The sequence below is a fragment of the Magnolia sinica genome, chromosome 14 (assembly GCF_029962835.1).
Source record: "Magnolia sinica isolate HGM2019 chromosome 14, MsV1, whole genome shotgun sequence".
Lineage (NCBI taxonomy): Eukaryota > Viridiplantae > Streptophyta > Magnoliopsida > Magnoliales > Magnoliaceae > Magnolia > Magnolia sinica.
Window position 1 is genome coordinate 4,288,917 of NC_080586.1, and position 72,089 is coordinate 4,361,005.

Genomic DNA, 72,089 nt, shown 5'->3' on the forward strand with positions numbered 1-72,089 from the left:
TTATGTGATCCAAATTGGGTGTTTCATGCATTATTAGATTTTTTTTTTCTTCTTTAGATAAGATCAAAATTGATGGGGCATGTTTAGGTATGTATTTGCGTGTGATCAACTTCATCACGAACTCCAAACTTCAACCATCAAAGTAAACGAATCTCAATATTTCTCACCCTAATATGAGTATTAGTTGTCGTAATGGGTTTGATGAATAATAGGGTTCCATGACTATGATAAAAAGGGGAGGAAGAAGAAAAGAAGACATATTCAATGGTGTGGATCATAGGATAAATACTTCCCAAATTATTCAATTTATATTCTGCTAGCGATAAGTCTTTGCTTAGTAAACATTCATATAACCTTGAAAATCTTTGCTTTAAATCTTTGTTGCTCACACACCTTTGCTCAATTAACGTGTTATGATGTTGTTAATTCTCTTATTCTTTGTCAATTCAATATATAACCGTAAGTCTCATAATATTTTTGTTGTTCACACACTTTAGCTTGATAAACATGTTCTAATGATGTTAATCCTCTTATTTCTTCAATTTAATATATTACCTTAAATCTTTGCTTAATAAATACAAGCATAGAAAAACATTGTAAGTTCAAGGATCGGGTTACTTCACTTGAAAGAGGATTGCAAGATTTAAAATTTAACGTTGGGCTTCTGTTCAATTTTGTCACGCAAAGATAGGTTTCCATATTTTCAAGTATGCAGGAGTAGGACAATGGATTTTGGAAATGTTATTTTAACAATGAAACTGTTATTTATTTATTTATTTTTTTAATTTTAAATTATAGAATAGAATAAGCTGAGAGCATATCTGATTATCTAAGCTCAAGATGTAGTCCTCACCATCAAGTTTGAGGACATATGAGAACTTTCCAACATGGCTTGTTGACCTAGCAGTGAATATCCTTGCACATATAATTTAAAGTAAATTAGAAGTTGCCATTGTTCTGATGTTTGTTGTGTATGCATGTACTGGTATGGGAGAGCACTGAGTATATATATAACGCCAATTAATGGTAAGAGGGGGGTAGCGGTCTATGTTGACAATCTTACTATTGACCTTGTTGATTATTACTAAATGTTTACTTGTTAGCCGGTGGTTGATGCTTCGTGTTGTTTGAGATTTCAATTCTACAAACTGTTATTTATTTAACGTTTTATTTACATATCTATATTATTATAAAAAGAGAGTTTTGGAATTTCCTCTTAGATTCTATTTACATTCCTTATATACGCACAACATAAATTTACCACGTTAGGCTTCAATTGTGAACACTGGAAACAAGTACTGAATTAAAAGCCTATACTAGTGCAGAATAATTGACTCAACCTCAACCTAAACTCAACCCGAACCTGACTTAGTTTCTGTTAGGGTTGAGTACCTTGGATTAGAACTCAAGTGGGGTTGGGTTAGGGTTGAGTCTTTAGCTTCTCGGATTTGGCCTAGGTTGGCTCCAACTCTGTCCAAGTTGCACCCTTAGGTCTTATTTAACTATTTTCATTCAGGTTAGGTTGGGCTAGGTTGGGTCGGGCTTGTTAAAACTTGTGCCGGGCAGGCCAAACCCGACTCGAACCCATCCTAACCTGACTTGGGTTGGGTTATGGTTGAGCCAACCCAAGCCCTACCTGGCCAGGGTTCTGTAGGGTTTATTTAACTATTATTGTTTAGGCTGGGCCAGGCTGGGTCAAGCTTATTAAATATTGGGGCTGACAAGGCCAAGCCCAATAATGCATGGGCATTTTCACATTGGGCTCGAGTGGGGTCGCCTGTGGAATGCAGGGGCACACTCGGGGTGGGCGGTGCCCACGGGGGAGGTCTCGTGTTCGAGATTCCTCACCGGGGGTGATTAATGCTCATTTCACACCGGGCTTGAGTAGGGTAACCTGTGGGATGCGGGGACACACTCGCGGTGGGTGGCCCGTGTGAGGCGGTACCCATGTGATTTGGGGCCCACGAGAGGTGTTCGGCCGAGGTCATAACCGATGAGATGTGGGGCCTGGGCTATGAGATAAATGGATTAATTTGCCATACTCTAATAGTTCGAGTTTTTAGAGCAAGTGGTTAATTGTCCTGCATCACCCAACCCGAACCCGACCTAAACTGATATGGGTTGGGTTAGGGTTGACTCTTTAGGTCCTCAGGTTGGCTCCAACCCAACCCAACCTGAATTGGCCTGAGGCGCACCTTTGGGGTTTTTTTAACTGTTTTATTTCAGGCTGAGCTGGGCTGGGTCGGGCCTGCTAAAACTTGCGGCTTGGCAGGCCAAAGCCAGGGCTTGTCCTATGGTGCAATAGGAAAAAGTGTTTCAATGAGCTGTGAGATGCTTAAGCTACAACATTTTGTGGTCCTCATCTACCTCCGCAATCAATATTGTGGGTCCTACTACCATGGGCAGTTATTTGGATGGTTTGGAAGAAAAGGAACAATTGAATGTTTGAGGATGCCTACACTTTTGCTAAGCAGGTGTGTGTTAGGAATTGTTGGCTTATTTTGGATTGACGTGATGTTTGGAGGGACGCTGAGGATCTGGGAATGCATCTAGCTATTTGGAAGAGTCCTTTGCTCTATCTTATGTTTTTTGTCCTTAGCTGATTTATTTTTTGTAATTGACTTTGGATTTCAACTGCTTGCGACTATAAATGAAGATTCTGTTTGCAACGAGATGCCGACATATTTTGCATTTCTGTACAGTTACCTTTTGTTTGTTTCTTTATCTGAGAGCTTGAACTCCATGGGTTAAAGTCCCTTAACCTTTAGTTTTTTTTCCCCCTTATCTAAACACTTGGGGAGGACAGCTTGAACTCGAGGGGTTATAGTCTCTTAACCTCAATTAAATCACCACATCGCCACTATGGCAAAAAGGTGGTCACTATTACACTTTTTCTTTGGGTGGATTTACCCTTTCAAACATGGCCAACACAAACGCTGGCAAATGGAAGAGGAAAGCATTTTGTTGCAAATTCATGGTGCAAAACCAACAAGTGAAATGTATTTCCTTTTCATTTAGTTGATCTCATGTTTTTCATAGCCTGGGTCAGCATGATAGTTCTCTTTTTTCTTTTATGGTTTCACCCAATCCAAATGCCCCCTAACCGAAACTTTTATTACTAGATTGGGAGGTCCCATGTAGCAGACCTCAATTAATTGGGATAAGGCTTAGATGATGATTTAGAGGTCCCATGTGGGGACCTAGGTTGAGTCATGAGGAATGGTTAGCGTGTGTTTGGATTAGGGGAAAACAAAATAAGGGAAATGAAAACTAGGACGGTGACATAAGCAGAAGGAAAAGTGACATCATCGCTAGGGAAAAGAAACCCTTTACCCCTGTTTGTTTTGCTACAGAAGTTGTCCTAAACAATGCTTTTCCTTTCTTCCAGTGTGTGGGTCACAATTTTGAAAGGAAAATCTCTTTTCTCACATATTTTGCCACTTAAAGCCTCACATTAGAGAAAAACCTTGTTTCCCACTAATCGGCATTTTTGAAGAAAAGGCTTTACTCACTTTTTGAGGAACGTAATTGATTTCCTTTTCTTTTTTATGTTTCTCAAACTGGAAATGTCACTTTTAAGGACATCATTTTTCTTTCCTTAGTTTTCTAAGGTTTTCACCCAATCCAAACACGCCCTGCGGACAGTAATTTCAAGTATTTGATGATGGAGACCTCCCTGCCTTGTGTGACAATATTGAGTCGAAGCTTGGCATACATTTCTATTATGTGATCCAGACAAAGAAACATTATTAGTAACATGCTCCTGGTATTGACCAGAGGGCATCAAAGGGCCCCATATTCATTCAATTCCTCTCATTAAAAAAATTTTGAATGCCTCCGGATTGGCCTTTCACTTTGGGTTTCAGGAAATGTAGATTAACTTGAATGTGGCTAATTCTCTTTACAATTTTGGTGTGTGGAGTATGATGATTAAATAGGGGAAGGTTAAGTGCCTATGGCAAATGTTTTTATTTTTCAAAATTACAGGAGATGTCGGATGTGAATGGACTGAAATAACTTGAATTTCTTAAGTAACTATTCTGGAATTTTGGATGTAGTTAGAAATGTGAGAGAGGTCGTATTGAAGGTTCCTTTGCCTCCGGATTGGCCTTTCACTTTGGGTTTCAGGAAATGTAGATGACTTGAATGTGGTCAATTCTCTTTCCAATTTTGGTGTGGAGTACGATGATTAAATAGGGGAAGGTTAAGTGCCTATGGCAAATGTTTTTTTTCAATATTACAGGAGATGTCGGATGTGGATGGACTGAAATAACGTGAATTTCTCAAGTAACTATTCTGGAAATTTGCATGTAGTTAGAAATGCAAGAGAGATCATATTGAAGGTTCCTTCAACTTGTTTTGTACTATCATATCTCATGGTTACATCTTTCTTTGGACTCAATGCCTTTGACTTTCGGATGAGTGGATAAATAATGCAATGCTGTTGTTCTCAATATTTTGGGAGATATGGATGGACCGCAACTTGATAATAAACATTGTTGTTCTCAATATTATGGGAGATATGGATGGACTGCAATGCGATGAGGAATTACTCTGACATTCTGGATGTGATTAGAAGTTTAGACGGGCCACATCGAAGGTGCCTGCAACCAATGCTTATTGTATTGTTATCCTACCTTATATCCCACCCTTGGGATACGAAATATTGTGGGAAACGTTGGGAAATATCACATGTATTGTGTAATGGATTGCAATCTGATAGAAACATTCAAGAAACTTTAGGGCCTATTTGGTTTTCCAATTTCCCCATGACATGCAAAGTAAATGAGCCATCATTATCATTTCCAGGTGTTTGTTTAACATGAAATATGGCTTGTAAATCGAGAGTCAAATATACTTGTAAAGTAAATTATATTCATTACATTTTCACACTACAAAGCCACCATTTTTACAATGATTTTTGGGTGAAACAAACAATGTAGCAAAATTATCATTGCAGTCAAATGTAAGTGATGTCATCACACAATTACAATAGTAAATAATCATTACCTATTTATAGTCATTTACTGTTGTAATTGAAAAACCAAACAGGCCCTTTGGATTGTTTGGTTTTCCAATTATAACGGGAATTGGCTGGAAATGGGTAATTATTACTTATCCACTGTAATTGTTTGGCGACATTACTTACATTTGACTGCAATGATTACATTCTACCATTGTTTGTTTTATAGGGGCATTACTGTAAAAATGGTAATTTCATAATGTAAAAATGTGATGATTACAATTTCCTTTAACTATTTGTTTTATGTGTATTTTACTCTCATTTTTTGTGTTGTAATTTTCTCTTAAAACAAACACCCTGAAATGATAATGATGGCTCATTTACTTTGAATTACACCGGAAATTGGAAAACCAAACATGCCCTTATGAAAAACAATGGTGGAATTTCTCAGTGAAACTTCAAGAGATGTTAAAAGATGCGACTGCCCACTTAGAATTCAAAATATTACAAAAAAAATGTAAATAAATAAAATGCATATAGTTTTCCATTGTTTAGGAGACAAAACTATGCAATATCAACCATGACCGATGCAATTATATCTAGAATGAGTTCACATCATTCAAAATTCATATAAAATGTGCAATAAACACAAGCTGAAAAACCAGAAGAACAAGAAGTATGCTTTGGTCTCAGATCCAGATGTAGTTACCTGATATAGGCCCACGACCCACCCTAGGGCCCAACATGTGTTGATTTCTGGCTGTTTGTTGCATGATTTGGGGCCTAAATGTTGGAGATCACATTTACCATTTTTAGAAGGGGGCTGATGTGGAAGATATGATTGAAGATTTTGAGGGTAACTAGTAGATTAATTATATCTATTTTAGGTGAAATATTTGCAGGTAGGGTTGTTATTATCTTAAATAATTTGTATTTTTTAAAATCAATTAAGCTATCTAATAGTTGGGGGATCCTTATTAAAGTTACCATGTGGATTGTCTTTTAGGGTCTATAAAAGGGGTGGTGTAGGAGGTAGGGCATTCTACATATTTTCTTAGTATTTGTAAGAGAAGAATTTTGTATATCAAAAAAAGTTCTCTCCTTTCAACTACCCAAACATTCTTGCGTGTGTACTCTTGTCCATTTCTTTGCAATTCGGGTATCGGGATCTCATTGGGTCCCCATTACTGGCAATGGAGATATGTTTTATCATGTTTGACAAAATGTAGAATTAAGCTCCAAAGTGAAACGTTCTGTTTGCAAATGTCAAGAGGAGGGAGAGAAGATGCAATCGCCCACACCCATCTTTTTCAATTGCATTGTTGTCCTTGTGATGTATCAAAGAGGGATTTTAACTTCTTCCTTTTTTCGTTTCTTTTGTTTTCTTTTATGAGCAAGGGATTGAACTTGAATTCAGGGGAAAAAGTCTATGTTCTTCCTCGTTGGAATCCACCTTTTCTCTGCTATCCAAACAACATAATCATCATATAAAAGGAAAATCATTTTCCGTTTCCGTTGTTTGGCATGGAATCCATGCTTTCCAAACATGGCCTAACACATTTTTAGTTTGGGAATTGGGAGGAGTTAACCCACTATATGACGGCTAAGGGTTGGGCAGGTCCATACGTACTCTGAATTAGTGAACTCCAGAACTGACACGAGAACTGGCTTCCAAACAGGCCTTAATTTCTCCCTAGTCATATAGGCTTACAGGTCCATTCGTTGGTGCAAAATAAGATTTATTTCCAGACATGAAACTGGCCATCTACTTTCTCTAACAGATTCATCCAATCCCCAAGCAGAGATAAGATTATCTATCATCTTTTTTTTTTTTTTTTTGGTATACAGAGATTTATCTAGATTCTATCTTGTGATTTTCTGGATCGTTGGGATTGGTTGCAGTTATGTGCAGCACTACCAGGAGAAGGAGAAGCTGGAGCACAGGTACTGAGCTCGTGCCACCTTTATAAAAAAAAGAAGAAGAAGAAAAATCCGCTTCAGCTGTGGCAAAGAAGAGGTTTGCGAATTCGATTGTAGTCACCCGACTTGGGAACTTTCTTGTTTTTGGCTATGAATTGCATGCAGTGTTTTGTTCCTGTTTAACCTTCTAATAAGTTTGTGGATATTACTGCTTAATCCATCATCTGCTCTGTTTTGTCTTTGTTTGATAAGAGTTACGAAACCACTTATGATTGATGTTTGAGTAGATGAGAAATGCTATTATGCTGCTTCTGTCATTGGTTTCCCTCAGGATACATGCAGCGGGCGTATGGTGATTTGGGTCTGTTGATCTGGTGGGCCATTTTTTGGACTGCAGTGGTCCATCTGATTTGTAGCCTGCATGAGTGGCTGGATGTGCCTACGGCGCTTTTCACAAGCAAAACCCACAAACTGGGATGGTGGGAGTTGCTGCTTAATCACTGCGTTTTAGGGCTTGGGCCCTGGCTTAATCGACCGTACTGATCACCAATGGTTCTCCATGTATCCTGGGAAACCATGACTGCATATTTAACCTTAGGCTAATAGGTATCGTGTAACCTTTGATTGGTCCTCAGGGGTAAGACCCACTTTCTTCTTAATGGGGATTCTAAATCTTTGATACTCTGCCAGTGTGTGATTGATGATATGCAGGCATTGGGGAATCAATCCCTGTTGGTCAGATACTCATTTCTGATTTTTGGTGGGTGCCCAAACGTGCCCTAAAGCTAAATTGGAAAAAAGGATGTCAGAATGGAAACTAAGTAAGAAATAGACGGTTGAGCTTGTTGTGAATGGGCTCTGTGTAAGGTTGCCACCCTAACCCGATTGACCCAACTCAATTTTGGGTCTGGTCGGGTTTGGGTTGTCATGGTTCTTGGGTCTGGTTGGGTCCGGAAAATGCCAACCCAATTTGAATTCAGGTTGGGTTCTGGTTGTGGAAATTTGGGTCATGTTAGCTCAGATGGGGAATGATCACATGTATTTGGGTTGGGTCTTGTTGTGTTGGATGGTGTTGGGTCAAGTGCAGAGGAATTTGGATGGGGTCTGGTGGCAGGTCAGGTCTATCTTGAGGTCAGGTCGGGTCGGGTTCCGGTTGACCCGATACCTAACCCAGCCCACCTGTGTTGAGCCCCTTTGTGTGTTCCTGGTAGAGGTGTACACGAGTCAAACCGAGTCGAGCTTGGCACAGCTTGACTCGGCTCGGCTCAGTCCTTGAGCCGGACTAGCCAGTTCGGCTAATTTCGGTTAGCAGATTGGGCCAACTTCAAGCAAAGTTTGCCTGTACAGCATTTTCACAAACATATGGACTGCACCTACAAAATCTCATTGTATGTAAAACAATAGCAATGGTTTTACAGGTATTTCATCAAACACTCGGAAGGCAACATAAAAATCAAGATACAAGAGTATTTGTTTCATATACATACCTTCCTCGCCACTGGTCGACACTTTGTTGAGTCATTTCATCAAACACCTGCTGTGCAACATCAATATCAAAATAACTACCAAACTGGTTTGATCCGTGCTCGATTTGAGTAGGGGTTTGATCTGAGTCAAGTCGAGTTGAACTCGGCTTGAAATTTTTTTGAGCTGAAAAAATCAGCTCAACTCAGCTCGAACTCAGATTTGAACCGAGTCTAATTGGCCTTTTTCGAGTCGAGTGAGCTAACCGAGCTAACTCGGTTCGTGTACAGCCCTAGTTCCTCGCAATTGAGGCGAAGATGTACAGTAGAAGTGATTGATTGTCTTGTACAGTTGTACCAGATCTATTCACTTTTCTATTTCTCCCTTGAATCAAACCGTTCTTCCATTCACTTGGTGGGCCATGTATCTGATGCCTTGTGCACATCCATGGGCCCGACAAATCCCTGTTGCATGACGTGGTTATAAGGGATGAATATTGGTCATATTTCAACGCTATGAGCTGTTTATGTGGTGGACCTCACTGTAGATAAATGATAGCAAAAAAAACTGGCTGATTGGATGATTTGACCTATAATGATGATTTAACTCCTTTTCCATTAAATATGGACCGTCTCCTCGTAAGTTTTATTTTGTGGGCCATTTCACTGGAGTTTATAATCTTCTAATCGCGAATATTTGAAGGCTGCCACCATACGGAAAAGTTTCTTTGTGGTCCACCTCATGTGAGCTTCCCATGAAGTTGAGCTCTGTGGGCTTCCATTGTGATGTGTGCTGGACGTCCACACCATGCATTTGATGGGTCCTTTATAGGTTATAAGATGTCCCAAAAATCAGCTGTATCAGGAACTCAGGTGGGCACACAATTTGAAACCATGTGAAATCATGCCTAAAACATCTAAAAAATCACTTGGTGGGGTTTACCTAAGTTTTGGAACGGCATGGAATTTGGTGTGACCTCTCATCCAAATGTGATGTAATACACATGGATGGGTTGAACCACATCTCATTGGGCTCTAATTGTAAACAATTAAGAAGGTTTCAGTAGGGGGGCATCGACTCTCAACTGTTGTCCATGGTGTGGCCCACCTAAGTCGACCAAAATTTTAGGCAGACACACGTCTTGGTGGGGTCCACAGAGATTGACCTTATGGGAAGTTCTCACAAGTCAAGTCCGTGAGCTTCCTATGAGGTTGAGTTCGTGAGCATGAGTCCGTGAGCTTCCTATGAGGTTGAGTTCGTGGGCCTCATGCTCATCGATAATAATTGAGAGTGGACGCCCACCCACTGAAACCTTTCTGATTGTTCATAGGACCCTCTGAGATGAAGTTCAGACATCCATCCCATCTTATATGTGTCCCAATTGGATGATGTGTCATAGTGAAATTCAGGTCATTCCAAAACTCAAGTGGGCCCCACTACGTGGTTTTATATGTTTTAGGCATGATTTCATGTAGTTTTAGATGGTGTGGCCTACTCGAGTTTTAGATATGTTTGATTTTTAAAACAGCAAATAAATAATATTGAACAAAGTTCGGTTCTATGGACCAGCAAACGATCATTTTCATCTGATCATGGTGGCTGTATGGCCCACTTGAGCATATGTGGATGATGCAAGGAAGAACGTGATGAGGTTGATCACCATATTACCCAGGATAACTACTCCGAATCCACAAAGCTTGTATGAACTCCTCACCGGGATTCGTCGAATCCATGAGGGATAAAAATATAAATAATTTCTAATAATTTGAAATAAATTGATTGATAATAAAAAAATAAAATTACAATCCTTCATATAGTGAACTCAAACTTAAGACGGACCACATTACCGTCCTAAAATTTCTAAATTCTTTTCATGTTGGCACAACTCCTGCAACTCAAAGGATCAAAAGTTATAATTGAATTAAAACTTATTATTTATAATAAAATATGAAAATAAAATTGACTTTTGACCGTTGATTTGATGGAATCTCGTAAATTTTGTGTCAGCTTGGCATAGCCGGGTTTATTGGCTAAAGTAGCTTACTAGCTTCTCCCACCCCAAAATCATATATTATGCGAAAAACTCATTTTATTTTGTGAGATAAACTGCTCTAAGGTCTTGACAGTCCTTATTTCTTCTACCTTCAATCGGGCTTTCTCTAGTCCATCTTGGCCATGAAAGTGTCTGTGACCCGCTCTACATGAGCCCATAAGGTCCAGTGAAATACAATGGTAACTATGGATTCTAACCTAGGGTTGGAAAGAGATGCTATGCCTTTTCAGTTTTCACAAGCAAGGCTTGCGAGAAGGAAAACACCTCTTGACTCCAAAACTGGCATTTTCTTAGCAAAAATCTCCTCCGACCGTGCATGTGATACCTGGGACCGATGTGGACTGTTCATTTGTCATCATCTGCCTCAAGGCACCAGAACACGACGCGTGGCGTACGGATTTTGGGATCTTCATCCTCCCAAACATGGACATCTAAGTGACACGTGTAGGTCAATGTCTTGTGAGGATGTGGATGGCCTGGTGACCCAATGCCACGTGGTGTTAGGACTCTGTGGGGCCCACCGTGTTGTATGTGTCTTATCCACTCCGTTCATCCTTTTTGCCAGTTCATTTTAGTAAGTCAGCCCAAAATTGAAGCATATCCAAAGGTCAGGTGGACCACACCACAAGAAACATCAGAGATTGAATGCCTACCGTTGAAAACTTCTTGGGGCACTTGAGCTTTGGATATGCTTCAATTCCTAAAATGAGCTGGAGAAACGGATGGATGTACGTCGTGGGTAAAACACATACATCACGGTGGGCCCCACATAGATCTTACATCACATGGCTACGTGGTGTTGGGGTCACCACGCAATCCGCGTCTCTATTGGTGAACGGTGATATGATGCATTGAAGCATATGGTACAGAGTCATGGACGTAAGGAGTGACGTTTCTGCAAAAATCACGATCATGAAATGTGGGGCTGGAATCATGTTAGTCTTGTGACCAAATGACAGACAGGCATCAGATCCTAGCCGTCCATCAAGGGGCCACATTGATTTGATGCTCTGCACAGGAACGCGATTTGCCTGAAACCCCGGAACCAGCCTTGTGGGTGGGACCCTGACCGTAAGGCCCACTTCCATATATGAATTGTATATCTATTCCGTCCGTCCATCTGTTTTGCCAGCTTATTTTAAGAGCATAGTCCCAAAAATAAAACAGTTACAAATTTGAGGTAGAGCACACCACATGAAAAAGTGGTTGTGGACCATTAAAAACCTTTTGTGGGCCACTTTAAATGGAATATACTAATTTATGACCTACACGGGAGTGTTAAAGATGAAGGGATTTCTCATTATTATTTCAGCATAGTCATATAAGAATGGGATTCTTTGTCCACATCAAACAACTAGAGACCTCATGATTCATGTCCACTACCAATCTTCCTCTCAATTTCTGGATCTTGAATAACATAATAGTTTAGTAAAAATGATATAGAATTATGCAATTATCAACCTTACTAAAAGAGATTAGATGCAAAAAGAAGAAATATAAAGGATCAAAAGCGTATGCGCCAAGAATTAAGTTGATAGGCTTCTTTTGTAGACACTTTCGAATCAGATCTATCTATTGACTTAATCCTATAATAAAATGAAGAAAATGTGAGGAAGTTAGTCCTTTTTTTTTAATCGCGTGATTATTAACACATAAATTAATAATTCAACACACATTAAAGGTGGATGTAGGGTATAAAATACGATTAGTAAAGATACATGAATGGCTCCTCGATAGATTAAAAATAGGTAGAGATGCCTACCGACTAATGACGCCCTCAAACCTCTAAGGTTCAAAAAGTTTCTCATAGCATTTTAATATATATATATATATATATATTCAAGAAGAGATTTTACCATATAATGATCGAATTCTTTTCACATTTGACAAAAAGAGAGACATGATAAGACATGATAGAAGACTTCCCTATTGCTTATTAGTTATTTCTCTAGCTAACCGATATATCTTAGTCAAATCATCATGGTAAGAAAACATTTTTTTAATACTATTATAGATAAACTTAACTGTTGAGTACATCATCATCATCATCAATTCACTTATATATGCAGAGTTGTACGGAATGATGTAACTGACCCATAACTACATAGTTATCACTCTCTGAGTCTTCAAGGGAGGGGTATTTGTGAGGTTATATAGGCTTATCATAGAGGTAAAACCTAATTCCTGCTTTTTCCCTATGTATATTTTCAAATATTATGCCCACATAAGATAATTGAGACCATCAACTTAATTTTTGTAATATAAAAGTTAGAATGTGGGATCGACTGACAAATCAACTTTTTGACTATTCATAATTTACTATGCAACAAATGACGACTATAAACTAATAAACCACATAACAATGGTTAGATGTATTGATCAGGGTGCCTTCAATCTTGTAGAAATTTAGGCCATTCGATTAATCGAATAGTCTAGTTGATCAATCGAGAAAATCTCTAATTAATCAGTTTGGTCTCTAAACAATTTTGGGCATATTTGATTGATCGAATATCAAGGCTCAGTCAGTTGAGAAAATTTGGAAATTTTTTTTTTCTCTAAACACTTTTGATTGATTGACAAAAGGGAGTCGATTCGATCGAGGGTCCATTGACTGGACTCGATCGATCGAAGGTTTGATCAACAGTGCACACACCTTATGCATAAGTATGCAGTTTTGTTTCTAATTCTGTAACTAGGTTATATAAACGCTATTGCGGGATTAGGGTGAATCTCATGTTGTGCTAAAGAGAGAGTTAGGGTTTTAAAAAGGGGAATTTGTCTGTAGAGATGAGGGTTTTGAATATGTAAGTTGTCCATCTCTTGTATTCTTCTGTTCATAGTGGATTGTTTGTTACTTGGTTGCGTGGTCTTTTTCGCAAAGACTTTTTCATGTAAAATTGTTGTGTTATTTGTGTTTCTTCAAATTTTTTATTTCCCTATTGTGTTTTTTTATTTGTTTTAAGGTTACTTTCGCACCTAACATGTGGCGGCTGCGCGCAATAAGTTGTAGTTTAAATCAAATTTAAGACATGGGTTCAAAGGGATTGAATGTGAAGTTCGAGACAAAGAAGTTTACAGGTGAAAATAACTTCGAATTATGATGGTTGAAGATGAAAGCCCTATTAATTCAACGAGGGGTGTCACAGGCTCTCCTTGGCAAAGCAAGACATTCTTAAACTATGAAGGAAGATGATTGGGATGACCTATATCAGAGGGTGATTAGCGTAATTCAATTGTGCTAGTCCGATGATGTCTTCTAAAGATGACGGAATGGTTAGATTTATCTCAACACGTCAGTGTCTTCAACGAACTAGTTTGCAAACTGACAACTGTGGAAGTGAAGATCGATGAAGAAGACAAAGCCCTAATATTGTTGACATCCATTCCAGATTCCTACGGGAATCTGGTGGATACTCTATACTATGGTAGGGATACATTGGACATCGATATTCATATTTCCCCTTTAGTTGAAGTAGTAGAGAATGAATAATGGCGGGGAGTGTACTTTTGCAGGGGCATTGATTGCAAGGGGGGATTGTCCGAACAAGAGAATGATAAGTCGCAATTGAGGTCTAAGCTGAAGGGCAAAGGAAAGTTGAAGTATTAGAATTATGGCAGAATAAGACATATGAATAAGGATTGTATAGATATCAAAACCTTAAAAGATAAGAATTCAAATAATTCACCAAAGGAGTGAAATTCAATAGAATCCAGTGATGAGACGAGTGATAATTGCGTTGTATTATCTGTATCCAAGGTCAGACACTTATATAATGAGTGGATTTTAGATATGAGGGCATCATATCATATGTGTCTTCATCGTAGTTGGTTAATCACATACATCGAGTATGATGGTAAACTGGTTCTTATAGACAACGTTCATGCCAGTAAAAGGATTGGAATTGGATTGATTTGTATAAGAATGTTCGATGGGGTGGAGTGTACTCTGACACATGTGAGACACATTTTGAAGATGAAGAAGAATATGATATCTCTGGGAGCTCTCGAGGCACTTAGATGCAATTTCGTAGGGTTTGAATGTGTCCTAAAAGTTTTAAAAGGAGCACTCATAGTTATGAAGGCATAGATGAGTGAATAGATTTAGACATTTATCGAAAGTATTATATTGAGTAGAGTTGCAGCGTTTGTAGCGGAATCCACGTCAGCATGTGTGGCATGCACGTTTGGACCACATGAGCGAGCGCAGTATGAAGGTATTGCTTAATTGTGGTTTAATTCCTACTTCTAAATTTTTTAATTTAGATATATGTGAGCATTGCATATACAATAAATAATCAAGATTGTCATTTAAAACTAAGAAACATAGTAGTAAATGACAACTTGACTATTTACTTTCTGATGTGTGGGGGCCGTTGCCTATTGTTTCTAGAGGAGGTTCGTCATTTTTGTAACATTCATTGACGACTATTCTAAAAAGGTGTGAGTTTATTTTCTAAAATATAAATCTGATGTGTTTTTCACTTTCAAGTCATGAATACTTATGGTTGATAAAAAGTCAGGTTGGAAACTGAAAGTTCTAAGGACTGATAACAGCGAAGAGTTTACTTTAAAAGAATTTAATCAATTTTATAAGAATGAAAGGATGATGATGCATAACACAGTTAAACATATATCGGATTAGAATGACCTGATGGAGCATATGAATCAGACTCTTTTAGAAAGAGCCTAAAGTATGCAAAGTAATGCCTTGTTAGGCAATGAGCTATAGGCTGAGGCTGTTAACACAACTTACTATTTAGTGAATCGTTCCCCATCTATGCCGATTGATTGAAAATTTTTAGAAGAAGTATGGAGTGGTTAAGAAGTTGGCTACTCAGGGCTGAGGGTACTTAGTTTTAATGCTTACTCTCATATATCGTCAGTTGAGGGAAATAAGCTAAATCAAATGGTGAAAATTTGTACATTTGTTGGCTAGGGTTATGAAGTGAAATAGTACAAACTGTACGACCGGGACTCACGAAAAATCATGTTTAGTCATAACGTCAAATTCAATGAAGGTTCGAGCACAAGAGAATCGAAAAATCAGTTGATGATGTTAAAATATACAGAGGTGAAACAACTAAGGATGCTGAGTCACAAGAAGAGATGGCAACACCACCTATCATGCGTAATTTACTAAGAGATCGTAGAATACCATTGAGATATAGAGATTATTAAAATGTTGGTTTTCCCTTATTACAGATGATGGGGATCTGTCTATCTTTCAAGAAGCATTAGATGACAAAAATGTTGAGAAGTGGACGGTGGCAATGCATGATGAGATTGATTCTCTGTACAAAAATAAAACATGAGAGTAGGTGGAGTTACCTATTGGGCAGAAAATGATGGGTGTAAGTGGATTTTTCGCAAGAAATATTTAGATAAGTATAAGGCGAGACTGGTTGCGAATGACTATGCTCGAAAAGAAAGTGTCGACTTCAGTGAGATATTTGCGCATGTGGTTAAGCAAGTATATATTATATTCGTATTGACGTTGATTGCCTAATACAATCTGAAATTTGAACAATTAAGTGTGAAGACTGCGTTTCTACATGAGGAACTATAAGAGAAGATTTACATGAAGCAACCTAAATGGTTTGAGTTGCAGGAAATAAAGTATAAGGTTTGTAGGTTTAAAAGGTTGTATGGCCTAAAACAATCATCTAGGCAATAGTATAAAAAGTTTGATTATTTCATGTTGAGCCAACATTTTATCAGAAAGGAGTTCAATCATTGTGTCTACTTCAGATCACCGAGTGATAGAGAATTTATTATTCTAAAATTGTATGTTGATGATATGTTTATCGCCAACCATAATATGTATGAAATCAACATATTAAATGCTAAGTTATTTAGGACATTCGAGATGAAAGACCTAAGGGCTACAAAAATGATTCTCAGCATTGACTTATACAAATATAGGAAAATGAGTAGGCTATGACTGTCTCAGGAAGAATATCTTGAGAATGTTTTAGTCAAGTTCAGACTTGAAATTACTAAACCAGTTAGCACACCTCATGTTGCTCACTTTCAGCTTTCTTAGGAGCAATATTTTACGTTAGATGAAGAAAATCAGTATATGTATCGCGTGTCATACTCGAACACAGTAATAGTGTTATGTATGCCATGGTCTGTACTAGACCTGATATTTTACACGCGATGGGTGTTATGAGAAGATACATGTTAAACCCCGGTAAGTAACATTGAGAGGCTGCGAAATGGCTATTTCGTTACTATAAGGTACAACGGACTATGTATTGATATTCAAAAAATCTGAGGAGAAATTGTTAGGCTATGTGGATGTTGATTATGCTGGTAACATGAATAACATAAGGTCAACTTCTGGTTACTCATTTGTGTTAGCAAGTGGAGCGATCGCTTTGATGTCAAAGCTTTAGTATGTGGTTTCAATTTCCACAACCAAAGTTTATTATATAGTGGTGACATAAGCATTCGAGGAAGTGATTTGGTTGAGAGGAATGATGAGTTGGGCTTCAGCAGGAAGCCGGGCCAATGCATTGTGATAACGAAAACATGATCAATTTGGCAAAGAACTCAGTATACCATTCCCAGACTAAAACATATTGATGTGCGTCATGACTTTATCCGACAGATGCTAAATGACGGCAGTGTTACTCTTGAGAAGATTTATACCAATGAAAATCTGGCTGACATGCTTATAAAGGTGGTTATTGTAGAGAAGTTCAAGTTTTGCTTGATTTCTCTGAGCTTGACAAAGGATGAATGAAGATAGAGTGTGCACATGAAGCGTTGGTAAAGCTATGTTGAAGATTAAAGTTGAGGATAACAGCTTGGATTAGAGAAGACACAAGATTGAAGCCACGGTGGAGATTGTTGATTGGGATGCCTTCAATCTGGTAAAAATTTCAAGGCCTTCGATTGATCGAACAATCTAGTCGATTGATCGAGAAAATCTTGTATTAATCAGTTTGGTTTCTGGATAGCTTTAGACATGTTCAATCGATTGAGAATATTCAGAAAAACTAAGTTCACTCTTTGGACAATCTTGGGCATTTTCGATTGATCGACAGAAGGGAGTCGATTTGATCGACGGTGCGTACAATGTCTGCGTAAGTGTGCAGTTTTATTTCTAATTCTGTAACCGAGTTATATAAACCATGTTATTGTGGGATTAGGGTGAATCTCACGTTGTGTTAAAGAGAGAGTTAGGGTTTTCATAAAGGGAATTTGTTCGTAGAGATGAGGGTTTTGAATATGTAAGTTGTCCATCTCTTGTATTTTTTTGTTCATAGTGGATTGTTTGTCATTTGGTGTTTTTGTTTTTTTCGATAAGGGTTTTTTCATGTAAATTATTGTGTTATCTGTGTTTGCTCAAAATTTTTGTTTCTCTATTGTGTGTTTGATTCGTTCTAAAGTTGCTTCCGCGTCAAACGTGTGGTGGTTGCACACAACAAGTGGCATCAAAGCATAGGTTTTACGTTGGGAGTTTAGATTGAATTTGAGATATGGGTTCAAATGGATCGAATATGCAGTTAGAGACAGAAGTTTACAGAAAAATAATTTTAAATTATAGAGTTAATGACAATTGATGACTAAGATAATGGAAGGATTTGATGAATTTTTATACATATATTAAGTTAGGATTACAAGAATCTAATTATAGTATGGTATATGGAAGACTATAAGGTGGTAGAGTATTTCTAACTGAAGAATTGATATTGATATAACAAGTTAAGGTTCTTAATAGCATCGATTATATAATTCTACTAATATAATTTATGATTTTAATTTTAAAAAATTAAAAATATTTGACTTACAATTTATAAAGTTGTAAATTAAAAATTCAGTTTATCAAAACTCTTATTTTTCAATGCATTTTGAAAAATCCCATCACTCATGCTATCAAAGTGTCACATGCATTAAGTGATTTTGTTGTTGTGGCATGGATGCTGAAACGCCGATGTACACGTAATAAAAGACCATTGTAATGTGACTGATTTGACACCAGCATAAGATGGAGGGAGCTGAGAGAGAGAATTCATAGAGAGGGAAAGACTAGAGCTAGGGTTAGATACACCACACCAACACTAATAAATTATGGCCGCGGGATAAAGCTTATCTTTAAAATAATATTAATCAACCAATTCTCACCGTCCCCTAAATGGTTATCAAATGGTGTTTAAAAGTGAAAAATGAGTGATTCTAAGTTAGAATGAAAAATTCAAACAAGTAATAATATCCGTCAATTTAATTTTTTTAGTCATGCAATTTATATTGCTTTATAAGTATATCATGTGCATGGTTTAAAAGTCAAGTGGGTACTTGAGCCATGTATAAGGTAACAATGGAGAGCATTCGTGAGGGAGATGACTATCATAGGAACTTTTATATGGAATGTAAGATCCACCATGTTGTGTATATGTCATCCAACCCATTCATCAAAAGGGCCCTACTATGATTAAGGAACCCAACAAAAATCAGACCATCCAAAAACACAAATGGACCACAAAAAGTAAATTACATAAGTTTTAGGTGAGATTGTACATTGCTCCCTATGACGTGCCGTAAGTAAGTTTTGGATCCAGGTCATTTTTCGGATGTAGGGCTAATATGAGGAGGTTCACGAGATGAACGTTTTGGATTCCACATAATCATCTTAGGTGGGCCCTATACAGATTAATTACCATAAGTTCTAACCTTATCATGTGATCATTCCCTTATTTTCAAGCTAGGTTTTGACAGGATATGATACTCAGCGTCACAGCACCATATATGGTGGGTTTTCACCCCACAATATTGTAACTTAGATCTGAGCCATTCATGTCCTCGTAACTGCCTTATAGAAGTTACCATCCTATAATAATGCTTTATGGATGATCAAGACCTTTAAATCTTAAATTAAATTTTATATTTTAATTTTTTAAATTCATCTTCATACACAATCGTCCGCTCAACAAATCGGTACATTGAGTGGATATACCCACCATCATTTGAAATTACTGAGAATAACACACGTGTGTTTTATCTAAACTGTTCATTTGTTTTGTAACCTTATCTTATGGCATGGGCCTAAAAATGAGGTAGATCCAAACTTATGTGGCCCCAAAGAAGTTTTCAACGGTAAGTATTCAATCCCTGTTGCTTTCTACGGTGGGGTCCACTTGATCATTAGATTTACTGATTTTTTAGCACATGCTCTAAAATAATCTCGATAAATTAAATTAAATTTTATATTTTAATTTTTTAAATTCATCTTCATACACAATCGTCCGCTCAACAAATCCTTCTAGGCTTGGACCTTGTAGTATAAAATCTAGAATATGAACGGTTTAGATCATCATCTAAGTTGCAATCCAGATTGAAAACCCATTGTGCAGTGGTTTGATCCGGTCAGCACACCGTAGCTTATCGTAACCCTTAAACTTCGTGGCTGATTCTGAATTTCTTTGGAATATTCCTGCCATTTTAATTTCTTAGTATGTTTAGTAGGATGCGAATTGCTTGTGCCCTCATCCTCGCATGAAGTTCATGATGTCCGAAGCTATGTGGGGCCCACAGATATACCTGTAAGAAATCTAATCTGTCCATCAGTTTCTAAAGCTCACAATGGGACAGGAGTCCTCAAATCAGGCAGATTCAAAACTTATGTGGGTCACATGACACCAAGCAGTAGAGATTGAACGGCCACCATTGAAAACTTTGTAGGGACCACAGATGTTTCAGATCAGGATGATATTTGTGCCTACTGTTTATCCCAGTTGTAATGAGCCTATGAATGGTTTGGATCGCATATAAACATCATGGACACGGTTTCAACAATGGACATTTTCATTCTCACTGTTTCTTGTCAAGTGGCCCACCTGAGTTTTCGAACTGCCTTATTTTTATTTTTTAAATCTATGTTGAGACTTAGAAACTGATGAACGGAGTGAATTTCTTAAGAGAATTCTTATAGGCCCCACATAGCTTCTAACCATAGGAACTTACTGTGGGCGGGGACCAGCCCACGTAGGTCTTGTGGTCGGAAGCTATGTAGGGCCCACAGAGATACCTGTGATAAATCCACTCCGTCTATAAGTTTCTCAAGCTTACGGTAGGAAAGGTAGCTGAAAATCAGTAAGATCCAAAGCTCAGGTGAGTCACACGATACGAACCGGTAAGAATGGAAGCTCCACTGTTGTAAGAATTCCTGGAGGTGACCATGATGTTTATATGCCATCCAAACCGTTCATTAGATTATTACCAGTGGGATAAACTGTAGAGAGAAATATCATCCAGATCCAAAACTTCTATGGCCCCCACGAAGTTTCCAATGGTGGGGATTCAATCTTAGCTGTTTCGTGTGGAGTGGCCCATCTTATTTTTGGATCTGGCTGTATTTTGGAACAATTTCCTATTGTGAACGTGAGGAACTAATGGACGGAGTGGATTTCTCACTTATGTGGGCCCCACATAGCTTGGAACTTCCTCTGTGTGGGGGCGATGGACTTCGGTCCGTTAATTGCAGAATGTTTGAATCTCGAGGAGACAGAGCTTGAATAAGGCGGGTCCATCCACAACACTGAGCCAGCGTGCGATTGAAAGATCCAAGCCGTCCATCGTGTGAGTCCAACATATAGATAATCTGCCTCAAAGATCAGCCTATCCAACTCATCTCATGGGTTACTGTGTTAGAAGCATCCGAACAGCTTAGTAAACTTGGCCAAGTTTGTTCTCTCACCATCCATTTGTTTCATTAACTTAGGATCATCCGATAAGTCTATCAGCCTTTTTGTTTTTTATCAGCGTATTCAAAATGTGGGAACCACCTGATGGACGGCTCGGATCACATATCTATTTGCAATGCTAGCACATCTGGTGCCTGCATGCGGATGGGCTACCATACACTCTAAGGTAGTTTTGTATCAACTTTCTGTGGGCGAATCGGCGCCTGCGGTAATGGCCTTACAGTTCGTTCGTACCAATGCACGGAATGATCACGTAAGTTCGAACGTATAATTTTTACCATACATTCGAGCCATGTTGGACCCACTAGGAAGTATGAGTACGATCCAACCCGTCCAATAGATGTGGTCCACATTATGAGGTTTATATCACAAAATTCAGCCTGATCCGACTACACAAAAGTAACAGGACATTCTAAAGTGAATTTTGAATTGGGATGATTTTACATTGCTCCCCTATGAGTCTTGTACCAAGATGACTCATGGGTTGTAAGGTCATTATGAGAAACATCACTAGATTAACGGTTTAGATTGCACGAAAACATCACAGGCGGGCTCCACACTGCTCGACGTATGGTAAGGACCATAAGTTCGGACATACCTGGAAATACTCTAGAACTTTCCATGAGCCACCATGCAGACAGTTCTGTCAGCCGGGAACGGATTGGCTTCTCCCCGCGCCACCAGCCAATGGCTGGTGGTCGGTGCTCCGTGGGCCCCACCATGATGTATGTGTTTCATCCATGCTGTCCATATATTTTTCCATATCATTTTATTTTAAGAGACCAAAAATTAGGTATATCCCAATCTCAAGTGGACCACATTAAAGGAAACAGTGTTGAATGAGCGTTGACCATTAAAATCCTTTTGGGGGCCATAAAAGTTTTGGATCAAGCTCATCTTTGTTTTTTCCCTTCATCTGGACCTGTATGACCTAATTAACAGATTGGATGTCAAATAAACAGTACAGTGGGCCTTAGGAGGATTTTAATGATGGATATCCAATCGCTATTGTTTTCCCGTGGTGTGATCGACCTGAGACTTATATCCCTCTCATTTTTTGGATCAAAATCTAAAATGATCTTTAAAAATGGATGAACGGAATGGATGAAACACATATATCATGGCGGGGCCCACAGAGCACTGACCACCAGCCACGGGGCTGGTGGCAGGGGGAGTAGCCAATCTGTTTCCCCGTCAGCCCTCCTGCCGCCGGTGCGAGCATGGCCCATGTGGGAAGATGCTACGACATCGTACGGTTGTCTCTGGTTTGGCAGGTTTCCAGAGCTGGATCAGATCTTAGATTTAAAAAATCAACGGTTCAAGTAGCTTTAAATGATTAAAGGATTTACCCCTTAATCTCTTACTTTATTATCTCTAATTGTCTGTTTGTTTGTCTCTGAGTGAGATTACAGGCTGACATTCACAGAGAATCTCACCGCAACTTGGGAGATGAACGTACGGTGCAGATCGAAGAACCCCATTATGGTAGAGCCATCTCTCCATCACACACATGGGAGAGAGATATATCGATCGGGTCCATTCATCTAATTCGCCCTGGCATGGATTGCTTGTATTTCAAAAATCTTACCCAATAGACAATCTTATCCATCTGATCGGTGGTCCTCAAGGCAATGGTAGACAATGAATGGTCACAAATTCAGTGCGGTAAGTAATAGATAGATCGTATAATGGGCATTATTTTTGAAATATAAGCCGTCTATCTAGGGCCCAGTAGATGGATGGACCAAATTCATACATCAACGTGCCACGTGTACTGTCAGAGAGACGGTTGTACCGTATCCCTGTTCCTGCGGCTCTACCGTATAATATATATTCCCTTGTCTCAATCTCTGTTTGCACTAAACAAAAAGACGTCTAGATGCTCCTAAGTGCACCCTTTTGCACCCGTGACCCATAAAAAAACATTCATCCGTGATACTCGAGCGACACGTGTCACTTCCACGTTGGACGTTCGAGATCCAATCAACTCAAATTTCAGCAACGGCTGCAGAGAAGCATGTGAACTGCCATTGCCTGTTGTAGGTGTTAGGGTGATGCTAATTTCAATCGTGCACTCGCGGTTCACACGTGGGAACTCGTTGTACTTGTGCAATATCCGACCCGTTCATCGGATAGATCCCACCATGTAAATGGATTGAATTCAAAAGATGATATCTATGTGATTGTCAATTAGGCTTGCCATCTCGATGAATGTGGACCGTTGGTTAACTTTACAGCGTATACGGAAGTGGTCCACATATGATCAGATCAGCCTCGCATTTTACACCGTACATCTAAACACTGTGAGGGGATTAAGACTCATACACGTGTGCCAACTTCCCACGTGTGAGAGCGTGTAAAGAGAAGGTGCACATGACAACCGTCGTTGGAAGTTGGATCGTTTTGGGAACAGTTGAAGGAAATAATGAGAACCATTGGTTCCAACATAAAACCACATGAGAACATCGGAGACAAAAAACTTTAATACTCTGGCAGAGTGTGATGGATGATATGCAGACACTTACAAATTGCACACGTGGCATAGAAGTACTCGAATTAAACCTTCCAAAATATGGTACTCAGTGTAGATGAATGTTGGATTCGTGGACATATTTTAGACGGTTAAAAATGAAAAATAAAATAAATTCAACGGTTCTCTTACAACGAACAAGTGCCCACGAATCAGAGGTTAGGATTGTTCAACGAATCTCATCTTATGCTTGTGACTCGAAGACAGTTGGATGCACAATCTAGTCGGTTTTATTTGAGTTGATATATGCCACTTGTACAATTTTAGAGTGCCTGCGTATCAGGCATCATAGGCAGCCGGAGTATCATATAGCTCCTCAACATCATATATTCGCTAGGGACCACCCAACCACAGTACACTCTCAGAACCATAATCCGTGACAGTCGCACGTGACTCACCAAAACAACATACGGCACGTGACACTGGGTGCACTAAGCAAAACCCATCTCTATATAAAGCTTTAATAGCTCATTAGCTCCACATGGTGTGATAAAGAGCTGTTTGTGTGGCCCATTTGAATAACTTGCATTGTGGTGATTTTCAGCACCTTACAAGGGCCGGAAAACCATCCATGCACGCGGTCTACGTCAATCAACGGTGGAGATCAAGATGATTACTTGGTAATTTCATGCATGTAGTATATTATAGATATAGATTATACCATACACACAATGCTGAGGTGCACCAAATTTTGGTAGCCCTCACCCACATTTCACTACCAGTAGGTGGGCCCCACCCATGATCCAACGGATGAAAAAAAGTGTATACACTGAGTTAAATGTGTATGCACTGTGTTATTGTGGGCTGGTTGATCACGTGACCCATGAAAGTAGCTTTCCAAGCTTCCATCTATGCCACACATGTTGTACACTCCTCAATCACCATAAGATAAGGACGGACCCGTGACTGATTTATTTCTGTTGTCGCTACTCCTTTCAAAGGTTACAAAGGTGTACTAAACTCCAACAGATAGTCACGAGAGACCTTAGGTCCATTTCATCATCATACCACCAAACCACAAAATCCCTCTCCCTTTAGATAATCTGACACTTCTGATGGTCCACATGCATACTCACACAAGTTTTTATACGTGGAATACACTTTCCTTGAATATAAACCGTCCAAATAGTGGGCCCCACAATGGATGGACAGTAACTGAAAGTTATGTACTGAACATACCAATCAGACGGTTGAAAAGAAGCTTTCAGTACAAAAAGGTGTGGGATAATTTGGAGGTAGGGACTATCTGAGTAATCAGGTTTTAGTGGCATGCTCCATATACAGTGGGTCCTAGAGTTTTGGGCCGTTCGATTGAGATAGGTGTATTTCACTCCACAGTTTCTGTGTGCATGTGTATGGAGCATCACACTCAGTCGGTGTATCGAGTAACTTCTCTCTCCCTCCTTTATAATCTGGCACGGATTGATACTCCATATGCATGCACACGAACGTTTTACATTTAGATCCGTTTACATGAATATGAACCATCCAAATAGTGGGTCCTAATATAGATGGATATAAATGAAAATTTTGTACTGAACCTATGGTCCTAAATGGGTGAATGGTGGGAATATATTGGACGGTTAAAACGAAATTTTGTCAGCTTTGCAGAGTCTGACCAACATATGTCCACTACTTAGAGTCTGGGGCTCTCTGACCAATCTGATTTTACTGATATGACTCATCTACAGTGGACCCCACAACTTGGGCTGTGTGATTGAGGTATGCATATGCCACTATACGATTTCTGTGTGCATGTGTATGGCGCGTCGTAGTCAGCCAGTGTATCAAAATTCAAACAACTACTCTCTCTAGAAAGGAAATGACAAAAATATCCTTGATTCCCGGCAAATGCATGACACTGTGGTTGGACAGTCTAACGAATAATTTTCATAAATTACATCTCAATGGATGGAAAGTTACAGTTCATCTCGTCCTCCTGTGCACGTGTCACGCGTGTACGACATGTGAGCCGTCCAAAAGGTTAAGTCTCCACCATGAATATCATGTGGCACAGATTACGCTGATCCAGTGGGCCCCACATGTTTACATGCTCACATTATATCAGAGTGTAGGCCTTTTCCTGTTTTTGAGGCCAGGAGATCATCATGGTGGGGCCCAACTTTTGGACGGTTCAGATACGCGGCATATATGAATAATGCTCAAAATGAGATATACCAAGGGAATGATGTCCGTGAAAGACGTCGGTGAAAGGAAAATGAGAAGAGAAGTACACGTGAAATGAAATACTGAAAGGCACGGTTAGATCTCTATGGTACCATGGTTTATTTATGGCGGTCCACATGGGACACTGATGTACGATTATTCTGTAATTTCAGGACAGTAAATCAGTAATGTTTCCTATTGTTTTTAGAATGAAATGTGATCACATGGTACTTGTGGTGGGACCCGGCTGCTGTGGGACCCACGGAAATCTCACATCCAATCCAACCCGTCCATCGTGTTCTTCCACTCATTCTCACTGCAGAAACAAAGATTTAGACCGATCCAAAACTCAAGTGGACCACAAATCATGGAACAATGTGAAATCATGCTAAGGCCTATAAATGCACGTGATGTGGCCTAATGGGCTTTTGATATGGCCGGATTTTTAATGGGTCTCTTCATCCTATTGTGGCACTTCTGATGAATGGATTAGATGGAAAATACACATGGGCCCCACAAGAGAAAAATTGATTAAACTGATTTTTGAGCCAACCAATGCTACTGTAGCCTTTCAGTGCCTATGAGCTTCTAATTGTAGATTTTTCTTCTCATTTTGGGGTCCACCTAAATTTAGTATGGACCCCACAAAACAGTTCTTCAGGTCACTACATTGTCGGCAATTTGGACTTTACACATGTGTCCAAAGTACGCGTGATATGTTGCTGAAGGACCCCTCCCTAATATATTCCTGAAAAAAAGGGTCCTAGCTATTTTCCCAACAACTGTGCTAGATCATTGCAGATTTAAAATGAGATAATTTTGAATTTTCAACCAAACATACCTTTAAATTACAATTAGTACGCTGGTGACTTTGTTTTACATGCCTCAGATTCTTATTAAGGATTTTCACTAATTCAAATTTCAGATAAAATTAAAATCATGTGGTTAGAAAATATGATAATGCAATTGCTAGAAAACTACAAACCAGTGATGAAAATGACAGAGAGTAGAAGGATAGTGATGTTCTTGTTTTGCAATGTCAAGATTGCTAGCCGTAACCATCGATTCGTCCGAGTCAAGTCGACTCAGGTTTTTTCGAGTTTTATGGTTGTAAGTTTGTTAATAATCTGTGGGGCCCACCCATTCGACGATGGGTGTTTTGGTCATTTTTGGGAAAAATTCTTGAAGCAGCCATGATTCAATTCACTCTCTTCATTTCTGAGGTTCTCAAATACAGTAACTATACATGGAATAAAAGCCATGATGCAGACATCAGCAGTAAAAACCTTCTGCCCATATTCAGAAACAGAGAAACACCAGAGATGGGAAATTTCAGATCCTTGTTTGGAGGTTTGAAATCTTTAAAACAGTGACATTGGGTTTTGTCCCACCACACATGCCAATGTGTTATGTATGTGCAGGTGGGCCACTGTGGACTGAAAACCGAGCTGGCACGTCAAATATGGATCATCTGCCGCCGATTCTTTTTAATTGTTCATTCATCGTGCTCGTGTGGCCTGCCGGAGGATCGCACCGGCCTGAATTTTGGGTCAGCATGGTGGGCCACACCTGATGAACAAGAACAACCCATGTCTCACACACTTGTTCAGCATTACACATGCAGGGTGTGAGTCATGGCTCATGGCTCATGACAGTAGCTCTCCCACTTAAATGAAGGGAAATGGGTTAATAGATTCTTCTCTCAACTCAATTAAAAACACTACTTCCAGCCAAAGAAAGCCGCCCAACCGTTTTCCAAAAGACATTCATATTCCAATCAATCTGAGGCTGACACGTGTCACTTTGTGCACGGGCCTTTTTCCTGAGGCCTTTTCAAGTATAAATGAGAGCCTCTAGTTCAAGATGATCCTTGAGCCTCTTTAACCGCACATCTCTCTCTCTCTCCCTCTCTCATTCTCAGTTCGAATTTTAACATTCCTGAAGTAGTTTTCCTGTCATTTTCCAGCACACCCATATTGCAGGACTGTGTTTTTTCCTGCTGAATTTAGATACAAAAGCTCTCTCAGTTTGGTTGTCCACTTGGTGAGAATTGCCAGCCTTAAGCCTTCCAAATCACAATGTCGATCAAAATTGTTCGTGGGTTGTTCTTCATTTGGATTGTAATCACTGTTTTCTCACTCAATTCGCATAATGCGGATGGACGGATGCATTACCATAAGAAGCACAAGTCTCACGGCTCCGACATTCCTAGTCCTGTTCCTCAGCCCCCTGGCTATTCGCCTCCCTCTCCACCTGATTCAGGTGACTCAGGTGGTGATGACCCAAACAACTGTGTTTTCGACGTGAGATCATATGGAGCGGTTGGAGACGGCTCCACTGACGACACTGCAGCATTCACATCTGCATGGCAAGCGGCCTGCGCAGTTGAGTCTGGGGTCGTCCTGGTGCCTTCGGACTACATTTTCACGATAACGTCGACGATCTTCTCCGGCCCGTGTAAGCCGGGTCTTGTTTTTCAAGTAAGATATCATATTATTTGAAAATTGGATGGTTTTGGACTTGAGATGTTTTTACTGAAATGGTAATCTTGGGTGTGTTTTCTTTGGCAGGTGGATGGAGTTTTGATGCCGCCAGATGGGCCAGACTGCTGGCCAGAAGGTGATAGCAAGCATCAATGGCTGGTGTTTTATCGACTCAATGGGATGACTCTCAGAGGAACAGGAGTTATTGAAGGGAATGGAGAGAAGTGGTGGAACCTCCCCTGCAAACCTCACAGGGTAATTTATCACTAATCCCTTGGTTGGGTGATCCAGTTAGTTGATCTGATGGGCCCCACATTGGATGGCTAATTCCCCAAAGATCTATTCAATGGGCCAATACTCAGCCTTTGGTTGGTGGCTTGCAATGGTTAAGAAAGACATACTAGTAGTCCACATTCATGGCAGGTTTCATCTAAGGTGGTGTGAATCAGATCAACGGTCTGGATCACCAACCCATGGGCCCCACTTTGTAAAAACTAGGAAAAGAGGATTGTATAATTCCTCTTAAGCTAAGCTATTTAAGTATGCTGATACTTCAGATGCTTCTGTCGAATCAACAGAAACACAAGCTGCATTGCATCACAATGCACTCTTTCACAATTTATCCATTATCGGATCGGCATTATACAAAACAGAATTGCATTTTTCTGCTCTGCTTGTTTGAAGGTAATGTGATCACTAATCCTATTGAAATGCATGATTACAGGGTCCGAATGGATCGACATTGCCTGGACCTTGCGAAAGTCCTGTTGTGAGTCTTCAACCACAAACCAAAAATTCAAAGTTTCATTAGTTAAGAAGAATTTGATTTTCTAAACATTTCAAATGTCTTCAATTTCAGTTAATTCGGTTCTTCATGAGCTCGAATCTGGTGGTCCGCGATCTTCACATTCAGAACAGTCCCCAATTCCATGTGAAGTTTGATGGCTGTGAAGGTGTCCTGATAGATAACATCTCCGTAAATTCCCCAGCTCTGAGTCCCAACACTGACGGGGTCCATGTCGAAAATACAAAGTCCGTTGGTATATACAACTCGGTTATAAGCAACGGTAATGCAGAATCAGCACCCCCCACCTATTATTATTTAAATCTCGTTCTTTTTATTTGATTAAGTTATTAAGGCCATGTTTGGTTCAACTGAAGATAATGAAAATTTCATGATATTTTGCACCAAATTAGACTGATTTATCATTAAATACAATGAAATTCATGATATTTGGTACAGCCAAACATACCCAAAATTGTATAATGGATCTAACAATGAAATTTCTCTATATTTTAAAACCAAATTAGATTATTTTTTCATGAAATATGATGATATTTGGTGTGACCAAACACACCTCAATCATGTAACAGATCTAACAATGGGTGGTGATTGAACAGGTGACGATTGCGTTTCGATTGGAACAGGTTGCTCAGGGGTCGATATAGAGAACATAACTTGTGGGCCCGGTCATGGTATTAGGTATGCATTCCCCCGCAATTTGGATTCTAGTAAGTTGCAATATTTCTTTAATCCTTTTGATCTAATAAGGTTCTTCATGTAATGTTCTTTTCTTCTTTCACAGCATTGGAAGTCTCGGCGTACACAACTCTCAGGCTTGTGTTTCTAACATAATGGTTCGGAACGCAGTCATACGGAATTCGGACAACGGGGTCCGGATCAAGACATGGCAAGGTGGGACGGGGTCTGTATCAAGCATAACCTTCGATAACATACTGATGGAGAACGTGCGCAACTGCATCATCATAGATCAGTACTATTGCTTGACTAAGGCATGCTTGAACCAAACGTCCGCCGTCTTTGTGACGGATGTCTCCTACAAGAACATCAAAGGCACATATGATGTTAGAAGCCCACCAATACACTTCGCGTGCAGTGACACGGTTCCGTGCTACAACATAACAATGTCGGAGGTGGAACTCCTTCCCGCCGAAGGGGAGCTGGTGGATGATCCCTTCTGTTGGAATGCTTATGGATCTCAAGAGACTCTTACAATCCCACCCATCACTTGCTTGCAAGATGGGGCACCTCAGACACTGAAAGAAAGCTCTGCATATGGGTGTTGAGGTTCCATTTTCAGATGAAAAAAACCCAATCAAGCCACACTGTATAAACCACAAGGCCCATATGGTTGACCCCTTTTTAAGTTGAACTGCTATGGGCTTATTTTCTCTGGTTTAGGCTCCCTTTGGACTCAGTTTCCATAGAGGTGGGATAGAGTGTTGTAGATGGGCCCAGTGCCTCACATGTAAAAGGCTTGGGAACTTATACATGATATTAAAGGACATTTGAATAAAAGCTTTGCATTTCATGGTTTGTTGCAATATGACTGCATTGACATGGGTTGTGACTCATGAAACTGTGGATTTCACAAAATAATTATTAGCCTTATTCAAGGGTGTCAAATAACCACTTGCTCTAAAAGCTCGAGCCGTTGGAGGATAGTGTATCAATGTATATTATCTGCACAGGAACAATGGGCAAGGGTGGAGGGACACTAACACCATAAACAAGAGGGGCTTGATTTCCCAGTCCCCAAGCCGGACTTGATTTTCTTGGCTCCCCGTGAGAGAATATATTACAGAGATTCTAACACTTGACCTTTTGCTCCGATACCATGTCAAATAGCCACTTGCTCGAAAAGCTCGAGCCGTTAGAGGATGGTGTATCAATGTATATCAAGGGACCTTAACAAAGGGAAAACGACTAATTTCTTTTTCCCTTGGAAAATCATGGGACATGACTCATGACATTAGCCATGTTTGGATACGAGGAATCCAAGGGAAATAGAAATTGTATTCCCTTGATTAGACATAATTCACTGTTCTGATGAATGGAAAACTGTGGATTTTGCAAAAATAATCATTAGCATTATCCAGTTATCTATAGTGGTAGTTCCCTGGCACAGGACACTGGGATTCTCACTTGTATCCAAACAAGACCCCTAAATTTGGAATCCTACTTTCTACAGTAGAGATGGAAATAATCATAGCATAATCATTACAGTTTCCATATCCACAGCTTCAATTCCTTGTATCCAAGCATGCTTGTTACATCTATGTGAAATGGGATGAAGATGGATTCAATGCCAATTCCACAGGCCTTCGAATTACTCTTTTTTTTTTCTATGCATGCTTATCTAGATATGAAAAGAAAAAGCTAGAATTTTTACTTGAACGCAATTGAATAGCAGTCTTAATTCCTATTCTCTGCCATTTACATAGACGAAATGGTTTCGGCCCCTTGCATGTGACAAAGCCCTTCTGGTCCAAAGATAGGAAAAAGACCCACATGAGAATCTACCTTATAGGATGCTTAGCACTTAACAACACCTCTTTTGAATATGGGATACATGATGTATGAGCTCGAAATTTATGGCTAAGGATTTTTAAAAAATAGCATCTTTTATGCAACTTGGATGCCTACATATACATATCGATGTCGGACATGGACATGAGGTACTAGGCAAGGGGGACCCTAGAAAGTTCGATACTCTCTACAAGTTCGATGCTCCCTACAGTTAGATGAAATATATATGTGTGTGTGTGTGTGTGTGTGTGTGTGTGTGTGTGTGTGTGTGTTTCATATCTAGATTTTTCGCTGTTCTTGTTATGGATCTATCTTTATTGCAGTGATTGCCATCAAGTTGTAGTTTTTGTTATTGATGCCATCATCCTCCATTGAGTCTCAAAGTTGTCATGGCTCCAAGTAGCATGGTGATCAGAATTGTTTATTATAGCAGAAGAGAAGCAATTTGCAACACTTGGGTTGCATTTGGAAGCGCTATCAGATTGAATTTGCACTTACTATTCTAAGGGTGTATTTGGGTGCACTACCAAATTGAAATGCAATTATTGGTGTCATAGAAAGTGGAAATAACAAAATCGCTCTTTCCATGGATAACATTCATGTGGGAATCTCGGATCGAAATTGCAATTACATTACTTCAAAGTTGGACTGAAGGGAATATGATGTAATTTTGAATACTAGAAAACATGTTAAGGGTGTGTTTGGATGTAGCTCAAATCAGAACAGATGGTTGTGAGGATTTTGTGAACCACATTACATGGGATCATTTTGTTTCTGCCTTTCCTAACCCAAATCATTATCTTGATCATTTTATTTATTAATCTAGTCGAAAAATCAGAAAAAAAATGTATCCCTCTAGATATAGCTCCCCGAAAAATCAGAAAAAATGCATCCCCCTAGATGTAGCACCCAAGATGTAAACCAACATAAACTCAAAGTAGAATTGATAGCCACATTTCCCAAAATCATCCATTTTGCTTGAGTAGAAAGAGAACATTCGCAATTCAATTCACTTGTGCATCCCAATACAACCTAATAAAGCAGTAACAACCAAACCTGTAATTTCCATCCTTAACTCTCATAAAGTGGCATCCTTTTTCACTCTTAATGTGATTCAAATCATCATAAAATTTAAGATGCCAATACCATTAACTCGATGCGTCGCAAATAAGTCCCGGCGAGGAGTCTCGAATAGGAGACATCCCACTCTGATACCACTTTGATGCAATACAAATACAATTAACCACTTGCTCTCTAAAAGCTCAAATTGATAGAGAGTGGTGAATCAATTCCTTTATCTCATAACCCAGACCCCACATCTTATGGGTTAGGATGTCGGTTGAACCCTCCTCGTGGGCTCCACTTCACATGGGCCCGCCTCTCACGAGCCACCCGCCTCACACGGGCCACCCACCCTGAGTGTGTCCCTGCATCCCATAAGCTACCCCACTCGAGCCCGGTGTGAAAACGTCCTTGCATTATAATCTCTCTCACACATTTCATCTCAAGGTTTGAGAAAAGTCAATTCCACATCCCAACTGGTAATTTCATATCATTTTCACGAGTATAATATCATTGACATACAAGGATAGAATTACTCAGTGATTGCCAGACTGCATAACTTACCATAATCCTCACAGACAAAACCCGAGGAGATGATTATTGAGTGAAATTTCATAAGGATTAATTCAGCCCTTATATGTCATTGCTCAGCATTTCTATAAAGATAATGCATATTAAGGTCCACCTGCCGATCACCATCAAGAAAAGCAGTCTTGGCTTTCATCTGATAAAACTCGTAATCCAAGTATGCCGTTACAGACATAACCATGTGTATAGAGGAGATCGGGCCTTGAACCTTGTCCCGCATTCAGTCCATTTAGCAATCCATTTAAGTCCATTATCATTGCATTTAGAAGTCAATGGACAGTCCATTGACATGGATAATATGCTCATGTGAATTGGAAAGAAGTTTTTTCATTTTTTTAGATGCATTGAATGCTAGATGTATGACCATACAAGATCCATAACAACAATCAACTTGTAATCTTCCATATTGCGCATAGCAGTCAGTCCATTGAAGTTATGTGCTATGAAACTTTCTATCACCATGGATATGAGCACATGGTTGGAGAAATGGAGATGATCTGGAGTTTTATTAACTTGTAAAGAGATAAAACAAACCTCTTTTTGGCCGAAATGGTGCCCACCTTTCACCAATCTTCTGCTTCTTTTTTTTTCAACTGAATTTTGGTTCGAGTTTTAACTTTTTTCAACACCATTGTGAAAATATGGATTCTCGGCCGTTAAGATGAGTTTTGATGTATGGTCTCGCTTCTGGAGTTTGGGGTGCTGCCCAAGCTCTCCAAAAGCTAGAACTGGTTGTGAAGAAAGGCTAGTTATCAAGTATGGAACATTTGCAAAAGGAGATTAGAGACTCCAGGTTAAAAATGTAATTGCAATAAAATCAAGAACTGGACCATGGGCTGTTTTGAAATGATCGTGGTGCTTGTGGTTGCTTAGTTAAACCATCTGATAGAAATGCGGTGTTTTGAACGATCCTGGTGCTTGGGATTGATGGTGGACCATTAACTTAGAGCTTTGCAAGTGTTTAAATACTTCTCATGGCCACCCTGTAAGTTCATTTTCTTTTTGCATGTTTAAATGAGCTTTGAGAACTTCTAATATCAAAATGCTTTTTTTTTTTTTTGGCCTTGCATACCAATATTGAAATCGATCAACTTCAGAACTGATATCATGGAGCAATGAAGTCCGTTGATGAAGCACGTTCTTGAATATAAAAATGATATGCCAATTCACAAATATTTTCATCCTAACGAATGGTTGGTATAGATTCTCCATTTCCAGTACAGTAAACAACTCAAAAGATGATGAGAAACATCTATGTGGTTTAGTAGGAGGAAATTTTCACGTGTTCCGATTATGGCCTCCTTATTTGCATATATGCAATTCCTATCCTTTGTTCAGATATTGTTCTTGCAGGATTATTCAGGTTACATTGTCACATGTGGAGGCATCACGATTGGGGCTGGCTTTAATCTCCTACTAAAATCCATCTAACATCAGGTCCACCAAATCCCAAGCACAGAATACTGGTTTTGGAGCATGACTCACTGGGTTGACTCGTCGACCCAGCAAGCCGAGTGTTAAAACCATGGTAATCATGGTAAGTTGCCATGGAGTCTAGCTTAGTGGTGCCCACTCAAATGTGTGAATACCATCCAAACCGTCCATCGGGTGTGACTTCCATTTTTTAATTCTCATGCCAAAACTCATACTGATCTAAAATTTATATGGGCCACTCCATAGGAAATAGTGTAAACAATTCTCAAAACCTTCAAATTCGAGTGGTGTGACCCACCTGATTTTTGGGTAGGCCTGATTTTTGGGTTGTTTATTAATCCTAGTGGGACACAGTAGATGAATGACTTGGATTGCATAAACACACCATGGAAGGCCTCAAAATAGATCTCAAAGATTGCTACGGTGGACACCCTCTCCCCATTGTTCCCTGTGGTGTGGCCCAAATGAGTCTTGGATCAAACCAATTTTTTACATTTAGGCTGATCACGAGGGGTATCAACTGATGGACGGTGTGGATTCGATGCACACACTACAGTGGGCCCCACTCGGCTTGATTCCATAGGATCATTCCCCATGATCAGAGGCAATATGAATGATGATAGTATGAAAGGGAGGACAAATAGCAAAGAAATAGGAGAGAAGAAAGAAAATGCCGCTCGCCAAATACTACTGCGACTACTGCGACAAGCAATTCCAAGACACGGCTTCTGCTAGAAAGCGCCATCTCTCCGGCATCCAACACCAGCGCGCCAAATCTCTCTGGTACGACTCCTTCAAAGGTACGCGTTTGGCTGTCCCCTACCCATTTCAATTGCAATTTCCAGCATTCTCTGTCATCGATAGGAACTGTCGAAAATTAAAGGAAAAAACAGAAAAGAAGGAAGGTTTTTATGATTCTTACAACCCCAACTTGAAATTGGAAGTAACGTAATCTCAATTTGGATCCTAGAAGGAAATTACAATTTGGGTTTTTTAATTGCAGTCCAATTCGATAGTGTATCCAAACGTGCCAAATTTTCTTCTTCCTTCTATTTAATTATCTTGTTGGGTTTTCATCAGATCCATATCGAATTCAATCTGATGGCTTTGGAAAGGGCGTCTGCAATCATTTCGTCCGGACGGTGTGCCTCAAAACCCATCATTTCTCTTTGCAAAACATGCTTTCCTTCAATCTTTGAACAGGAATGGTGTTACACCACTCGTGTTATAGGAAGTTCAATGCGTCTCCTCTTCACGGTGCATGTGGCAAGCATGTGCAGTGATCTGGACCGTTGATATGGTGGATGATCGGATGGCTACTACTGCTTTTGGATATGGCCGAACAGGAATTTATGGCATCAGGACCCCTTTTATCTGTTGGGCCCTACTATGGATGGGGTATAGTCATAAATACACTAACTGGACAATCATAACCATTGAAGTTTACCAGTCGAATGACACAGCAGCATGTCCCTTGTGATCACCTGCTAAACTGATCAGATGGTTAAGATCATTTGATCAAGTATGATTTTTGGGCTATGTTCCATCCATAGAGGGACTGATGATGATATGGACGGTCTAAATTGACTTTCATGTCCCATGTCACTGGTGGATGGCTGCACGAGTATACTCCACCATGGGGGAACTGAACATGGCACTGCAGGCTAACTATATAGTAGACTCTCCAGTTGAAGAAGGGGCTCTTAGATCTTCTATATTTGTTGGGCCTTCCTATCCATTATCTTAATGGATTCTTGTACCTTGCCCTTTGGCGTATTTATTTAAAAAAATTAGTCTTCTTCTTCTTCTTCTTTTTATTTATTTATTTATTTATTATTATTATTATTATTTTTTAATTTTACACACACTCACACACTGCACATGGGCACTCGATCCAAGGATCTCTGTGTTGAAACAGAGTCTGGCTACCACTGAGCCATGGGACTGGACTCAATAAAAATAGTCAATGTTATCGATAAGAAAAACTTGCATGGCATAGCGTTTTTTACTCTAGGATTTTCTGTTAATGCCATGCAGGGATTTTGCCAGTATGGTGATGCATGCAAATATTTCCATCCTAAGCAAAATATACAAAACCCAACTCAAACCATATCAGGTAAGTCACATTCCCAACCAAAAATCATTATTTAGCAATTGCTTTGAATACTTTCTGCGGGACCTACATGCTGTTTGTAGACTGTTGTAGAGTACCTTCTCTACTGATAATTGGAGAAATGTGGAGAATGAATTGATTATACCTTTTCATTATCGTGACAAGAATACATGTGCATGCCTACATGCATGCATGCCATTTCATAAATTTGAAGTTTTCATGCAAAAGAAATTCATGAGGAGTGTGTCGCTGGCTGCAGAACCACAGACCAAAAAAAATGTCTCAATGGAAAACTTTCATGCATTCCATTTGTTGTTCTGTCGCCTAATCTGAATCTATGTTAGAGGGGAGCTGCAAGGTGTTGCACTTAAGCCTTGCCTATAAGGCAGGCACATAAAGTTTTTGACCACTTTGCCAGCTTGGCATGAGTGTCGTCATTGCCTTTTTATTATTTTATGCTTCTATTCATATTGAGTGTAGGTGAGGCACACAACTGTTTGCAAGTTGAGCAATGGCCATAATTTTAATTACTTCTTGAAAGTCTACTGAAGTAAAAATGTGATCGAAGATTTCCAAGAAGAATCTGACCCGCCAAGATAACTGAAATGTGTGGTCTCTGAGTCATTGCTCGATATGGCTGCGAGAAAAGATATCTTTTATTGTATAATGTCTTGCAAAACTTTTTCTTTATTTTGTATCTTTTCTCTTTTTAATACAATTCTCGTGATCTTTCAAAAAAAAAAAAACTTTTTCTTTATTTTGTAATATTTGCTTTTGTCAGTCTATTAGTATTTACAGTTTTTGTGTTTTCATTTGAGTTAACATGTGAAGAATTTCATTGTGGTAACCATTTTTTATTGTGGTATGCTTCCTGCTAAGGTATAAAGTAATTATGAGTGGCTTCTGTGTGCAGGAATGAGTTCTGGAATGACTCTGCAGCCACCAATTATTTTGGGTGGTCCGCCTGTAGGAGGCCCTCTGTCAGGCAAGTTTATGTTACAGTAATTATTATTGCAAGCCTTTCAACTTTTGAGATATGCAAAAATATAACTAATCATGAAAAATAAGGAAAGAAAGGTCATAATGGTTGAAGACTTCTCACAAAGTGTTTATGGATGGAATTCTATGGTTATCCAAAATTGTTAAATCGCATATGCAATCGTATGCGACCAGCATATGCTGTTTGCATGTTGCTCTGGCCTGGTTTTTTATTTTAATGTAAAAAAATGGGAAAATTTGAAAAAAGAAAAAAAGAAAAAAAGAAAAAAAAAAAAAAAAGAAGAGGAAAAACTATGCCTAATTACTATAAGTGATTGGATTCAGTTCTTTCACTTTTTCATTGTAGTTTAAGTGTTTGAGACTATTACACCATCTACAAAATTAAGTTATATACTTAATTACTTCAATATTTATATTATATTTACATAAAATTTAACAAAACAATCAACAAGTTACATTAAAACTTGAGAGAGAATTAATTATTAAAAACTTCAAACATAGAAATTTTATTAATAAATGATATCTTGATATATTGAACAACGTACAAATTACAACTTAATTTACAAATACAATTTACAAGTTGTAAAAAACAAGCACAATTTACAAAGTATGCCATCATCGTGTATGGAGTATGCCATTGCATACTCGGCTACTCGTATACATGATCGCATACTGATCGCACAAAAAAGTATGCCATCGCACACACTCCTGGATCGCATATGCCATCCTTCTGAAAAAAATGGCATATGCCATCCTTCCTCATAATGTATATCATCATCATCACCATCACCATCCAAACCTTATCCCACTAATTGGGCTAGCTACACGACTCCTGTTCTGCCATTCCCCTCTATCAAGGACCATAGTCTCAGTTAAACAGTAGGTCATCAAATCTTTTGTTACTACCTCAGCCCACATCCTTTTGGGCCTCCTCCTTTCCCTTTAAAGCCTTCAACTTGAACCAAATCACTCCTAACCAGTGTTGTTCTTGGTCTTCCATGCATATCTAAGTATACTTTCCCTCATCTTATTATATATTGGTGCTACACCTAAGTTTCCTCAAATGCATTAATATCTAATTCTTTCATTCCTAGTTTTGCCACTCACCACAATGCATTTATGTTGGATGATTATTCCTCATACATTGGAGTTGCTAAGAGGGAGAACTGAATGGTTATGATGGTTGTTTTCATATGTTTTTTGCATTGTATCATTGAACTGCCAATAGAGGTTATACATACTATGACCTAGTGATTCATCTCTTTCTAGTTTTCCTAATGTCTTTGTTTTTTTTTTTTGGTCATACACAGGGGATGTGGTTAGAGACGGTACAAGAATTTCATTGGGGAACTTACCACCATCACTGCAGCCACCTCCAGAAGGGGGATATCCACACCTCCCTTTTGTTGACTGGGGATAGATCTTGGTCTTTTCCTTCCAAGTCCATTCCTTCTACAATCTTGTAAGTGCGTTTCACTTGTGTAATCGTAATGTAAAATTATAAATGCTGCCTTTTAGGGTTTTCATGTGTAAACTATATTTGCTGTTATGCATCACTTACCAGACCATATAGCTGATAAACAATAACCTATTTTGTGACCTTTTTAAAGTACATATTAATCTTTATGCTTCAATGCTATTATTAAACCTGAGATCTGCATCCGTGAATTTCTTGGTTTCCATGCAGAGAGACCTCACAGACCACCCTTCTCTTGAGGTTATAAAATTCAAACACAGAGTAATTTATATTAGACTTTCAACATTTAGGTTAGAAATAAACAATCTGAGTTCATGTGGACATTTTCCATTAATGAATGTAAGGTTGAGTTCATGACCTACACATGCATGTGTACCTCCTCCCGTTGAGAGTTATGAATGAATACTTCTTTTATTTGGGAAAGTACATACTAGTAGGCATGCTAGTCATGATGCAATGTACACTGAAATGAGAAAAAGGTATAACAAAAATGTTGATAAAGCAGGCCAAAAACATCACCATTCAGTAACAAATGCACATCTCCTTTGTAGCTAACTCACCCATGCCTGCCTAACTCATGCCCATTTGTTTTGCATGCATCTTGGCATTTTAGGGTCCACTGTTGTTGCTGTTCATGCAGCATCTTATCCACATGTGAGGTGCTACCTCAGAGGGGGTGAGTTGTGCTTCAAGAGTACGAAGAAAAGAAATGCGAGGCCTGCAAACAACACACACATCCCTGCAAGTGTTGCCATGTCTAAGTCGATCCTCCCTTTGCTTAGAGCCCTCGTGCTTGCCAACCTGTCCCACACGTATGAACCATCTGGCAACCGTGGGCACCTGCAATCCAATCCGCATTTCTTTGTTTCGCAAAAGAAACTGATTGATGTCAGTGCATTCATCGCGAATTGAAATGGGTTACTCCAATAGACCCACTTGTAGAACTTTATATCAGAGAACACAACGACCACACCAGAAGCTGACACCCATATCGATGTCACGATTGATGTGGCAAATGCTGCCAAGGTTGGCACCGGCGCTAGGAATGTCAGCATCATCCCGAAATATGTCACACAAACTGTGAACACAAAGAGTGTCAACCAGTACACTAGGAACTCTGAGGCTGTACCTGTCGCAATCCCTGCCATTCCATTCCCAATCCCTACCACCGCAAGTGTTGCAATAAGAAAATACGGTATCTCTCCAACCGCCCATGACACAGGGTAAAAGATTGGCAGGTACATTCCTGCCCTTCTCTCTCGAAAATAGACCAACCTGTCTGTGCCAATCTGGGGAATAACATTATTTGCTGAGATCACGCCAATGAGTATAATTTGCATGTATATGTACAGTGTACGTGAAGTCACACCATATATATCTCTGTATTCAATTTGAAAATACAGAGAACCCATTAGGAGACCGATCATCACACACCCAATAAGGCGACCATATGTATATTGTACATTCCTCCATAAGAATCTCTGCGTCCTTAGTAGCACCAGCCCTGCTTGCCTTATATATGGTGTTGGGTATGTGGAATTTACAGTCCTCAATTTCCATTGCTTGTTCAACCTCTTTATACTGCTAATCTCCTTCCTGTTTGTCCCACACAAGGAGCTACTTTGGTATATCTCAGCGAAATCAGCCAAAGGAGTGCCTCTCCTTTTGATCCCTAATCCTAGAGCCCCCATGGCAAAGGTAATTGGGCTCTGTGTCTGGAAATATTGAGGAACCTTTGGGATTGAAGTGAAGTAGATCAGCAATTCGTTGCAGTTAAATCCTATTGGACCAAAATACCCTTGGCGGCTATCTTGTGTTAGGATTAGAGCTTGATGAAAGAAGGAGAGTGCGCGTGCATTAGGATGGGTGAGGGTCGCAACTATGATGCGGCCAGAAGCTGACACATGTGAGAGAATTCTGAGTATATTTGAAATTCCAGCAGCATCAAGGCCAGAGATTGGTTCTTCAAGAAAGAGGACACTTGGGTTTGCAGCAAGCTCAACAGCAATGGTGATCTTCTTCGCTATCTCGAAGGTTTTTCCGGTGGCATCACGGAGGGACCCAACAAGTTGGTTAGCATAAAGCTTCAAGCCGAGTTGGTCGAGGATTAGCTCGACATGGATGTGGCGGCTCATGGAGCTGATTGTTCGGTCAAGCCGGAGGCCAGCACTGAAAAGGAGGGACTCGCGCACAGAAAGGTAAGGCTGGTGGGCGTCTAGCTTCTCAACATAGCCAACAACTCTAGAAAAGGCATTAGACAGGTTGTAGCCATTGGCTTGGACCTCGCCATTAAGGCTGCCATCTGGAGGGACTCTGCCAGAGAGGCATTTGAGGAGAGTGGTCTTACTTGCTTTGGAGCCACCTAATAAGGCTAGCATGGTTCCAGGTTTAGCATAGCCAGTGATACTGTTGAAAACTTGAACTCTTTCTTTCAGTCTGGCATCATACCTGTGGCAAAGGTTAAAATAGATTTAGGAGATGAAGAGATTCATGCTATTGATGCAAGAAGAGATTCATGTACGTGTAGATTCAGGGGAATTTTGTGGCAGTGAGATTGTGAGCATCTGATCGAATGATAGTTGGAAAAATCTCAACGTACCTAGTGAATGAAATATCCAGGAACAAGAGTGTCACTGGCACAACTGGCAGGCCTAGCCGGCCCCACTCCATATCTAATCGAAACTCCTCAATCCAATTTCCAACCCCTCCAACATCCTCCACCACACTGGGACCTGACATGGGTGTCCGTGGCCTGGCATGCTTGGAAATGCTGGATTTGTCTGGAAACTCATCATAACCATCGGATGAACACCACCCATTTTCAGTATCCTCCCTGTAATTGCTTATAACTGGTGTCTTCTTCAGCTGTGGCAACGATGAGCTTGTCCCTGTGAATTCTATCTTCTTCAGAGCCACCAATGCTGACAAGATGGTGATGGCTGTCCACCCCAATAAAATGACATAAGGAAGCCATGGCTTTCCAGAGTCATCAGATAGTTCGTTGAAGGCCAAGTAGGCTTTTCCAACTGTCATTGTTGGAAACTGGTCACAGAATGGCATTTGGTTGAGGTATTTCGAGCAGGGGTCAGTGTAGCCTTTGGAGAACTGGAGGTCACAGAAGGAGACATTGGCCCAGTGAATCGGGTTCACATACACGAGCCATTTCCAGTAGAGAGGGATGTTAGATGGGTAGATTACAAAGCCACTGAAGAGCAGGAAGATGGAGACAATGAGGCCTGCAATGAATTGAGGATAAAAACAGAGAATATGGTAATCTAGATTCCTGATAGAAAGGGTTTCTTGTAACTTTCTAGTTCTTTTTTTTTTTTTTTTTTTTTTCCTTTTTTTATTTGTAATTGTTTAGCGATTTTCTTCTCATGATGTTAATAATACCTGCCAAAGCATTTCCTACTTCTGGAATGGATGAAATCGCACCGAGGAAGAAGAAGACTGAGGAACCAAAGTAGGCAACCAAAAATAACAAAATCAGATAGTAGAAGAAGAGCAGTCCGTTTCCTTCCAAAGACAGTCCCACTGGAAAATAAATGCACACAGTATATGCCAATGCCTGCAAGAAATAGCATGACAAGCTAAGGTAAATTTCATTCAGAGCAATGATACTGTGTATAAAACATACGCCAGAACCCAGTATAGAAACCATCTCTACTGCCTAACTGGTGCACAGGCCCATCAATCTGGACCATCCAGTAGATGGGTCATAGCCCAAAAATCACAAAATTGTATGTCCTAACTGCCCATTGACTCCATTCATGGACCTTTTGTGAGCTGCTGCCCACCAACCTATGTTGACTATCCAAAGGCAGGTAGTTGGTTGGCTGTTAGGAACCATTCAATTGCTGCAACTTCAGCCTACGGCCCATTCAATAGGTGGCCAATGAATTGAACAGTATCGATTGATTGCACGTGCACTGATTGGATTGTAGATATAGTTGGTGACCTAATTTCGCTGAATAGTCTCTGGAGTCCTTTGTTCTTACTTCTATGAATGTCTGCGGGAGATTGACTACACAATGAGCAACTGTGTATGAGGAAGCTCTGAAGAACCTCTGTGACCTGTGCTTGTAGAAAATAGGCCTTTGGAGCATGTAGAGAGGAAGCTGGACTAAGTTTATCAGCATTATGCTCATGGTGGATACAAAGCCAAGGGCACGGACTGAGTTCATGCTCTGCTGCTTGTATTGGCCTCCAAGCTTGTAGAACAACGTGCCCGCGAATACACCCAAAATGATGGCCTGCAGATAATAAAAACCCATGGTGCACAGGAAGAGAGAGAGAGAGAGAGAGAGTGTGTGTTTCTGCAACGAGAACTTCAAGATCTTGATAATCTGACCTGGAACAGCCTTAGCTTGATTAACATGTGAAGTCGTTTGGTGATTTTTAGTTGCCTGCGGATGAGAGTTTTGGTAGACTTCCACCATGTTTGGACAAAGGGCCTCTGGAATTGGTTCCATTGAGATTGATACTCGTCCTCCTGAATAAGGACGTTGTCAACAAATGCTAGTTAGTGTTGTTTATTTTCTTCTTCATACAGGAAGAAGGCCTGTAAGCATTCATAGTTGCTAGTTATTATTTTGAGTCTTTGATGGAATAGTTAAGTTCTGTGAATGAGGTACCTTGTACTAAAACTGATAGTGAAGGTTTGCTGGATAATCTCAACTCAAGAAACACTATTGCTTACCTTACATGAGATGCATCCCTGCTCCTGTAACTTTTGTTTTTTTTGTTTTTTGGGAACTTGACAAAGCTTGAGCATCCCTGCCCCTGTAACAACCACTTTTTTTTTTTTGGGTGGGTGGGGGGGTCGCTTCATGATGATGAAGTGGTGGAATTTGCCTTGCTCCTTGACCGCATTCACCTTTACTCTGTCCCCTATGCATTGGAAGGCTGACAAATCTGGATCATTCATAGTGCGCCCTCTACTCCATCATTCGCGCTTCCAATTGTCAAGAAGAGGTGGGGGCACACCAAGTTTGTTTGGAGCTAATAGCTACCTTTTTGTTTGTTGGTTGGTAGGAAAAAGGTCCGAACAATTGATAATCTTTGGAAGAGGGCAATGGTTCTTCCGAATGTTTGCCTTCTACGCATGTGTAACGAGGAAACCATTGACCATCTTTTCATCCACTGCCCCTTTGTGGGGAAGATTTGGGCGGAGATCCTGAGACATTTTCAAGTGTCTTGGGCTTTCCCCAAGTCAGTTAATGAGCTGATGATGGCATGGCATGGTATGGGCTTCGGAAAGCCAAGGAAGGCTCTTTGGAGAATGTCTCTTCTAGCGATTTGGTGGGATGTTTGGGTGGAAAGAAATGCAAGATGCTTCAATAATGAAAGCAACTCAGCGGAAGGAATTTCTAGAAGGGCAAGATCCTATGTTATTGAATGGGCCTCTTGCGTTCCCTCTCTCAAGGACTGTAATATGCTTTTCATTGGGATGTAGCTAGGTCGCCTCCTCGGCACCTCGGTTTTGTTTTTTTGTTTTGTTTTTGTTTTCTTTTCAGATGCTTTGCTGTTCCTTTTTTCTTCTTTAATAAAGTGCGTTGCCTTTCAAAAAAAAAAGAAAAAGGAAGCAGGTGCGGCTACTCCCTAGGAGTTGAAAAGGCAAAAATGCCATTGGGTTGAAGGGCCACACCAATGAAAAAAAGCAAAGATTTTGTCCCTCCCCCCAACTAATTAAAGGGGTAAAATTGGCTAAATGCTGCATTATATACTATAGATAACTTGCCTGCTATTTTAGGATTTAGTTAAAATGTTTCCAACAAGTATCCTAGAGCATCCGGTATCGGTATCAGACCATGGGTATCATGTTGTGTTTGGCACAATACGTTGATCCTATGCAAGTATCTGAGTATCATAGTTGGCAAGAGGCCATCTTGCATTCTAGCTCTTAGTTGCAGAAAGCAGAAGCAAATTCAGGTGAGCGAGCAGGAAAGTGTCTGTTTCAAAATATTAGTAAGTGTAAAATGCCTAGGAAGTGGGAGCAGAAGGGTGACACCTCAGGTAGAGGAGCGTTCCTGGAACTAAGATCTTACCAATTGTCTCCCGACGATCACTTCATACCTTTCCCATAAAAGATGGATTTATAGATCCCTCACCAGATTCACCAGTAATTGGAAGCCCAGGCAACTCTCTACTGGCAGTCTACCCCCTTAGCAAGGGTAGGATCATTGGCTCATTGCAAAGGCTTGTATGAGCTACTAACATTCCGTGCTTCATCGATGAGGCGGCATGTCCCAGCTTTTGGGTGCACAGGTTCAGAATCACTTATCATCTAATCTGAACACCCTTCTTCCCAGAGGAAGTCATCCTTCTATCCCGGACCGCATAAATTAGTTTTAAAACTCGAAAACTTGACTTGTTCATTCAGGAAATTTGGGTCAAGTCAACTCAAAGACTCAACCCGACTGAAGACTCGATCCAACTCTAACTCAATACTTAATTATGTATACATTATAAATGGCAGGAATGGTAGGAAATGTTTAAATTAGTTACTTTGTATGAGTATTAAACAATAAGAAAACAAGCAACTTCTCACTGCATAGCTTGTGGTTGAGAGCCCTACCTCTTTAAGAGAAGTCGTGGCCTCAAATTCTGCCGTTGTTCAACAACAGGCCTGACAACGTGAATGACTCGACCCAAGTCAGAGCAAGTCACATCCAGTCGACTGAGTTAGTGATTCAACTCAATGAGTCTTGCTGTGACTCTGCTGATCACTCTCAGATCTGATTTTCCAAGTTACTCTGCCTGAAATCTCACCGAGTCAAGTTGACTCGGATGAGTTTCAAGTCGAGTCAGTGAGTTTTAGAACTACGCCGCATACAACAACGCCCCAACTTCTTAAAAAGTTGCTGTGGGTGTTAGGAATGCATCCCCTAATTAAATATCATACTTCATGTTATCCAGTGTGAAGTAATTGCCATACTCTTTCCCCTCGCATTTACAACATACCTCTTCTTTGTAGCGTTCGACTTGAAGACGGACATGTCCACGGGCACCCCTTAGCATGGAGTACACTTGAAACACACGCTCATGTCTGGTTCTCTTTGATCCGACTGCAAGATACCGTAGTTCTTCATTATTTATGGATATTCCAGTCACTAGATCACCCACCTGAACTCTTCCTGTACTCTCAATCCCTCCTGAGTGCCCTACTTTGCTAGAAAGCTTAGCAACCACCAGTTCTGCAAGCAATGTCTGGGCAGTATTAACATGGGATGTATCCTTTCATTGCCTCGTATACAAAACTACAAATCAAAAGGAAGTTTAGCATGTTCAAGAATAGTTGATTGATGCAGCATATTAACAAACCATCAGATCTGAACTATGTCACTGGTATACAGCAACGGCACGTCATGGGTACCGTGCAAGTAAAACATAAACACTTGGGGGTCGTTTGGCTCCCTGAAATCTTAAAGGGGTCGTGAATGTTTCCAGGATAGATTCATAGGAAAGAGTGTATCTGTAGTGTTCGGGTACTGGGAAAGCTAATCTCAGGAACCCAGTTTTTGTATTTGGATACTGGAAATCACAGTGACAAATCTCGGTCCTGGAAATTTCTCAGCATGGGAATTTCTTAGGATATTTTCATATTTTGATGTTTTTCTCATGATATTATCAGGGAATCTCACTGAAAATAAAATATTAAAAATATATCTCCTGCTAGTTAAATAAGCTGGTGGAGAAAGTGTAGTGTGTGAGTGATCCAGGGTTCAATCCCTGGTTTTATTACCTTTCAAAATTAAATAAATAATTGATTTCAAATTAATTAAATCGGTATAAAATGATTTATTTTAGCTTCTTAAATGATTTTTGCTTTAAATTGAAAAAAAAAAATAAGGTGACAAAATTACGAGAAATTAAAAACAACTGACATCATGAATCTCATTATATATTGTTGCCTAATATTCTGCAAAATAGTGGCCCCTTCCTCAATTACATGTCATGGAAACACCAGTAAGGTTTTTTTTTTTCAATTCATTTTCATTAAATTGAATGATTGCATCCAAACACAGGCTATACCAAATATTGAAGCATCTTAAATGGCTATTTTGAAGAATGCGGATACCCGTAGGTACTGGCGTGTGACATGACATACAAATCATGTAGAAGGCTGAGTGCGTACCCATCTCACGCCGTGGTTCGGGGCTGATTGAAGAATCATATTTGGACGGAGTCTTCAGTGACAAGCCGAGGCCAGGCTCACTCTCTATCCAGTACGTGTGCGTTACATCCTCTCCCTTGACAATCCTCATAACATCTAAGTGGTGATCTGATGATTTGTAGCACTCGGCGAGCTCGTCAAGGCTCAAGGGGTTAGCTCCTTGTGCCAGATACTGCGATCCTTCTCCGGCCACGATGTCTTCGAGGAACTCGCCGGATTCTACATGTGATGGCTTTAGATACCTGCATATTTAATAAAAAGTGCTTAATTAGCAGCAGCAACAGCAACAATGATGATGGGTCCCAATCTGAGTCATTCAAATCATGGGCCCCAATGTGGATGTACCACAGTTTGAAAATTGCAGATGATACTGTTGACCAATTAGTGGCCATTAAATGGATGGCTAAAAACAAACTATCAGCAGTCGTCCATCAAGTGGTGTGAATTTATGCTACACCATCCATAGTAGGGCCCACAATTTGGACAATCCATGGACATGCATGTGACCTTCATGAGGGAGATTCAGCTCCACCTTAGTGAGGTTTACCTTTATATGCACCACCCTACAGGTACAACAACAGTGATGACTACAACAACTACTACCATAGTCCAGAAACCTGAAAACTCGACTCGATGTTCAGCCGGGTCAGGTTGAGTCGAAGATTCAACCCGAATAGACTCGATATTAATAATTATAATATTAGAAATAAATCTTTTTACATTATTTAAGTAATTTAAAATACTTAAATAAGCATAAACTCAGAAGTGTGAGATGCACTAGATGAGACTCGCTCTTCATATAGGTTTGTGTCCTATCTGCCCTTCCTTTTCTTTTTTAATAAAGTGCCTTCACAATCCGAGTGACCCGGTTCGAATCACTGCCAAGTTGTGTTGAGTTGACTGAATCTTCAGAGTTCAGACTGACTCAATGAGTCTTCCCGAGTCAGAACTCAGTTCATTCGAGGATTGAGTTTCATGAGGATTCGGCTCAAAATCTTAGCGAGTCAAGTTGACTCGGCTGAGTTTTGTTGAGTCGAGTAAGCGATTTTAGAACTATGACTACAACTACTACTACTGAGGTGTACTTGTATAGGCACTACAACAATGACAACAACAACTGTTAATACTCACCCGAGGTTGGCAAAGTAGGGAATAGCATCCTGGCGGGGCCCTTGAAACAACACATGTCCATCCCCGAGGAGTATGATCCGATCGAAAAGATCGAACACTTCCTGTGAGAGCTGCGTGAGGGACATGACGGCCGATGACTGTTGGATCCTGCTGATGGTCCGGATGGTGTCCACTAAGTCGTAGGTAGCTGCTGGGTCTGATCCCGAAAATGGCTGGTCGTAAAGCATGATGGAATACGTACCAAGCGCCAACTCGGCCGTGGTCAGCTTCTGGCGATCGGTGTCCGAGATGGCTTCACCTGCAAGCTCGTGTTCTACCCCCTTGAGGCCCAAGATTTGGAGTACATACTCAAGGAATGGATCTTGTCCCTCCACCAGTGCATGGGCAAAGAACTTCCTCATCTGGGGTGTGAAGTTCTCGGGGCGCAGCCCTTGCGTGCAATCCCTTGCAAATTCAAGCGTTTCTCGGACTGATAACAGAGGAATGTGCCTAGAAAATTACAGGTAAATCAAACACATTAATGACGTTATATTGCTTCGGCTGAACACAACTGGTTTTTGTAGGGCTGTGTCGATCTGCAGGCCAAACAATCATAGATTGTCGGCTCGAATTCAGTCGAGTCTAATCTGGTTTGGCACTGCAACTCAGCTGAGTCACGACTTGACTCAGTACTGAATGAGTAGGTCTTGAGTTGTTGAGTCTTAAAACCCTGCAACGAACCAACCGTAGTAGATGGGTTCGGGTGAGTTTATTGGGTTTGGGTTGGGTCGTGGATCGATCTTCGCCCAGCCAAACTGATCATATAGAGCTTAATACATAAATGAAATAAGACTCGGGCGAGTCCGGTGTGACTCGTCCGAGTCGACTCAGGCTTGGTGGTACCCTTTTCATTTTGAGTCGGAATTTGAAAATAAGGGATGATATGAGTCAGCTGAGTCATGACTCGGCTCAGGACTGAACAAGTTGGTCCGACTCGATATAAGCTATACATAGTCAGTTGGGATACCATACATGCATGCATATAAATTAAACACAACGTACACATTGACCTTCTACTCGATCCTATTTTTTATGGTCAGATTTTTTTTTATTGATTGGATGGTTAGGATCATCCAATCACACTGATTTTTTTCCACCATGGCCTGCTGCTCTGAGATATGCTTGATACGCCAGCGTACAAGTAGTACATGTGGCGTACGTTTAACTCAAGATAAAGCGTCTAGGTTGTGACTCACTGTAGATGGGCCACCGTCCAAATGAAAGATTGATGGAATAATCCTGTCCTTTGCTTTAATGGCCACGTTCCTGTTGATCAAAGACCTTCGGCTATTTTCTATCATGCCCTTCCATTAAATGTTCACCAAAACTCGAATTGGTGTAGCTTTTGGTCTGGAATCCATCTCAACTGGGACCCACAACTTGGGACTGTTTATCTGTAATAGTGCCCGCATATCATCATACACCCACTGCCAGAGTATTGGAGTTTCCCTTGAGGGGCATGGATGCATACCTACATCTCTACGTATATATGTACGATCTACTCGTATGCATGCATGCAACATGCATAAGTTAGGGTTTACTTGTTAAGCTGGCCGCTGACGTAAGCAATGAGTCTACTGAGACGTATGTCCGACGCGCTCTTATCGTTGTACGTTACATCACCTTCCATCACCGAACTTTTCCCGCTTCTTACCTTCCCAGCAATTGTCTCTAGAAGGCTGCTCTTCGCGCCTGCACAAATCAATAAAATTACCAAAATGCCATTTTGCAGTAAAATTAAATGGGGTGTGTTTGGATGCACGGAATCACACGCAAATAGAAATTGTCTTTCATTGAAAAGACATATGAGCTGTTGGTCACGTGGAATCCCAAAATAATTATGACACTCATTTATAGTTAGGATTATCCGGCATGAGAAAATATATGATAATGTAATGAATATGAGAATTTCTCAACTTGCTATCTAAACAAGACATGTAAATATAAAATTCTTGAATTCTTAGTATTCAAACACACCTTACATGCCATTGTTTATGAGATTAGGCTTCCTACCTGGAGGACCGAGGAGAAGGGTGATGGACCCCGGCATGACATATCCATCCACGCCTTTGAGAATTTGCAACTCCGTTGTATTCTTTCTACGGAAAAGACTCCGAAGTGGCGCGAAGAAACATCCCAATAGCTTGTTGCCAAATGTTGCGTATCCGTCGCTCGAAATTTCGAACTTTCTTGAGTATTTTATGCCTGAAAAACGAACCACCTGTGGGGATTGGCGGGATATTGTTATCATAATTGGTATTTTGTGGGGTCTTTTAATGAAAATGAGAAAACTGAATGTTTTAAATGATAATTGTAGTGGTGTAAGAGCCATTTACTTAATTGTGAGAATTATGGCATTGTTATAATTATTGAGAGACTGGGGGTATTTGTGGGGCCTGAGATGATCCCTATGGGGCTGGGCCTGGTTAAAATTTGAATGTTCTCGGGCAAGCCCAACCCATTCCTAGGCCCACTTACCGCTTAGAGAAATGAGAGAAGGGATCACCTACAGGCAAGGTACCAAAATACTTACCTTCTTTTCTGTCAACATGATACTTGTATGGAACATCAGTACCATGAATATGGTCGGGCCCACCATCAAGATGGCTTGGCACAAACAACAGTCAGATGTGGTCCACCTAATGAGCAAATTAGCCTGATTTTTTAGAAGGGTGATTTTCATGGTGAGGCTTATCATTTCCATTGTACTGATTTATTACACAAGTGGTATGTTGGGGCCTTCTGTGATGTCTGAGAGAAATCCACCCCGTCCATAGTTTCACAAGCCAACAATAGGATAGGAACCCGGAATTTAATGTAGATCCAAAACTCAGGTGGGCCACACGACAGGAAAAGAGGAGAATGGAAATGCACACCACTGACCTGTTCCTGGAGCCCACCATGATGTTTATATTCCATTGGAACCGTTCATAAGGTTATTCCCCCTGTTATGAACTGAGAACACAAATATTAGCCTTATCCCAAAACTTTTGTGGCCCCATGAAGGTTTCAATGGTGGGCGTTCAATCCCCACTATTTCCTGTGGCGTGATCTACTGAAGTTTTGGGTCTACCTCATCTTTGTCCTGTGGTGATCTTTGGAAACTGATGGACGGATAGGTTTTCTCACAGACATCACGGAGGGCCCCACATAGCTTGCCAAGGGCCACAGCGAATTCCCATCCGTGCCAAACATCACCGTTTTGCATTCTCGCACGGGAAGCAAGTGGGCCCCACGATCATGCTTGTCTACTCGACGGGTGGCCCATAGAGAACATGCAGGGTCCAGAATCAAGCCGGTCCACTCATCAGGTGGCCGCACGTGTACTGAAAACCCGAGTAAGCGGTGCATATCCTCGGGCTACTGTTTATAGCTTATACAATTCCTCATGAGATCCTGATTTTTCTTCGGACGAAAATGCCCTCTGGAAATGACAAACGTTCCGCATTTGACTTTTCCAAGTAAAAGATACCTTTGCTACGAGGCGGGAAATGCGTACACTTGGCACGCATACATGCACTTTGAGATTTTCCACTTGTGGGAGAAAAGCAACGGTGATCAGATGATCTTGATCGTTCAATTCCAGTTGAAATTTGGGCTTTTCTTTTTTTCCGAACCATCCATCTAATGGGATGGTTGGAATCGACCTATCCGCATGCGGCCCACAAGTTGGACGGTCTTGCTTGATTTATACGTTCGCCACTAGTAAAGTGGATGTGTGGGTCATGAGTCCTGCAATGTAAAGGTAGACCCACCTTTTGGTGGTCTAAGCCGTTGATCTGGTGGGCCCCCATGACAGAATAGCCCATGCACTAATAATTTTCCTCTATCTAACAATACTAGCCGTCAGATGAAAAAGGTAAAAAAATCTTGGCATATCTCCCATCCACCTGGGGCCCACCATAACGAATGATTTGGATCGCCAGATAATGAGGCCAACGTGGGGAGTTGATTGGGTCCACAAAATGCTTTGCACAACAGTGTGTGTTTCCAACCAACAAGCTGTCTGATACAACATATGCCTTTTGTGGTGACAAAAATACCCTCAGTTGAAGTATTGAGCGGCCATCATTTTCCAAAACGTTGAAAGGGAGACCACACTCCTTAAATAACCTTGCTTTATAGGGCTTTGCAAAGTCCAAACACATTTAAAAGCGTCACATCCAAACCGTCCATCAGGTAGATCCGAGCCTGAAGAATCATGCTGGTCCAGTCATCAGGTGGGTCACTTTTCAAATTAAATTGTGGCCCACCTGATGAGTGGATCAGCGTGATTTTTGGTCCAGGGCATCAATTGTGGTGGGGCCAATCTGATGGGGGCTAGATCTGACGCCCACGTTCCATGCTGGCACATGAGGGTGTACACTTTAATGGATTAGCTGATTTGTAACTTACAATTACAACAATCACAATCAAGAAGAGACAACTGCAGAAGCTAAGGTGAGACAAAAACAAAGATCCAAATTCCTCAGTTTCATGCAGTTTTAGGAAAAAGACGAAACTACGCACGTCCATACAATTGTGGGCGCGGCTTCGGTGGATCCCTGACTGTGGGGCCCTCATTAATGTATGTGACTTACATCCACTCCGTCCATCCATTTTGAAAGATCATTTTAAGGCATGATCCTAAAAATGAAACTGACCAAAATCTCAGGTAGGCCACACCACAGGAAAGAGTGGTTACTGACCATTAAAAACTTTTTATGGGCCACAAAAGTTTTGTATCAAGATGATATTTCTACGGTCTTTTATCTTAGCAACAGGTTGGATGGTAATAAACATTCCGTTGGACCCCGAGAAGCTTTTAACGGTGGACATTCAATCACCACCTTTTCTTGTGGTGTGGTCCACATAAAATTTTCTTCTACTTAATTTTTGGGATCATGCCCTAAAATAAGATTCCAAAGAGGATGGACACGTGGATTTAAAGAACATACATATACTGGGCCCCATAAGGATCCACCTCTCTTTAGTGAGACAAACTGGGCCTGGCAATGGGTCCGGTTGGTCCAGACCTGGAACCCGATTTGAGCCAAACTAGTTAATTGCAGTCAGGTCAGGCTCAACTGACTCACCCAACCCGACCCATATGCTAATTGTAAGATCTCATGGTACGCAAAGATCATAAATGTGGGATAGATGCACATCAATCCAGACCATTCAAATCATCCAGGCCAATCATCAATGGAGTGCAGCTCAAAAAACCTTTCCGAGTAAGCAATTTTAACCATCCAATTGGTACCTATCCAATAAACGGTTGAAGATAGAAATAATCAGCAATCTGAATTCATCGGCTGAGATCTGCTGGTTAGGATTTTTGGGTTGGATTTGTGAACCACATCAGGGTAGACTCCCTGTCCACATGATATATATATATATATATATATATATATATATATATATATATATATATATATATATATATATATATATATATATATATATATATATTATCTCTCTCTATAGAGAGAGAGAGAGAGAGAAATGACTCTTTTGCCCTCATTCCGTGCAGCAACATCGCAACGTCCAAATTCAGCCATGCATGGGCTAGACTCGTGCGACAGTTCACCACCGCATGCATCACATGCGGCAATCCAACGGTCAAAATTGATGACCCAACTGTGATTTAGCATAAAAAAAACAATCACACCAATAAGATGATAGTAACCATCTCAACCATCCATTTTCTACTGAACGATCCAATGGTTAGTATCAACCAATCAGAGCAGTTTTCAACCACAGCATGCCCCACCATTCAGATTCTCTGCATAGTGGTACACATGTGCTACTATGTCGTGTATGAGAAAGAAAGACAGTGTAGAAAAAAACTACCATACCTGTTGAGGAATAGGTGGTGTAATTCGCACCATATCTCGAAGATAACTAACAAAACCGTCTTTCAAAAGATATTCCATCCCCAACAGCTCTTCTATCTTTTTCCTCTCTTCTTCTTTCTCCTCATCATCTCCTTTCAATCCTTCTCCTCCTCTATCTTCTCTCAGGACCGCATCACGAGCCTCTTCCCGCAGCCCATGGCTCTTCAATCTCCCATAGAGCTGCACCGCTACCCGTTTGGCAGTATCTGGCGACGCGTTCTCGATCTTCGATAGGATTTCTGGCGAAGAACAGCTAGAGATACCCGGCATCTTTGCTCGGGTCGTTGGGGTCTTGGTTCCTCGAGCTGGGACTACTATCACACTTTCATTCATGCCTGAGTAGTTGCTACTGTTTGGTGATGCTGTGGGAGAATGCTTGCTTGCGAATACTGGCTGGTCTCCGATCCACCACACGATCTCTGATGGTGAATTCATGGATCGGAATGACATTTTCGTGACTAGATTGAGATGTTTTGAGGACCCAAGATCATATGAGTTGCATTTAAGGTGTGGGAAGTAACCGTTTTGGAGTTTTTAAACGGTTTGGAATGTGGGAACTGATATCTACACCCTTTTTTTAAAATACATACACCATTTTCATCTAGTTTTAGTAGTGAATAGTATGGTTTTATACTGTTGTTATACCAAAAGTTAGAAAAATAGGGTGGGTGGTTGTGGGGTTTTTCTTAATTTCATTTTTAGGGATAGTTGCGTTTCACATATACGATAATTATACTTACCCCCTCTGTTTTGGATGATTGAAGGTATATGCAAGTAGAGATATACCTGTGCCCGGGGCTGTGGGGTCGGCAGATGTGTCTGTGAAAAATCCACTCCGTACATCTGTTTTGAAAGACTACAATAGGATAGGATTCTAAAAATTAATCATGCAGATCCAAATTCAGTTGGGCCATACCTAACGAAACAGTGGGAACGGAAACGTCCACCATTGAAAGATTTCTGGAGCTGACCATGATGTTTATATGCCATTCAAACCGTTCACAGGGTTATTACCACTGAGATACTGTAGGCACAAATATCATCCTAATACAATCACCCCTAGGCGTTCCATCCCCACTGTTTCATGTGATATGGCCCACATGAGTTTTGGATCTGCCTGATTTTTACACTCCTGTCCTATTGTGGTGTTAAAAAACAGATGAATGGAGTAGATTTTTCATGAAAATCCGCCCTCATATCTGCACTTGTTGGAGGAATTGCACCAAATAAACAAAAGATCTTGTTTGCTTAGTTCGTTTTGCATGTACGGGGCCCACCATTGTTTTGTAGATGGCATATAAAACAACAGGTTAATCCAATTATCATCAGGTGGGCTATGGCATGGAAAGAAATTAACATTAATACAAACACCTCTAAATTCATGTGGTGGCCCACATGTTGGGATTGGCTGCCTAACGAATTGGGGTGTCCCATTTTCACGGAGTGATCATGATGAATGGGTTGGATGGCATACACGTGCTATAGAGGGCCCATACGTCTTCAACTAGTTGCATTTAAGGTCTGGTTGAAAGGGTCCATTGCTAAAAATAAATAAAAAATCGTTGGATCAACTTAACGATTTGGGGTGTCCCAGTTCCATGGAGTAACCATGCTAAATGGGTTGGATGATATACACGTGCTAGAGATGGCCCACATGTCTACGACTAGTTGCACGTGAGAAAGGAGGTAAAAGGGTCCATTACTCAAAAATATTCCTCAAATAAAGTGGAAGTATCTGAAATCATCCGAAATAGAGGGAGTTTGTATAATTTTCATAAAACTGAGGACTCAGGTGCAATTTACCCTTTATTACCCTTTTTATTTTATTTTATTTTGAGGTTGAAAAGTAAACATACACCTGTTCCTTATCGTGAAAGACGGCTTCTAAGACGCCACGTGGCGTGCTTCTGGTTTAATAAAGACAAGTCGATGGGGATGGATCAACGACTAGTTTTTTAATCGTTTGGGTCGGGTGGGATACACTGAAATATTGTTTCGTGGACTTGTTATTCACGATTGTGGGGTCGTGGCAAGTGGGCCCCACTTATCACAACCGTCTGATCATGATCTGTCAAGGGTGGATGGTATGTGCGCTGGAAATTCGCCTGTGTATCATCCTTTTCCTTTTGGATTAATGTTAACCGTACTTTTGTTTTCGGTCACCTATTGAAGGGTCTGAATTTTTCCATCTTGGAGAATTTGGTGTAAGGGCCATCCACGGTAGCCCACAATATCAACGGTCTGGTCAATATTGGATGGGCCCTACTTGTTCAATTTCTTGGTGCATGCGTGGCTAAAAAATATAAACTCTGATACTGTGATGGATGATACACAGGCGGTTATAAATTAGTTAGGAATTGCATACATGGGATACAATTGAAATTGAACTGTCTAAATTTGATGTATGATGAACCAAAAATTATACTCATTTGATTATCTGATTGTCAAATAGGTGGATGGATGATCAAGGGTAAAAAGATCTGACAGTTCTATTCCAACTAAAAGGTGTCCACTAATAAGAGGCTAGGATTGGTCAATAAATCTGATTTTTTGAGTCTTACTCAATGATGGTGAGTTCGACAATTGAGTTGGTCTAATTTGAATTTATGCATACCATGTGTACAATCTATGAGTGCATGTGTACGAAGCATCATTTGCAGCAAGAGAATCAAATAACTCTCCGTACAGGAAGTTCTTGATTCATGTAGAGCTGTAAGCCGAACCAAGTTTGACTAGGGTTAGTTTGGCTTGTTTTCTTGACACTCTTTGTCTGAGCTTTACATGAGTCGAGCTTATTTACATGACATTCTTTGTTTGAGCTTTATATGAGTCCAGTGAGCCTGTTTGACCTTGGTTTGATCCAGATTACATGAGCTTGTGTGGATCCTTACTCTTGCTCTGGTAGTAGACTCTCAAAAGTTTCAGCACCTGGTTAAGAGTTCGAGTATCCGTGGGTGGTGAAATCCCACTACTGCGTGCGTGTGTGGGTGTGTGTTAAAAAAATAAAAAATAAAAAATAAAAATAAAAACAAGAGCTTGTGCTTAGTTTAGTGTAATTTGGTTCAAATATACGAGCCAAGCTAAGTTCAAATGAAAGTCAGCTTCTCTTTTGTTTTTTAAAATAAACAATATATAGAATATAAACTTTTTTATACAAAGATAGCACAACCAAATAATATTAAAAAAGACTAACATATAAGTAACACACACACACACACACTATATATATATATATATATATATATATATATATATATATATATATATATATATATATATATCAAGGCGGGCCTTATCACAAGAAAATAACATTGATCTAAAACTTACATCTCTCAACAAGTTTGGATCTCGTTTTGTGGCTCACGGGAGATTCTATTTTGTCTTGTATCATACAATGAGCTGAAAATTTGATAGACTATTGGTGTTGAGATCACCTTTCAATTCAAAACCTACTTTGACGTACTAAGTAAACTTTGTGAGGTCATTGTCATTGTCATTGTTGTATATTATCCACTCTGTCTATACATTTTTACGTATCATTTTAGGACATTATTCAAAATTGAATAATATCCTAAGCTTAAGTGGACCAAATCAAAAGAAACAATGTGCATTGATGTATATGTATTATGCATTATCCTTGTCATCATGTATATGTATTATTTACACCATCCAACCACGTTTAAATATCATTTTAGGACATGATCCGAAAATTGAATTATATCTAAAGCTCAAGTGGATCACATCATAGAAATAGCCAACATATAATTTACAAGCTGAATCAAGCTGAAAGCTAAGCTAAGCCAATATTAACTTGGTTTGGGCTTGGTTTGTTTTTTCCAACTAGCTTGCCTCCAAAGCTTGATTTTATCTAAACTTCTAATCAAACCAATCTAAGCCCAGCCTTTTCCAATCACTCTGAGCTGAGCTTTCGATCCGGCTTGACTTACGTCCAGCTCTAGATACATGCATCGAAATATGGTACATTGAACCTCGAAGTCATACAGTGTGGAGCATGAAGAACCGTAATACGGTGTGGAGCAGTCTCTATGCATGACACATGGCAGGGTGATGAGCACGCTCATAGTAAGGGACGCGGATTAGCTACGGACAGGTTGAGCAGCGAGACTCGCTACTGAATTGACGTCGGCAAGTTTTGTGCCCCACTATGATGTATGTGTTGTATCCAAACCGTCCATCCATTTGGGGATATCATTTTAGAGCATGAGCTAAAGAATTAGTCAGATCCACAGCTATATTGGACCCACCACAGAAAAAAGTGGGGAGAGTGATGCCCACCGTTGAAACCTTCCTAAGGCCCACCGTGATGTTTATTTGAAATCCAACCTTTTCACAAGTTAACAAAGACATGAAAGAAGGGAAAACACAGATATCAGCTTGATCAAAAACTTTTGTGGCCTTTAAAAGTTTTTAATGGTGTACTTCACTCTCCCCACTATTTTCTGTGTTAGGGTCCACGGAAGATTTGGATTTGACTCATTCTTTGGATATAGCCCTAAATTGATCTCTCCAAATGGAAGGACGGTCTAGATACAAACAATACATCATGGTGGGACCCACAGTACTTGGTGACGTCACTTTAGTACCCAGTCTTGCTACTCAACCTGTCAGTAGCTAACCCGCGTCCCGTGGTAAGTACGCTAGCATGATAGTTTGTCTCATATATCACTTCTATCAGACAATTTTATCCATTGATCTGTCGCCTTTACTGAAAAATAAATTAAGACGAAATATGCAATGGGATAAAATGATAAAAATAACGGATGAGATTGTATGATGGCTTTTCTTTTAGTACTTAAATCATCCATCGTAGTGACAATGTACGGTGGACCTAGTGACAATATATGGGTGGACCTGATCGATACATCAACCTGCCACGTGTCCTGCAGAGAGATTGCACTACTATTAAGGTTCTTCTTGCTCCACCGTATCATCTGTCCTCATAGAATATCTTAACTAGGGGTGTACATCAGACCGGAAACCAGAAGTGAACCGTTCCTTACAATTTTAGGATTTTTGGAACTGGAACTAGACCGTTGGTACCGTAGAACCGAATCGGATTCAAATTGTGAAAACCGGTTCAATTTTGGGATCGGTTCCACGGTTCTGGACTTTTTATAATCCAGCCCAATTGCATGTTCTATTTTATAATTTAGCCCATGTTCATTCGTGTTGTGATCCATTTGATAAATGGTTTAAATATTATATATGGTGTGAAAAAATATATTTATAAAAACAATCAAAGGGTGCATTGTAAACCATAAATCATGAGTCAAATATATAACTAAAATATATTGTAAACTCATAGTTCCAAGTTTGGTTCCATGGTTCGGTTCCTTGGATTGGATCCACGGTTCAGATTCACCGTTCGATTCGATTCTATATACTCCCAAACTGGATCCGAATTGAACTAAACGGTTCTTTAATTTTTGAAACCATAACTGAAATTAGTGCACTATAGAACCGGACTGTTTGGTCGATTCGGGTTTGGTTCCACGGTTCTACTAGTTCGATGTGCACGTTTGGAGACATTGAAGTTGCTAATCCTAATTGTTTGCATGCCTCCATTTTATTTTGTACGTTGTGGCCCACCTATTGAAGCCCACTAACCTATTTTTTAGCTACGGTATCTAGATAGTAAGGATCACTTGATGGTCGGATCAGATGCTCCATACCATTGCAAAATCCGCGAATTCTAAAGCTTGTAAGGAGGCCGTGCTATACACTCACTCCGGGTAAAATAAGATACGTTGGACTATAGCCGTTGGGTATGAGATCATGATCGATAATTTCAAATCATTTACATCACGGCCCTCATCATGGACGGAGATAAACAGTTATGAAACTCTCATGATGAAATATTTTAGCATTTTGATCGTTGAATGCTTTTGTTTTAAATATCGACCATTTGGTCTAATCCAATGGTGAAGATTTCTAAGGCTGCTTTCTGCTGTGTATCTCCTCAGATCAACGGTTTGGATCATCAGAAATGACTCAGATCCAAAGCTTCTAGTCCCACGTATACAAAGCTTCTGCCCACAGGCGTGTACAAGGCATACCATTTACACTCCAGCTCATATGCCAACGTGGCAGATATCTTGCAATATCCAAGCCACTCATCAGGTGAGTCTGGCCGTTTAGACACTCATGCCCAAACGTACATCTGGTCCACTCATCAGATATTACACAATGTTAGAAACAGGTGGGCCGATTAGATAACTCGAGACATGTTTTCTCTGCTATATAATATTTCCATAAAAGGTGGCCCACCTAACGAGTGTTTAGACCTGGTTCCTTGTCCAGAGCATCTATATAGTGGTACCACTCTGATGGATGGATTGGATCTTCATCTACGTACTAAACTGGCACATGCGTGGCATGTACATGAGTTGTAATTTTATATTCTCCCTCGCACGCACGCACCCCACACGCCCCAAACGTCTACGTTATCTGGACAAGGGTTCACATACATCCCACATGTACAAACGTGCCACGCATGTGCAGAATCCAGGCTGTCCAGATCCCTGCATGTGGATTGCCTTGCCTCATACTCAGTTCGGACCACTTCAGGTGGGGTGCAGCTTATAAAATAAATGGACGGCCAAAAAACTTTTACCAAGTTTTTATAAGCTATCCATTTATATTTCCAACTGTGTCCCACTTGATCAACGTATGTAACCGGCCTCATGGACGGCTTGGATCTGATACCTACGTGCCACGTCATCAAGAAACCCACACCAAAAAAACTTCAATTTGGAATTTCCACGTCACTCCAACGTTGTTTTAACAACCCAATGGAAGTGTACTAATTTCACTAACCACCGCCTTCTATCTAACAAATTACTTTTTTAATCAAATCCTATCCATTCAATTTCCACTAGGGAGAGCCATTTATACTCCGGCAGCCTATGATGCTTGATACGCATGCGCTGATAAATTCTATAGTTGGCATAAATTAATTCAAACCGAACCGTCTAAATTGTGGAATCTACTCTGACTAAGTCATGTTCCCAAAATCAGATTGGCTGAACAAATATAGCTTGTGATTCGTAGAGGCCTTCTTGCAGAAATCAGACCGTTGGATTTATTTCATCTCAACCGTACAATAAGTGTCCACCAATCCGATTAGTTATCTAATCAAAGAAGTGGAATTTTTAGGTTTGTGATACATGTAAACTGAGACCCACAATTAAGATAGTTCAATTTGAATTGACTGTGTTATGTGCATGATTTCTCAGTGCCTGCTTATCATCTATCACACTCAGCCAGAGTATTAAATGAAAATGCAACTCCTTTTTAACAAAACAAAGCCACTACTGACAAAAACTATGAAAGTGGGTATTAACAGGTGTCAGCAAAAGAAGTGGGAGAATAACCTCAGCACACGTCATCGTTTGGTAACTTTTGAATAGCGCGGGAGCACAATTTCTACGTACTCATCCTCCCACATATTCTGAATTTTCGCATGTATGTCAGATCCATTCCGTTTGCCACACTGAAAACAAGGTTTAGATTCTATGAAACAGAATCCAGATCGGCCAGTTCATCTTATGGGCCACCTTATGAATTGAATGTAGACCGTCGGTCACTGTCTTCCAACCGTCCATTTCTTCGTGCATGGTAGTTTCCCTTTTTTAGGCCAGGCATCATTATAAGAGGGGCCCACGAGATGAGTGGATTGGATACTACACATGTGAAGTGAAATCTTTTCACGCATGAAGATATCAATTTATTGCATTAAATCATGCTATTTTTAAAACATAAATCATGATAAAATCGCGACTGTTGATTCCAAGCTGCCCAAAAAAAGCAGTATAAATCTTACCGTTAATGACAGCAACTACTGTAACAATACAAATAAGGGAGTTGATATCTAAACCTACTCTATTTGATAAGTGCACTCCTTTCATTTTACATCTGGTGATATAATAGTACACAGTTGTACTTTTGTATTTGGGCTTTCAAATCTCACAAGTGGGGCCCATCGTTCGGTAATCCACTTCAGACTGTTGGTCTGGTGTCCCACCGTAGATGGAGACTGACCCAAACATCTCATAAATTGGGAGATCACAGCCAATGATATTAGGACCTTTTCCAGTTGAAGGTGCACCGTTGTTGCATTCCCCTTCTTAGCCGTCTATCTTAAAGCCACAAATCAGAGGTTTTTTGGCACAGTCCATCCACAGTGGGATAGAACAGATCAACGTTCCGGATCACCGAACCATGGGCCCCATTTGTTCCAGTTGAAAAGCGGTCTATACATTACTGCGCAAAGATGCGACCCACTGTATAATATACTCCCTCTTCTAGTCTTCTTGCATTAACAAAACTAGAAGAGGGTGTATCTATCAAAAAGGTGGGTGTAGACAGTGGCTCCCTCCTACTACTACTACTACTACTACTACTACTACTACTACTACTACTACTATTATTATTATTATTATTACTACTACTACTACTACTAATATTATTAGGAAATTTTACTGGCTAAATTCTCATGGAATTGGATTTTACCAAATATTACCTCCATTAACCAATATTCCGAGGCGGTTCCGTGAATAGGAGAAATTGCATTACTAATTTCATTGGCTTTTTTCTTTTTCTTTTTTTTTTCTTTCCTTTGCATAAAGTGAAATTTTGAAAATTGTGGGGCCATTACATATAACCCATTCAACATATGCACACCATTATTATTATTAGATGAACAAAAAAATATAGTGGATCCGACGATGAGTTGAGCCAATCCATACAAAATAATATACAGTGTTGATGCAAAAATCTAGTTCACCCTCGCCAAGTTGTTAGATCTTCAAACCCCTGCATAGGAAGAAGACAAAGGGGACCCTAACTAGAGCAGGGGACCCTCCCATGCCAAAGTTAGGTTAGGAATCTGGGCCTACTAGTATTGAGGGGTTTTGGGTGAGAGAATTTATGTACCTTTCACTGTAAATAGGTTTTCTATTTATAGGGTGAGAGTTGATTACGTGGGTGGATACATTTCCTAAATTATAGACATGTGTTCAGTGGACGTTTCGCATGATCTTTGGTGAAGATAAGATCAAGTGGTCGAACCCCAAGAAAGTCGAGGTAGGTGGCTGAGGCTGAGGTCAATGGCCGAGCTAACCTGGAGACAGTATGCCGAGCTGTCAAGGCCGAGGTGGTTTTAGCCAACCTCTCTTCCTTGGCCATTGAGGAGCTCATTGGTCATGACCGGCGCTGGCCGACCTCGTATTCCGCTGAGATGTCTAAGCTGACCTCTTCTCTTTAGTTAGTCCATTTTTACCCATAACAGTAAGCCACCATACTTTCGATCTCAGGTAGCAGGCTTGAAAAGTAAGTTGGTTTTATTGAGGTCGGACATTTTAGCCGAGTAGGAGCATTGAGGTGAACTCTTCCTTTTATTAAGAAAATTTTTTCTTTTGTCGAACAGATGGATTAATTGTAATGACCACTTCATGGGGGGCTAAGCAGTTTACTTAGGAGGATTATTTTCCTTTACACTAAGAGATCCTCATTGTAGATCGTACGATCTGAGTGGCGTTACCAATTAGTAGTCCGACCTCTTCTTTAAAGGTCGGACGACTGGTGATGACTGTTTTTCCTTCACATTAAAAGAAGTCCTTAGTAGTTCGTGTAGCTCAGATTGTAGAAAGAGAGATTTTTTTTCCGATCTGGGGAAGCTCTTCTATAGTATAATTCATGGTGTAGGACTTTTTTCCTTGCACTAAGGAAGTCGTCATAGTCGATTTTTCAACTCGAATAGTCGAAATTTTGAAAGAAGTTCTTTTCCCTTGACCTGAGGAAATTCTTTTATTGTAGAAATCGTCGTACAATAGAAAGCACGGCGGTAATGTCGTGAGCACCTTTTTCCCTTTTAGAAAGGGAAATCACCATTGTCAAGTAGGTTGGTCAATCGACGCTCTTCTGGTCAAAGGACTTCTTGAGTCCCTGGGAGTAGTAGATCTTCAAGCGTTCAACATCACATGGGCGGGGTAAGAGCCCCCCATGTCTTCTAGTCGATACGTCCCTCAGTATTTGATGTCGAGGTCGAAGTTGGCCAATGAGTCTTATTACTGAGCTTAGTTATTCAGCTCGGTCGTTAGGTTTCCTTGTTAAGCTCGGCTTCTTTTAGCATTTACTTCGGCTTAGTGTTCAAGGGATTATACTGATGGAAGTGACTTTCTGAATGTCGGTTGGTATGTTGACCCCGGTCTTGGTCGTCTTCATTATTTCTTTTAGCGTTAACGGAAGAGTGCTCCCCTTCTTCCCTTCGCTTCCTATCCTCAATTGAGTTGTTTTCTTTTCGAGCAGCTCTTTGTGAAGTAAAGAGCTCCTCGGCATTGAAATATTTTCGAGTTGGATTAAGTAGGTCGGCAATGGTAGTCAGGAGGTTCTTACCAATAGAGAATAGGAACTTTCCCTGTTTGAGGTCGGCCACCATGGTGATCGAAGCTATCTGGTCGGAATAATCGTCGAGCTGGACAGCTTCGCCGTTGAAACGGATGAGGTAGTCTCTTAACAGCTCGTCCTCCCTCTACTTGATCGTGAGAAGATGAGTTGATGGTTTCCTTGTCTCTCCCACCAATTAACTGTGTGAGGAAAGCTTTGCTGAGCTACGAGAAGGAACCGATGGACCTCAGCTTCAGCTGCCTGAACCACTGTCTAGCAGCTCCTGATAAGGTCAGGGAGAATATTCAACACATCATGTGGCTGAAGTGCCATGAAGCTCCATCCAGACTCAATGTGCTCGGTCGGGTCTGTGGTTCCAAAATGCCGAGCTGCTGGACCTTCAAACACCTGCACAGGAAGAAGACAAAGGAGACCCTGGCTAGAGCAGAGGACCCTCCAATGCCAAAGTCAGGCTAGGAATCTGGGTCTAGTAGTATGGAGGGATTTTAGGTGAGAAAATTTACGTACCTTTCACCGTAGATAGGTTCTTTATTTATACGGCGAGAGTTGATTACGTGGGTGGAGACGTTTCTTGAATTATAGGCGTGTGTTCAACAGACATTTCGCACGATCTCTAATGAAGATAAGATCAAGTGGTTGAACCTCGAGAAAGTCGAGGCAGGTGGCCGAACTGACTTGTCGAGGTTGAGATGATTCGGGGGTAGTATGCCAAGCTACTGAGGCCGAGATGGTTTTGACCGACCTCTTTTCCTTGACAATTGATGAGTTTATTGGTCATGACCGACGCTGGCCTACCTTGTGTTCCGCTGATATGTCTAAGCTGATCTCTTCTCTTTAGTCAATGCATTTTTACCCATGACATACGCCATTTGCAATATCTAAATCCAAGTATAGCTTATCTGATGATCTGATTGACCTATCTAAGCTGATCTCTTCTCTTCAGTCAATGCATTTTTACCCATAACATACGCCATTTACAATATCTGAATCCAAGTATAGCTCATCTGATGATCTGATTGACCTGATGTTTTGTTCGTATTATAATCATGGAGTAGTGCATACCACCTAGGCCCGTAGCTCTTGAGTTTCACTAGTTTTAAAGAAAAATAAATAAGTAAATAGATAAAGGTATTTTTGTAATTTTATCACTCACTTTCTGGTAATTTCTAAACATGAAGGCATTATTTGATAAGATATAAAATTTTCAGAAATCCTGCAGCGAAAATTTATTATTTATTTATTTATTATCATTATTATTAATGACTAACTCTAACTAGTTGTACCATCAACAGATAACTTCAAACCTTTCCTGCGCGTGCAACATCCTATCCGTCCAATAGCCGTACAATGAGGTCATTTTGTTCAATAATAATAATAATAATTATTATTATTATTATTATTGTACACAAAAAGAATCGATCACACCTTTCACCTGCCACCCAAAGATAGTGGGCGGGAATCTAGCACCTAACTCAAATCAGGATTTCCAAATCCCATTTTGAAAAATGCCAAAATTCCCGCCCACCTTCTTTGATAGGCGGAAGATGGAAGTGCACCAAACTCCCCTAATCCTCCTCTAAGATTATTTTCACCCTCGAAATACTCCTATTTCTCAGCCACTCTATCCGACCACTTCTCAAATCTCATCACACGATCCGCCCACGTCCATCAACCGCAATAACCGTTCACACAAATGGGTCTGATTCCAAACAACGAAAATAAATAAATAAAAATCCATTAAAATGAACTTAAAATAATAAACCAGTGCTGTAAAACACCCACATTGTAACTGCATTTGAGACCAAAGAAAGTGGAAGGGATGGGAAGAACTTGGCCTTCATCTTCCACTTTTTTCCTCTTCAGATGCAGGCTCCACATTCTCACATAAAAAAAGATAGACATTTCTCAATGGAATTGGTCGGCTCACGTCGATTAAAAAAACCCAAAAATGTAGAAAAACAGTAAGTAGTTTCCACTAAGATCTCAGTATAAAATCACTTCAATTCTCTACTGATTCTGCAGTTAGTTCTTCTCCTCTAAACTGTTCTTGTGGGCACCAACACCAACTAGTCTATACTCAAGTCAACTTCCGAAGTGTGGTGCGATCGATCTAGTTGATGATAGTGACTAAGACCATCAAAATCCTATTTGGGTTCATTGAATTTTCTGAAAGCATTATCTCCAACTGACTAATTAGTAGCCCATATCAACGAAAGGGATCGTTTTTTCTTTTCTTTTCTTTTTTGTTTTTTTGAATTTTTCTCCCCTCATTCTACAAATAGCCCATTAGCCCATTGCTGCATTTGTGCTGATTTGAAGCTTAAGCTGCCATGGAAAACCGCGGCATGTTCTTCCTTGTCTTCTGCATTTGCTTGTGTTTATCTTCATTTCCTTTTGTTGGAGGAAGATTTCATAATCATACAAAACACAAGCATAATTACCCACCTTCCCAAATTGCAATTCCACCGAGTCTTTCACCAGAGCCTTCTATGAATCCTGGTCTCATGCCAGACGAATCGTCTGCGCCAAGCCTTCCACCAGCGCCAGCCTCCAGTAGCAATACTGCTAAATCTTCTTCTGTTTTCAATGTACGTAAGTTCGGGGCAATCGGCGATGCTGTGACTGATGATACACAGGCATTCAAGGCTGCTTGGGAAGCAGCTTGCCAGGTAAAATCAGGCGTTCTTCTCGCACCTGAAGGCTACACTTTCATGATTCAATCGATGATTTTCACAGGCCCATGTCAAAACAATTTGACATTTCAGGTACCTGCATTTGCTTCAATCACACTTCAGTTTCATTTAGGACTAACAATATTTTTAAAAATGAAAACTTATGGGCTTTTTGGTATTGTTTTTGTTTGAATTCTGAGAAGATTGATGGCATTATCTCGCCGCCAGACGGTCCAGATTGCTGGCCGCAGAATAACAGCAAGCACCAATGGCTGGTATTTTACAGAATGGATGGAATGAGACTACAAGGCGGCGGAGTCATAGATGGAAGGGGACAGAAGTGGTGGAATCTCCCCTGTAAACCTCACCGGGTAAGGCTTTTGGAATTCCTGTGAAATGCAGATTGTTCTGGTCTTATTGTGGGGTACGTCCAAACAGGCCAATTTACAAATGGAAGTGAACATTTTCAATCGAGATCTCCGTGTTTTCAGTTTCATAGCGCAATTCGCTAATCGTTCTGCTTTTGTGAAACAGGGAATTCACGGATCGACATTGCCCGGACCTTGTGACAGCCCAGTTGTAAGCTACATCAATCTAAATAAACAAAAGTACTTCTTTTACCATGAATGAGCAGTACAAAGAATTTGAAAATTTGTCAATTATAATGCAGGCTCTAAGGTTCTTCATGAGCTCCAATCTGACAGTACAAGGACTGAAAATTCGGAACAGTCCTCAGTTTCATTTCCGATTTGATAGTTGCAAGAACGTCATCATCAATACAATTTCAGTGTATTCACCTGCTCTCAGTCCTAACACAGATGGGATTCACATCGAGAACACTGATACAGTAGGAATTTACGATTCCATCATCTCCAACGGTACATTCCAACCCTTCCAAGATCTTCTCTCTCCTTTTAAAATCCTGGTAAGCTTTCCATCTTCCACACTAACTCGGATTGAACCCATCCTGCAGGCGACGATTGTATATCGATTGGATCCGGTTCTTGGAACATAGACATAAAGAACATTACGTGCGGTCCCAGCCATGGAATCAGGTATACTGTTTTATCAGATAACTGGCCTAGTTCTAAAACTCATTGAGTCAGCTTGAAACTCAAGCGCTCAACTCAGTTAAATTTTGTGTTGGGTTTTGGTTGAGTCTTCGTGTCAATCTGACTGAGTTAGTGAGTCGACCCAGCGCATCAAATCAAGTTGGGTTTCTTGTGTTTTTCAAACCACAACTCTGAAAAATCTATTCAGTCATAGCTGATTGAAAGATAAGTTGACTCGACTCAGTTGAATTTTGAAGTGGGTCATTTTGCATACTGGGTCTAACCTTATTAGATCTCCTATTTAAATACTTAGTCGATCCGGCCAATCGAATCAAGTCAGGTTTCTTATGTTTTCAAACAACAACTCACACAAACCATTCATCCATTGTTCTAAAACTCATCGAGTTGGCTCAAAAGATGGGTTTATTTGACTCAGTTGAATTTTGAATTGGGTCGATGAGCCAGTGAGTTGACTCAGCTAATCAAGTCTGTTTTTTGAATGTTTGAAAACTACTCTAACAAAATTATTTTCCTTGTTCAGCATTGGAAGCTTAGGTAAACACAATTCGCGCGCATGTGTCAAGAACATAACGGTCCGCAACACCATCATAAGGCACTCGGATAACGGGGTCCGCATCAAGACATGGCAAGGTGGGTCAGGCTCGGTATCGGCCGTAACCTTCAAGGACATTTACATGGACACTGTGAGGAACCCGATCATCATCGACCAGTACTACTGTCTCACAAAGGGGTGCACCAACCAGACATCGGCGGTCCTTGTATCGGACATCTTGTACACAAGCATCAAAGGCACGTATGACATTCGGAGCCCGCCGATACATTTCGGTTGCAGCGACTCGGTCCCATGCACCAACTTAACACTAGCCGAGGTGGAGCTTCTTCCAGCCCAGGGTAACATTGTTTTGGACCCTTTCTGTTGGAATGCATACGGAGCTCTGCGAACGCTTACAATCCCACCGATCACATGCTTAATGGAGGGCTGGCCCCAGGCATTGACGGCGTTCGACGCTGAGAAATGCTAATTAATTGGATATAGAACAGGCTTTTATATGTACAAAAGCTATAGTATGTAACTATTTATGAAATCAGAAGTGTGTGATGAAAGAAACTAAAGAGGATAGTAATGTCTATTCCATTACAGTGTTTGGAAGTATAATTACTAATGACTCAGTGTGACTCGACCGAGTCAACTCAGTCTCGGTTGAGTCTGATCTAGTTTGGCTCTTCAAGTTAGGATTGAGAATTGAGGGTGACACGGCTGACTCAGCTGAGTCAACCTATGACTCAGTCCGAGTCTCCGAGTCAAATAACCAGGATCCTATGTGTTATTTTCAGTAAACATGACTAATCAGATCTTAATGATAGTGACGATATACTATATATGAAAGAGGCACAGGATTTTAATGCTTCTCACGTTATTTCTGGACACGTTGTATATGTGGACGTGATCAAAACCGTTCATCTAGTATCTCTGATAGTGAATGGGCATTGATCCAAAAATCACAATGTTTGGATGATGCGAGGCTTTTGATTAGTGGAGTACATGCGAACACTAAAAGACAAAAGTATCAACCGTTCAGCTTCAGTGATGAAATACCCATTTATCAATGGTTAAGATCGTCCAATCAAAGTTGGGTTTAGGTCACTGGCCAATCAAAATCAGAGATTGTAAGATGCCTGGTTTAGAAGTATGGTTTTGGAGGTCTCTTGGACACAGCTATAGTGATCTCCGAGACCAGCATATGTGCGTTATAACATTAGCTTTAAGATTTCCTATGGAGGAAAGATTTGAGTGAAAGACAAAACATGGTCAGAGATGAATGGTGTTGAAAATATTACTATGATAAGTGTCAACAAAAAATTTAAACGGCTGAAGTGGTACTAAAGTGGTTGTAATTGATTGAAAACCGAAGAAGCATCTATTATGATATTTGGATTAAATTTATAAATAGCAAATGCAATTAACAAAGCAACTTATCTCATACCAATTTAAATAAATTAATTAAAATTATCTTTTAATTATTCTAATATAACATTTATGTTCATTAGCATAATTTGTCTTTTACGTTCCTCAGCTCAATCAATAGCATAATCCTACATTAAGAGTAGTAATAATTCAATAGCTAGTTGTAATCCTTAAAGGTAATACAAGTTTGCTCGTGTATTAAACGGTTCCTATATTATTACAATACTTTGAAGTTACTTTCTGCAATTGACTATAAGTATTTTTATTTTATTGACTTTTGTATTTAAAAATTCTTTTATATGGAAGGTAAGGTGTAATATATTTTTAGAGGGCAAATCCTACCATATGATAATCACATAATCATCTTAAGCAGCTTACTAGTTGTTGAATAAGTGGATGACCTCCTTACTAGTTGTTGAATAAGTGAATGATCTCCTTAGGCCTCAGTCATATACAATAAAATTTAATGTATCTTCCTATATTAGCACTTGAAACCAAAGTTGTTCGGTTGAAATAAGCTGCAGAGAATTGGTTCTGATATGCCCATACACATCACGTATGACTAAGTTGATACTGAGAGGTAATAATCAAATTTTATTGGTTGACATTTATTTTAAGGTAAAAATTGAATACACGGAACGTCCAGGATTTATATTTTAAGCTTTGCTTAAGTACAGTGTGACTTAGGGACAGCTTGTCCCACCTCAATTATGTAGCTATCCCCCCACTGCCAAGTGGGTGTTGGACAAGCTTTATAAAACCTATAATGTATGTGTTTTATCTATGCTACCTATCCATTTTAACCATTCATTTCAAGGCATAAACTCAAAAATAAGGAAAAATAAAGCTCCACCTGCTTAGCACGACATCCTCGTCCGTCACCCTGACAATACCTTTTCGATGCTTATTTGCCATCCAACTTATCGGTAAAACTAGCTATGGGGAAAACACAAAAATCAGCTTAACCCAAAAATTTCTCCTAAGAGATTTTCAACGGTAGGCATTTCATCCAACCATGGTGTGGTTTATTTATCTTTGATCTGCCTATTTTTTTTAGCCCATGCTCTAAAATGAACAGGCAATATGCATAAACAGGCTGGATAAAACGCACACATGATCGAAAAAGGCTACGGAGCTTTTCCACCACCGACTTAGGTGCAGGGGTCACAACCCAATTCGAGGCAAGTGTGAATTTAGTCTCTTTTAATTCGAATTTATGTATCCCACATGTATATAGTTGCTGAGCGCGCGTGTATCAAGCGTCACAATCCTCCAGAGTATCAAATAACTCCACCTAGCTCGCGAGGCCCATACAGTTTCAAACAACTCATATCCTGGGGCCCACTGTGGATGGTCCATGACACCAGAAGTTCCCGAGATGGAAGAATTCTATCCATACAACAGATGGTCCAGAAGTGGACGGCTAAGAAATGAAA

The 72,089-nt window shown here is 40.2% G+C and overlaps 5 protein-coding genes across 9 annotated transcripts in view; 4 read left to right on the forward strand and 1 right to left on the reverse strand.

Moving 5' to 3' along the window:
* The window catches only part of LOC131224860 (cytochrome b-c1 complex subunit 8), an 8,620-nt gene extending 1,496 nt beyond the window's left edge, over nt 1–7,124 (forward strand). The window contains exon 2 of the mRNA XM_058220290.1: nt 6,866–7,124. Coding sequence (XP_058076273.1) covers nt 6,866–6,914 — 49 coding nt within the window. The 3' untranslated portion in view covers nt 6,915–7,124. The remainder of the gene's footprint in view (nt 1–6,865) is intronic.
* A 20,550-nt stretch (nt 7,125–27,674) lies between these two features.
* LOC131225480 (polygalacturonase At1g48100) lies at nt 27,675–30,634 on the forward strand. The gene is made up of 6 exons (XM_058221009.1): nt 27,675–28,285; nt 28,376–28,543; nt 29,013–29,057; nt 29,148–29,355; nt 29,690–29,771; nt 29,875–30,634. The coding sequence occupies exons 1-6, from the start codon at nt 27,884–27,886 to the stop codon at nt 30,374–30,376; spliced, it is 1,407 nt and encodes a 468-aa protein (XP_058076992.1). The 5' UTR covers nt 27,675–27,883; the 3' UTR covers nt 30,377–30,634.
* Nucleotides 30,635–35,317: 4,683 nt separating this feature from the next.
* On the forward strand, nt 35,318–47,745 carry LOC131225341 (zinc finger CCCH domain-containing protein 3). 5 transcript variants are annotated; one of them, XM_058220862.1, is made up of 6 exons: nt 35,318–35,503; nt 35,784–35,845; nt 36,741–36,819; nt 37,730–37,801; nt 39,126–39,281; nt 47,379–47,745. In XM_058220862.1, exons 1-5 carry the CDS (start codon nt 35,374–35,376, stop codon nt 39,233–39,235), a joined length of 453 nt encoding a protein of 150 aa, XP_058076845.1. In that variant the 5' UTR covers nt 35,318–35,373; the 3' UTR covers nt 39,236–39,281; nt 47,379–47,745. The 5 variants fall into 5 exon arrangements, with proteins under 5 accessions (XP_058076845.1, XP_058076843.1, XP_058076844.1 ...); XM_058220860.1 differs by having other exon boundaries at nt 39,126–39,277; nt 47,320–47,745; XM_058220861.1 differs by having other exon boundaries at nt 39,126–39,277; nt 47,362–47,745.
* Nucleotides 39,955–54,964, reverse strand: LOC131225991 (ABC transporter G family member 43-like). Its single transcript, XM_058221624.1, has 11 exons — nt 54,476–54,964; nt 50,652–50,859; nt 50,180–50,330; nt 48,600–49,088; nt 47,430–47,710; nt 46,256–46,488; nt 43,644–43,784; nt 43,291–43,545; nt 42,686–42,860; nt 41,892–42,528; nt 39,955–41,740 (listed from the first exon to the last, which is right to left on the reverse strand). Exons 1-11 carry the CDS (start codon nt 54,962–54,964, stop codon nt 39,955–39,957), a joined length of 4,845 nt encoding a protein of 1,614 aa, XP_058077607.1.
* A 12,219-nt stretch (nt 54,965–67,183) lies between these two features.
* Nucleotides 67,184–69,787, forward strand: LOC131225325 (polygalacturonase At1g48100-like). Its single transcript, XM_058220843.1, has 6 exons — nt 67,184–67,707; nt 67,818–67,985; nt 68,149–68,193; nt 68,285–68,492; nt 68,588–68,669; nt 69,208–69,787. Exons 1-6 carry the CDS (start codon nt 67,273–67,275, stop codon nt 69,707–69,709), a joined length of 1,440 nt encoding a protein of 479 aa, XP_058076826.1. The 5' UTR covers nt 67,184–67,272; the 3' UTR covers nt 69,710–69,787.
* The last annotated feature ends 2,302 nt before the right edge of the window (nt 69,788–72,089 follow it).

Excerpts from the sequence above, each read along its gene's own strand:
- LOC131225480 (XM_058221009.1), top strand. The coding sequence starts at position 27,884 with ATGTCGATCAAAATTGTTCGTGGGTTGTTCTTCATTTGGATTGTAATC. Across the intron at positions 28,544-29,012 it reads TCCCCTGCAAACCTCACAGG|GGTCCGAATGGATCGACATT; the intron begins GTAATTTATCAC and ends GCATGATTACAG. Across the intron at positions 29,356-29,689 it reads CAACTCGGTTATAAGCAACG|GTGACGATTGCGTTTCGATT; the intron begins GTAATGCAGAAT and ends GTGATTGAACAG.
- LOC131225991 (XM_058221624.1), bottom strand. The coding sequence starts at position 54,964 with ATGTCATTCCGATCCATGAATTCACCATCAGAGATCGTGTGGTGGATC. Across the intron at positions 50,860-54,475 it reads CACCACCTATTCCTCAACAG|GTGGTTCGTTTTTCAGGCAT; the intron begins GTATGGTAGTTT and ends CAATCCCCACAG. Across the intron at positions 47,711-48,599 it reads CCCTACTTTGCCAACCTCGG|GTATCTAAAGCCATCACATG; the intron begins GTGAGTATTAAC and ends TTAAATATGCAG.
- LOC131225341 (XM_058220862.1), top strand. The coding sequence starts at position 35,374 with ATGCCGCTCGCCAAATACTACTGCGACTACTGCGACAAGCAATTCCAA. Across the intron at positions 35,846-36,740 it reads GCAATCATTTCGTCCGGACG|GGATTTTGCCAGTATGGTGA; the intron begins GTGTGCCTCAAA and ends AATGCCATGCAG. Across the intron at positions 36,820-37,729 it reads CCCAACTCAAACCATATCAG|GAATGAGTTCTGGAATGACT; the intron begins GTAAGTCACATT and ends TTCTGTGTGCAG.
- LOC131225325 (XM_058220843.1), top strand. The coding sequence starts at position 67,273 with ATGGAAAACCGCGGCATGTTCTTCCTTGTCTTCTGCATTTGCTTGTGT. Across the intron at positions 67,986-68,148 it reads TCCCCTGTAAACCTCACCGG|GGAATTCACGGATCGACATT; the intron begins GTAAGGCTTTTG and ends TTTGTGAAACAG. Across the intron at positions 68,493-68,587 it reads CGATTCCATCATCTCCAACG|GCGACGATTGTATATCGATT; the intron begins GTACATTCCAAC and ends CCCATCCTGCAG.